The sequence below is a fragment of the Tachyglossus aculeatus genome, chromosome 1 (genome assembly GCF_015852505.1).
Source record: "Tachyglossus aculeatus isolate mTacAcu1 chromosome 1, mTacAcu1.pri, whole genome shotgun sequence".
In the NCBI taxonomy this organism is placed as follows: Eukaryota; Metazoa; Chordata; class Mammalia; order Monotremata; family Tachyglossidae; genus Tachyglossus; species Tachyglossus aculeatus.
The window spans coordinates 30,096,481-30,168,569 of NC_052066.1; the positions used below are offsets into that span (position 1 = coordinate 30,096,481).

The following is a 72,089-nucleotide window of genomic DNA, read 5'->3' on the forward strand; positions in this document are numbered from 1 at the left end:
AGGAAGGGAGGGAGAGGCCCACAAAAGCTCCCGTGGGTTACGGGCTCAAATATATGCCCCCTCGCCCTTCCCTCCGCTCCACGGTGCCCTGGGAAGAGGAACGACAAACTCGGGCTGGTCACTGTCGGACCAGCCGCCGGGGAGGGACACAGAGAAAGAGACGGACGGACGGACGGACAGATCCAGCCCATCCGCTGCAGAGGGAAGGAGGAATCGCCTCACCAATTTGGCTTTCCTCCCCTCTGCTTTCTCTCCATCTCAGGTACGTACCCGGGAAGGGATTGCATGTACCATCGGGAACACTCTGTTTCCCTGGCTAGCTCCCACTACGTATATTCCCAGCCAGAGGGAAAACCCCGGGCCCGGAGTCAGAAGCCTTGGGTTCCTATCCCAGCTCTGCCATTTGTCTTCTGTGTGACCTTGGGCCTGTCACTTTACTTCACCTGTATATATGTATATATGTTTGTACATATTTATTACTCTATTTATTTTACTGGTACATAGCTATTCTATTTATTTTATTTTGTTAGTATGTTTTGGTTTTGTTCTCTGTCTCCCCCTTTTTAGACTGTGAGCCCACTGTTGGGTAGGGACCGTCTCTATATGTTGCCAACTTGTACTTCCCAAGCGCTTAGTACAGTGCTCTGCACACAGTAAGCACTCAATAAATACGATTGATTGATTGATTGATTGATTTACTTCTCGGTGCCTCAGTTACCTGTGTGACCTTGGGCCTGTCACTTTACTTCTCGGTGCCTCAGTTACCTGTGTGACCCTGGGCCTGTCACTTTACCTCTCGGTGCCTCAGTTACCTGTGTGACCCTGGGCCTGTCACTTTACTTCTCGGTGCCTCAGTTACCTGTGTGACCCTGGGCCTGTCACTTTACTTCTCGGTGCCTCAGTTACCTGTGTGACCCTGGGCCTGTCACTTTACTTCTCGGTGCCTCAGTTACCTGTGTGACCTTGGGCCTGTTACTTTACTTCTTGGTGCCTCAGTTACCTCATTTGTAAAACGGGGATTAAATCCTACTCCCTCCTACTTAGGCTGTAAGGCCCCTGTGGGATTGGGACTCTGTCCAACTTGATTAATAATAATAATAATAATAATAATAATAATAATAATAATAATGATAATAATGATAATGGCATGCATTAAGCGCTTACTATGTGCAAAGCACTGTTCATTCATTCATTCATTCATTCATTCATTCAATCGTATTTACTGAGCGCTTACTGTGTGCAGAGCACTGTACTAAGCACTTGGGAAGTACAAGTTAGCAATATATAGAGACGGTCCCTATCCAACAGCGGGCTCACAGTCTAGAAGGGGGAGACAGACAACAAGACAGAACATATTAACAAAATCAAATAAATAGAATAAATACATAAAAATAAAATAAATAAATAGAGTAATAAATACATACAAACATATATAGAGGTGCTGTGGGGAGGGGAAGGAGGTAAGGTGGGAGGGAGAGGAGGGGCACTGGGAAGGTTACAAAGTGATCAGGTTGTCCCCCAAGGGGCTCACAGTCTTAATCCCCATTTTACAGATGAGGTAACTGAGGCACAGAGATGTGAAGTGACTTGCCCGAAGTCACACAGCTGACAATTGGCAGAGCTGGGATTTGAACCCACGACCTCTGACTCCAAAGCCCAGGCTCTTTTCCACTGAGCCACGCTGCTTCTCATCTTGTATATGCTCCAGCCCTTAGCACAGTGCTGGGCACATAATAGCTTCCAACCTGATTATCTTGAATAAACTTCGGGGTTTAGTTCAGGGCTTGGCACATTAGTAAGCGCTTAACAAGCATCATTAAAAAATCAACAACAACAACAAAAACCTCTGCCTGATGCCAACTCGCTTGACTTTTGTCCTTTTCACTTTTCAGAAGGTGGGCGTGAAAAGGGAGAGGAGATCAATATCAAATATTTAACAATAATTGAGGTATTTGTTAAGTACATGTTATGCGTGAAGCATTGGAGTAAATACTGAACAGACACAGTCCCTGACCTAAATAGTCTAAGGGAAAGAGAGAACAGGGACTTAATCCTCATTTTGCAGATGAGGAAACTGAAGCAGTGGCTCTGCTAATTGTCAGCTGTGTGACTTTGGGCAAGTCACTTAACTTCTCTGTGCCTCAGTTACCTCGTCTGTAAAATGGGGATGAAGACTGTGGGCCCCACTTGGGACAACCTGATCATCTTGTATCCTCCCCAGCGCTTAAAACAGTGCTTTCCACATAGTAAGCGCTTAACGAATGCCATGATTATCATTGTTAAACTGAAGCCGGAGAAATGAAGTGACTTGCTTGGAGTCACAAAACGGGCAACTGCTGGAGGCGGGATTAGAACCCAGGTCTTCTGACTTTCAGCCTCGTGCTCTTTCCACTGGGCCACAACTGCTGATGATTTGCAACTCGGACGAAAGGATTTCAGGGAGAGGTGGATAAAACCACGGGGCTTGGGAATCTTTCGGCTGGCTCTTATTTATGTTCTCTTCCTTCCCTTCCTTCCTCTCCACCTCGTCCCCCTCTCCATCCCCCCATCTTACCTCCTTCCCTTCCCCACAGCACCTGTATATATGTATATATGTTTGTACAGATTTATTACTCTATTTATTCATTTATTTTACTTGTACATATCTATTGTATTTATTTTATTTTGTTAGTATGTTTGGTTTTGTTCTCCGTCTCCCCCTTTTAGACTGTGAGCCCACTGTTGGGTAGGGACTGTCTCTATATGTTGCCAATTTGTACTTCCCAAGCGCTTAGTACAGTGCTCTGCACATAGTAAGCGCTCAATAAATACTATTGATGTTGATGATGATGATGTTCTCCCGAGCCGGAAAAGTGCAAAGTGTGGGCATTCTGCTTTGTATGTCCGGCCGATCCGTTGATCAATCGATTGTATTTACTGAGAACTTACTATTTTCAGAGCACTGTACTAAGCACTTAGGAAAGGACAGTAGAACAGAGTTGGTAGGCACGTTCCCTGCCGACGATGAGCTTACAGTCTAGTGGGGGGAGAAAGACATTAAAATCAATTATGGATACGGACGTAAGCGCTGTGGGGTTGAGGTTGGGGTGAAAATCAGGAGCTTAAAGAGCTTAATCAGTTGCTTAGGTGACATAGAAGGGGAGGCCTGGAAGTCAAAAGGACCTGGACTCTGCCACCTGTGTGCTGTGTGACCTTGGGCAAGTCACTTCACTTCTCTGGGCCTCAGTTGCCTCATCTGTAAAATGGGAATTAATACCGTGAGCCCCACGTGGGAAAGGTACAGTGCCCCCACTTGATAAGTTTGTATCTACAGACTGTGAGCCCCTTGTTGGGTAGGGACCGTCTCTATATGTTGCCAGCTTGTACTTCCCAAGCGCTCAGTACGGTGCTCTGCACACAGTAAGCGCTCAATAAATCCGATTGAATGAATGAATCTACCCATCACTTGTACATTGCCTGGCAAATCAATCAATCAACCAATCAATCGCATTTATTGAGCGCTTACTGTGTGCAGAGCACTGTACTAAGCGCTTGGGAAGTACAAGCTGGCAACATATAGAGATGGTCCCAACCCAACAGTGGGCTCACAGTCTTGCTTACCAGAGAATTAATAGAGAAGCAGTGTGGCTCAGTGGAAAGAGCACAGGCTTTTGAGTCAGAGGTCATGGGTTCAAATCCCAGCTCCGCCAACTGTCAGCTGTGTGACTTTGGGCAAGTTACTTCACTTCTCTGGGCCTCAGTTCCCTCATCTGTAAAATGGGGATGAAGACTGTGAACTCCCCGTGGGACAACCTGATCACCCTGTAACCTCCCCAGCGCTTAGAATAGTGCTTTGCACATAGTAAGCACTTAATAAATGCCATCATTATTATTATTAATAATAAATACCATTAAAAAAATGAAAGGGAGTAGGGGAAATCAGAGCTTAGTAGGGGAAGGCCTTTTGGGGAAGCAGAGTGGCTCAGTGGAAAGAACCCGGGCTTTGGAGTCAGAGGTCAGGGGTTCAAATCCTCGCTCTGCCAACTGTCAGTTGTGTGACTTTGAACAAGTCGCTTCACTTCCCTGTGCCTCAGTTCCCTCATCTGTAATATGGGATTTAAGACTGTGAGCCCCCCGGGGGACAACCTGATCACCTTGTAACCTCCCCAGTGCTTAGAACAGTGTGGAAGTCCTTAATAAATGCCATCATTATTATTCTTATTAATGAATACAGTAAAAAAAAGTGAAAGGGAGTAGGGGAAATCAGGGCTTAGTAAGGGAAGGCCTTTTGGAGGTGTAATTTTAATTAAGTTTTGAAAGTGGAGAGAGCGTATGGTATGTTGGATACGGAGGGGGACGGCTTTCCAGGCCAGAGGCAGGACGTGGGCGAGAGGTTGGCGGCAAAATAGAGGAGATGGAGGGACGGTGAGAAGGTTAGGGTTAGAGGAGTGATGTGCGCAGGCTGGGATGGAGTAGGAGAGCAGCGAGGTGAGGTAGGAGGGTCAGGGTGATGGACTGTGAGCCCACTGTTGGGTAGGGACCGTCTCTATATGTTGCCAACTTGTACTTCCCAAGCGCTTAGTACAGTGCTCTGCACACAGTAAGCACTCAATAGATATGATTGAATGAATGAATAAATGCCATTATTATTATTATTATTATTATTATTATTATTATTATTATTATTATTATTATTATTATGTGTCAGGCACTGTGAACACGGACTTGGGAGTCAGTGGCCATGGGTTCTTATCCTGACTCCGCCGCTTGTCAGCTGTGTGACTTTGGGCAAGTCACTTTATAATAATAATGGCATTTACTGAACACTAACTATGTGCAAAGTACTGTTTTAAGCGCTGGGGTGGTTACAAGGTGATCAGGCTGTCCCACAGTGGGGTGGGGGTGGGGGGGGGGCTCACAGTCTTAATCCCTATTTTATAGATGAGGTAACTGAGGCCCAGAGAAGTGAAGCGACTTGCCCAAAGTCACACAGCTGACAAGTGGCAGAGCCGGGATTTGAACCCTTGACCTCTGACTCCAAAGCCCGGGCTCTTTCCATTGAGCCACGCTGCTTCTCACATGGGGCTGTCACATGGGGCTCACGGTCTTAATCCCCATTTTACAGATGAGGTCATTGAGGCCCAGAGAAGTGAAGTGACTCAGCCAAGGTCACACAGCAGACAAGTGGCCGAGGTGGAATCAGAACTCAGGTCCTTCTTACTTCGAGGCCTGAGCTCGATCCCCTCGGCCATGCCGTTCCCCAGTGCTCAGCAAATATTACAGATTTTATTCTTGAACCCCACCCGCCAATCCTCTAAGGGGGAGGGACCACAAGCATCAAATCCTTCTAGACTGTAAACCCGCTGTTGGGCAGGGACCATCTCTATAGGTTGCCAACTTGTACTTCCCAAGCGCCTAGCACAGTGCTCTGCACACAGTAAGCGCTCAATCAATACGATTGAATGAATGAATGAATGAATCCCCATTTTACAGATGAGGAACCTTTGGGCCGGAGAGGCAGAGCAAGCTGCCCGAGGTCACACAGGAGACCGGTGGCGAAGGGATTTGGGCCGAAAAGGAGGTCTGACCTCCCTGCCGCTCCAACCAGGGGGGGCTTTGGGCATCTCCCTCAGTCCTCGGCTCTACGCTGGAAGCGGCTGAGGCCTTGGCGACCCCTTGGCGAGCCTGTCTGTCGTCCCTTCAGGGTCCGGGCCCCCGAGATGACGTGCCCTGCCTCCTGCTCGCGCCTCCTGGGCTTCAGCCTCACCATCCTGGCCCTCCTCGCCGCCGCCGCCAACGTGGCCCTGCTCTTCCCGACTTGGGAAGGGAGCTACCTGACAGACGGCCACATTGGCAAACACGCTCTGCTGGGCCCAGGCCTCTGGGGAGGGGGCCTGTTGGTGAGTGGACACTCGCTTCCTTCTCTCAGCTTCCCCTCCTCCCAGAGTTTTCCCAGTCCCTGGGGATTGAAAAAGATTCCCAAATGGGCTGGTTCTCCACTGGTTGAGTCTCCGGCCTGGTGGGCAAGAGGAGAGCTCGGGGCCTGGACCGTCGTGTGGCCTGAGGAGGAGGGATGTCCCACACCCTACTGTTGGCTTCAAAGCTGTCCATCCCCTCGCCCCCTCCTACCTCACCTCCCTTCTAGACTGTGAGCCCACTGTTGGGTAGGGACCATCTCTACATGTTGCCAACTTGTACTTCCCAAGCGCTTAGTACAGTGCTCTGCACACAGTAAGTGCTCAATAAATACGATTGATTGATTGATTGATTGATTCTGTCCTTCTCCAGCCCAGCCCGCACCCTCCGCTCCTCTGCCGCCGCTCACCTCCTCACCGGGCCTCGTTCTTGCCCATCCCACCGTCGACCCCCGGCCCATGCCCTCCCTCCGCACATCCGCCAAACTAACACTCTTCCCCTCTTCAAAGCCCTACTGAGAGCTCACCTCCTCCAGGAGGCCTTCCCTGACTGAGCCCCCCCTTTTCCTCTGCTCCTCCTCCCCTCCTCAACCCCCCCACTCCCTCCCTCTGCTCTCCCCCCTTCCCCCTCCCGCAGCACTCGTGTCTATTTGTACAGATTTTATTAATGATGTGTCTATATCTGTAATTCTATTTGTCTATTTGGATGGCATTCATCATCATCAATCGTATTTATTGAGCGCTTACTATGTGCGGAGCACTGTACTAAGCGCTTGGGAAGTACAAATTGGCAACATGTAGAGACGGTCCCTACCCAACAGTGGGCTCACAGTCTAAAAGGGGGAGACAGAGAACAAAACCAAACATACTAACAAAATAAAATAAATAGAATAGATATGTACAAGTAAAATAAATAAATACATACAGTAATAAATATGTACAAACATATATACATATATACAGGTGCTGTGGGGAAGGGAAGGAGGTAAGAAGGGGGGGATGGAGAGGGGAGGGTGGTATTGACACCTGTCTACTTGTTTTGTTTTGTTTTTTCATCTGTCTCCCCCTTCTAGACTGTGAGCCCACTATTGGGTAGGGCCTGTCTCTAGATGTTGCCAGCTTGTACATCCCAAGCGCTTAGTACAGTACTCTGCACACAGTAAGCGCTCAATAAATACAATTGATTGATTGATTGATTGAGCCTGTTGTTGGTATTGACACCTGTCTTCTTGTTTCGTTTTGTCGTCTGTCTCCCCCCTTCTAGACTGTGAGCCTGTTGTTGGGCAGGGACCGTCTCTATCTGCTGCCGCATTGTACTGTCTAAGCGCTCAGTCCAGTGCTCCGCACACAGTCAGCGCTCAATAAATCCGATTGAACCAATGAATGAACAATTCTGCCCTTTCCTCCTCTTCCAGGTGCTGTGTGCTGCCGTCCCTATCGCCGCCTCAGGTTGGAGATGTGGCTGCTTCAGAAACTCCGGGCCCTGCCAGAACGTAAGCCCAAACAAAACCGGGCTAAGCTCTTAGTTATAATAATAATAATAATGATGGTATTTCTTAAGCGCTTACTATGTGCCAAGCCCTGTTCTAAGCACTTGGGGGGGATACAAGGTGATCAGGTTGTCCCACGGGAGGCTCACGGTTTTCATCCCCATTTTACAGATGAGAGAACGGAGGCATAGAGAAGCGAAGTGACTTGCCCAAAGTCACACAACTGACAATCGGCAGAGCTGGGATTTAATGATGGCATTTATTAAGCACTTACTATGTGCAAGGCACTGTTCTAAGCGCTGGGGAGGTTACAAGGTGGTCAGGTTGTCCCACGGGGATTCACAGTCAATCCCCATTTTCCAGATGAGGTAACTGAGGCTCAAAGAAGTGAAGTGACTTGCCCAAAGTCACACAACTGACAATCGGCAGAGCTGGGATTTAATGATGGCATTTATTAAGCACTTACTATGTGCAAGGCACTGTTCTAAGCGCTGGGGAGGTTACAAGGTGATCAGGTTGTCCCACGGGGGTTCACAGTCAATCCCCATTTTCCAGATGAGGTAACTGAGGCACGGAGAAGTGAAGTGACTTGCCCAAAGTCACACAGCTGACAACTGGCGGAGCCGGGATTTGAACCCATGACCACTGACTCCAAAGCCCGGGCTCTTTCCACTGAGCCATGCTGCTTCTCTAATCCCGTGCTCTTTTCACTGAGCCACGCGGCTTCTCTAACTACAGTGCCAAGTGCTTAGTAATAAGAATTTAATAATAATGGCATTTATTAAGCCCTTACTATGTGCAGAGCACTGTTCTAAGTTTTGTTTTGTTGTCCATCTCCCCCTTCTAGACTGTGAGCCCATTGTCGGGTAAGGACCGCCTCTCTATGTTGCCAACTTGTACTTCCCAAGCGCTTAGTACAGTGCTCTGCACACAGTAAGTGCTCAATAAATACGATTGAATGAATAATGAACCCCTGCTCGTCTGGCTCGGTAGCCAGAGGACTCCCTGGGATGCGGGGAGCGGGACACACTGCCAACCTTACGACAGTGGAGCGGGAGAGTGGCATGGCCTCGAGAAAAGAGCACGGAGGACCTGAGTTCTAATCCCGGCTCTGCCGGTGGCTGGCTGTGTGACCCTGGGGAAGTCACCTCACTTCCCATTCATTCATTCATTCAATCATATTTATTGAGCACTTACTGTATGCAGAGCCCTGTACTAAGCACTTGGGAAGTCCAAGTCGGCAACATCTAGAGACGGTCCCTACCCAACAGCGGGCTCACAGTCTAGAAGGGGCGGACGGACAACAAAACAAAACATATTAATAAAATAAAATAAATAGAATAGTAAATAGGTACAAGTAAAATAAATAGAGTAATAAATCCGTGCAAACATATATACAGGGGCTGTGGGGAGGGGAAGGAGGTAGGGCGGGAGGGATGGAGAAGGGGAGAGGAAAAAGGGGGCTCAGTGTGGGAAGGCCTCCTGGAGGAGGTGAGCTCTCAGTAGGGCTTTCTCTGCGCTTCTGTTACATCAATTGTTAAATCAATCAATTCATGGTATTTCTTATAATAATAATAGTAGTAGCATTTGTTAAGCACTTACTATGTGCAAAGCACTGTTCTAAACGCTGAGGAGGTTACAAGGTGATCAGGTTGTCCCATGGGGGCTCACAGTCTTTGTCCCCATTTTACAGATGAGGGAGCTGAGGCGCAGAGAAGTGAAGTGATTTGCCCAAAATCACATAGCAGACAGGTGGCGGAGCCGGGATTAGAACCCATGACCTCGGACTCCAAAACCCAGGCTCTTTCCACTGAGCCACGCTTCTTGAGCGCTTACCGTGTGGAGAGCGCTGCACTAAGTGCATGGGAGAGTACAAAATAACCCAATTAGTGAAACAGGGATTAAACAACTGTTGTCCCTCCTACTTTGACTGTGAGCCCCTTGCGGGACAGGGCTTATTCCTGGTTGTACTTGCACCAGTGCTCAGAACTGTATTTGACATATAGTAAGTGCTGGGATTCGAACCCGGCTCTGATGTGCATATAGCTATAAATTCTATTTAGGAGCCCGCTGTTAGACTGTGAGCCCGCTGTTGGGTAGGGACCATCTCGATATGTTGCCAACTTGTACTTCCCAAGCGCTTAGTCCAGTGCTCTGCACACAGTAAGCGCTCAATAAATACAATTGAATGAATGAATTTATTCTGAGGGTTTTGACACCTGTCTACATGTTCTGTTTCGTTGTCTGTCTCCCCCTTCTTGACCGTGAGCCCGCTGTTGGGTAGGGACCGTCTCTATCTGTTGCCGACTTGGACTTCCCAAGCGCTTAATACAGTGCTCTGCACACAGTAAGTGCTCAATAAATATGATTGAATGAATGAATGAGAGAAGCAGGGTGGCCTAGTAGATAGTCAAAAGACCCTGGGTTCTAATCCTGGCTCTGCCTCTTGTCTGCTGTGTGACCTTGGGCAAGCCACTTCACTGTTCTGGGCCTCAGTTCCCTCATCTGTAACTTGGGGATTCATACTGTGAACCCCATGTGGGACGGGGACTGTGTTCAACCTGATTATCTTACAACTTGGGCAGGTCACTTCACTTCTCTGAGCCTCAGTTCCCTCATCTATAAAATGGGGATGAAGACTGTGAGCCCCATGTGGGACAACCTGATCACCTTGTATCCCCCCCAGTGCTTAGAACACTGCTTGGCACATAGTAAGCACTTAACAAATGCCATTATTATTATTATTAATAATAATAATAACTACCTCAGCGTTTACAATAGTGCCTAGAACATAGTAATAATAATAATAAAAATGATGATGGCATTTGTTAAGTGCCTACTATGCGCAAAGCACTGTTCCAAGTGCTGGGGAGATTACAAGGTGAACGGGTTGTCCCACTGGGGGCTCACGGCCTTAATCCCCATTGTACAGATGAGGTAATTGAGGCACAGAGAAGTGAAGTGACTTGCCCAAAGTCACACAGCTGACAGTTGGCAGAGCTGGGATTTGAACCCATGACCTCTTATTCCAAACCTCTTTCCACTGAGCCATGCTGCTTCTCCATCACGCTGCTTCTCAGTCAGCATTTTAGCAGTAATAGTAAGTAATAAGCATTTCATTCATTCATTCATTCAATCGTATTTATTGAGCGCTTCCTGTGTGCAGAGCACTGGACTAAGTGCTGGGGAAGTCCAAGTTGGCAACATCTAGAGGCGGTCCCTACCCAACAGCGGGCTCACAGTCTAGAGGGGGGAGACAGACGACAAAACATATTAACAAAATAAAATAAATAGAATCAATCAATCAATCAATCAATCGTATTTATTGAACGCTTACTGTGTGCAGAGCACTGTACTAAGTGCTTGGGAAGTACAAGTTGGCAACATATAGAGACGGTCCCTACCCAACAGTGGGCTCACAGTCTAAAAAATATTCATTCATTCATAAATATTCATTCAATCGTATTTATTGAGAGCTTACTGTGTGCAGAGCACTGTACTAAGCGCTTGGGAAGTACAAGTTGGCAACATATAGAGACAGTCCCTACCCAACAGTGGGCTCACAGTCTAAAAGGGAGAGACAGAGAACAAAACCAAACATACTAACAAAATAAGATAGGATAGATATGTACAAGTAAAATAAATAGAGTAATAAATATGTACAAAAATGCATACATATATACAGGTGCTGTGGGAAAGGGAAGGAGGTAAGATGGGGGGGATGGAGAGGGGGACGAGGGGGAATATGATTGAATAATAATAATACTAATGGCATTTGTTAAGCACTTACTACGTGCAAAGCACTCTTCTAAGTGCTGAAAATAATGATAATGATGACATTTATTAAGCACTTTCTATGTGCAAAGCACTGTTCTATGCGCTGGGGAGGTTACAAGATGAATGATTGTTGGCCTTGTGAGAGTGTCTCTCTCTCTCTCTCTAGGAGTCTCACTCTTGCTGGGCGCCTTTCCGTCTCCCTACGGGCCTCTGTCTCACCATCATCATCATCATCAATCGTATTTATTGAGCGCTTACTGTGTGCAGAGCACTGTACTAAGCGCTTGGGAAGTCCAAGTTGGCAACGTATAGAGACAGTCCCTACCCAACAGTGGGCTCACAGTCTAAAAGGGGGAGACAGAGAACAAAACCAAACATACTAACAAAATAAAATAAATAGAATAGATATGTACAAGTAAAATAAATAGAGTAATAAATATGTACAAACATATATACATATATACAGGTGCTGTGGGGAAGGGAAGGAGGTAAGATGGGGGGATGGAGAGGGGGACGAGGGGGAGAGGAAGGAAGGGGCTCAGTGTGGGAAGGCCTCCTGGAGGAGGTGAGCTCTCGGTAGGGCCTTGAAGGGAGGAAGAGAGCTAGCTTGGCGGATGGGCGGAGGGAGGGCATTCCAGGTGTATTCACCTCTGGGCAAGGAGCAGGTCTTCCAACTCTATTGGATCGTACTCTCCCAAGCGCTTGGTACAGTACTTTGCCTGCAGAAAGCGCTCAATAAATACCATTGACTGATAAGAGCACCGAGAATACTGCTTGGGCACTACCCATACAGTTTACCCATTTTGTGCTGTGAAATGAAAGCAATAGCCCAAGAAACTAGGAATCCCAGTGGGGAAATTATTCAATCAGTCAGTCAGTCAATCACTTGATCAGTGGCATTTATTGAGCACTTACTATGGGAAGATCACTGTACTGAGTGTGTGGGAGAGCACGATAGAGCAAAATTAGCAGACAAGTTCATTCATTCATTTATTTTGTTAGTATGTTTGGTTTTGTTCTCTGTCTCCCCCTTTTAGACTGTGAGCCCACTGTTGGGTAGGGACTGTCTCTATATGTTGCCAATTTGTACTTCCCAAGCGCTTAGTACAGTGCTCTGCACATAGTAAGCGCTCAATAAATACAATTGATGATGATGATGATTCATTCATTCATTCAGTTGTATTTGTTGAGCGCTTACTGTGTGCAGATCACTGTCCCCCTCCTCCCCCCCATGCCCCCCGCTGTACCGCCTTCCCCTCCCCACAGCACCTGTATATATGTATATATGTTTGTACGGATTTATTACTCTATTTATTTTATTTGTACATATCTATTCTATTTATTTTATTTTGTTAATATGTTTTGTTTTGTTCTCTGTCTCCCCCTTCTAGACTGTGAGCTCACTGTTGGGTAGGGCCCATCTCTATATGTTGCCAACTTGTACTTCCCAAGCGCTTAGTCCAGTGCTCTGCACACAGTAAGCACTCAATAAATACGATTGATTGAATGAATGAATGAATGTACTAAGTGTGTGGGAGAGCACGATAGAGCAAAATTAGCAGACAAGTTCATTCATTCATTCATTCAATCGTATTTGTTGAGCACTTACTGTGTGCAGAGCACTGTACTAAGCGCTTGGGAAGTACAAGATGGCAACATCTAGAGATGGTCCCTACCCAACTACGGGCTCACAGTCTAGAAGGGGGAGACAGACAACAAAACCAAACATGTAGACAGGTGTCAAGTCATCAGAATAAAACCCTACCCATAGCGAGCTATTCACATATATGACATATTTAAAGTCAAAGGATAAGTACACTTATACTTTTCTGAAGCATTCAATTAGATAAAAAAGCGTAAATTTGAGGAACGCAAAACATCAGAATCAATCGATTGATAGTATTTATTGAGCATTTACTGTGTGCTGAGCACTATATCGAGCACTTGGGAAAGTACAAGCTGCGTGGCTTACTGAAAAGAGCCCAGGCTTGGGAGTCAAGAGGTCGTGGGTTTTAATCCCGGCTCCGCCGCTTGTCAGCTGTGTGACCTTAGGCAAGTCACTTCACCTCTCTGGGCCTCAGTTCCCTCATCTGTAAAATGGGGATGAAGACTGTGAGCCCCACGTGGGACAACCTGATTACCTTGTATCTACCCCAGTGCTTAGAACAGTGCTTGGCACATAGTAAGCGCTTAACAAATACCAACATTATTATTATTATTATTATTATTCTCTGGGCCTCAGTTCCCTCATCTGTAAAATGGGGATGAAGACTGTGAGCCCCACGTGGGACAACCTGATTACCTTGTATCTACCCCAGTGCTTAGAACAGTGCTTGGCACATAGTAAGTGCTTAACAAATACCATTATTATTATTATTATTGCAACAGAATTAGTAGACAAGATCACCTTAATCTCCTTGCCCCCTCCTATCTCATTTCACTATATATAATGACACATTCATTCATTCATTCATTCAGTCGTATTTATTGAGCGCTTACTGTGTGCAGAGCACTGTACTAAGCGCTTGGGAAGTACAAGTTGGCAACATATAGACACTTATTAAGCACTTACTATGTGCCAAGCACTGTTCTAAGCGCTGGGGAGGATACAGAATGATCAGGTTTGTATCCTGATCACCTTGTATCCTCCCTAGCGCTTAGAACAGTGCTTGGCACATAGTAAGTGCTTAATAAATGCCGTCATCATTATTATTAGGTTGTCCCACGGGGGGCTCACAGTCTTCACCCCCATTTTCCAGATGAAGGAACTGAGGCTCGGAGAAGTGAAGTGACTTGCCCAGAGTCACCCAGCTGACAAGTGGCGGAGCCGGGATTTGAACCTATGACCTTTGACTCTTTTAGACTGTGAGCCCCCTGTTGGGTAGGGACCGCCTCTATATGTTGCCGACTTGTACTTCCCAAGCGCTTAGTCCAGTGCTCTGCACACAGTAAGCGCTCAATAAATGCGATTGATTGATTGATTGACTCCAAAGCCCGCACTTTTTCCACTGAGCCACGCTGCTTCTCTACTCTCCTTCATCACTCCAGCCCGCACGCTTGTTTCCTCTAATGTACCTAAATCTCATCCATCTCACAGCCGCCCTCTCGCCCACGTCTTGCCTCTGGCCTGGAGGCACCTCCTCCAGGAGGCCTCACCTCCTCCAGGAGGCCTTCCCAGACTGAGCCCCTTCCTTCCTCTCCCCCTCGTCCCCCTCTCCATCCCCCCCATCTTGCCTCCTTCCCTTCCCCACAGCACCTGTATATATGTATATATGTTTGTAATATTTATTACTTTATTTATTTATTTTACTTGTACATATCTATTCTATTTATTTTATTTTGTTAGTATGTTTGGTTTTGTTCTCTGTCTCCCCCTTTTAGACTGTGAGCCCACTGTTGGGTAGGGACTGTCTCTAGATGTTGCCAACTTGTACTTCCCAAGCGCTTAGTACAGTGCTCTGCACATAGTAAGTGCTCAATAAATGCGATTGATGATGATGATGATGATGAATGCCCTCCCTCTTCCCATCAGACAGATAATTCCTCTCCGCCACTTCAAAACCTTCTTAGACGGCCCATCTCCTCCAAGAAGCCTTCCCAGATTAAGCCCTGGTCTCCTCTTCTCCCACTCCCTTCTGCGCCATTATTACTTGCTCCATCCTTCATCCTCCCTCCCACCCCCACAGCACATACGTATTTATCGGGAGGAGAGCGCAGCGTGTCTGTCAGTTGCCAGGGGAGCACAGGACCTGATGCTAATTGTTTTTATTATTTTTAATTTTTTAATTTTTTTTTGAAGGCAATTGTTAAGCGCTTACTATGTGCAAAGCACTGTTCTAAGCGCTGGGGGGGATACAATGTAATCAAGTTGTCCCACAGAAGGCTCACAGTCTTAATCCCCATATTTACAGATGAGGTAACTGAGGCTCAGAGAAGTTAAGTGACTTGCCCAAGGTCACACAGCAGACTTGTGGCAGAGCCGGGATTCGAACCCACGACCTCTGACTCCAAAGCCTGGGCTCTTCCCACTGAGCCACGCTGCTTCTCTATTGTTCTTTAGTAATTTTGTTTTGTCGTGCTCCACTTTCCTTTTGTGTCCATTTCTAGCTCTGTCCCCGTATCATATTCCGACGAGCTTGGGGACCAGCGTCTCAAATGTTTACCTAGTGGATAGAGCCTGGGGCTGGGAGTCGGAGGACCTGGGTTCTAATCCTGCCTTCACCACTCACCTGCTCTGTGACTCTGGGCAAGCCACCGAACTTCTCTGTGCCTCAGTTTCCTCAGCTCTAAAATGAGGACTCAATCCCTTTTCTCCCTCCAACTTAGACTGTGAGCCCCATGTGACCCGATTATATTCATTCAATCGCATTTATTGAGCGCTTACTATGTGCAGAGCACTGTACTAAGCACTTATCTAGTCCAGCACTTAGAACAGTGCTTATCACAAATCAAGCGCTTAGCAAAGCGTGGCTCAGTGGAAAGAGCATGGGCTTTGGAGTCAGAGATCATGGGTTCAAATCCCAGCTCTGCCAAGTGTCAGCTGTGTGGCTTTGGACAAGTCACTTCACTTCTCTGGGCCTCAGTTCCCTCATCTGTAAAATGGGGATTAGGACTGTGAGCCCCCTTGGGACAACCTGATCGCCTTGTAACCTCCCCAGCGCTTACAACAGTGCTTTGCACATAGTAAGCGCTTAATAAATGCCATCATCATCATCATCAAACACCATGTACCCTTCCCTAGCAATTCGTTCAGTACAGTTAGTACTTAGTAGTAATTAGCAGCTCATAATTAGTAGCTAGCAATTAGTACAGTGCCTGAACCTTTCTCCCTCCTACTCTCTGTCTACCCTTCTAGACTGTAAGCTCGTTGAGGGCAGGGAATGTGTCTGTCGATTTTTGAATATTACTCTCCCAAGCTCTTAGTACAGTGCTCTGCACACAGTAAGCACTCAGTATATTCGATTGACTGACTTCCCTGAACAAAGGAAGTGTGTATTAATAGTAATAACAGTAATGATCATGATAATAGTTGTGGCATTTGTTAAGTTTTTACTGGGTGTTAAGCACAGGATAATCCAGTTGGACACAGTCTCTGTCCCACATGGGTCTCACTATTTTAGGTGGAGAGAGAATAGGACTTGAATCACCATTTTACAGATGAGGAAACTGAGGCCCAGAAAATAATAATAATAATAATATTAATATGGCTCAGTGGAAAGAGCCCCGGCTTGGGAATCAGAGGTCATGGGTTCACATCCTGGCTCCACCACTTGTCAGCTGTGTGACTTTGGGCAAGTCACTTAACTTCTCTGTGCCTCAGTTCCCTCATCTGTAAAATGGGGATTAAGACTGTGAGCCCCCCGTGGGACAACCTGATCACCTTATAACCTCCCCAGTGCTTAGAACAGTACTTGGCACATAGTAAGCACCTAATAAATGCCATTATTATTATTATTATTAAGCACTTACTATGTGCCAAGCACTGTTCTAAGCGCTGGGGTAATCCCTGTGGGGCTCACAGTCTTCATCCCCATTTTACAGATGAGGTAACTGAGGCCCAGAGAAGTTAAATGACTTCCCCAAAGTCACCCAGCTGATGAGTGGCGGAGCTGGGATTAGAACCCATGAACTCTGACTCCCAAACCTGGGCTCTTTCCACTAAGCCACGCTGCTTGCGATCTGTCCAAAATCACACTGCAGGATTAGAACCCAGTACTTCTGACTCCCAAGCCCGTGCTCTTTCCACTAGCCCACACTGTTTCCCCAGAGCAGCAACTGAAAAATCAGAACTGGATGAGGAAATAGCTGTGGAAGGGAGAGGGTTCCATGACGATCCCATTATAGAGATGGAAAAACTGTGGCCTCAGGAGATGGTGTGATTTCTCCGGCCAGGTAGCTAGGCAGGGACAGAGTTGGGCCTTGGCTGAATTGGATCAATCAATAATAATAATAATAATAAATTGTGGTATTTGTTAAGCGCTTACTATGTGCCCACTGGGGTAGATACAAGGTAATCAGGTTGTCCCACGTGGGGTTCGCAGTCTTCATCCCCATTTTACAGATGAGGGAACTGAGGCACAGAGAAGTGAAGTGGCTTGCCCAAAGTCACGCAGCAGACAGTGAGCCCACTGTTGGGTAGGGACTGTCTATATATGTTGCCAACTTGGACTTCCCAAGCGCTTAGTACAGTGCTCTGCACACAGTAAGCGCTCAATAAATATGATTGATTGATTGGTAGAGCCGGGATTAGAACCCACGTCCTCTGACTCCCAAACCCGGGCTCTTTCCACTAAGCCACACTGCTTCTCTATCTATCAATCAATCGATCAATCACCGGTATTTACTGAGCATTGTACTAGGCGCTTGGGAGAGTACAATCGAGAAGCAGAAGAGTACGAGAAGCAGCGCGGCTCAGTGGAAAGAGCCCGGGCTTTGGAGTCAGAGGTCATGGGTTCAAATCCCGGCTCCGCCAATTGTCAGCTGGGTGACTTTGGACAAGTCACTTCACTTCTCTGTCTCCCTTTTAGACTGTGAGCCCACTGTTGGGTAGGGACTGTCTCTCTATGTTGCCAACTTGTCCTTCCCAAGCGCTTAGTACAGTGCTCTGCACACAGTAAGCGCTCAATAAATACAATTGATTGATTCTCTGTGCCTCATCTGTAAAATGGGGATGAAGACTGTGAGTCCCCCGTGAGACAAACTGATCACCTTGGAACCTCCCCAGCTTTTAGAACGGTGCTTTGCACATAGTAAGCGCGAAGCAGCGTGGCTCAGTGGAAAGAGCCCGGGCTTTGGAGTCAGAGGTCAGGGGTTCAAATCCCGGCTCCGCCACTTGTCAGCTGGGTGACTTTGGGCAAGTCACTTCACTTCTCTGAGCCTCAGTTCCCTCATCTGTAAAATGGGGATGAAGACTGTGAGCCCCGCATGGGGCCACCTGATCATCATCATCATCATCATCAATCGTATTTATTGAGCGCTTACTATGTGCAGAGCACTGTACTAAGCGCTTGGGAAGTACAAATTGGCAACATATAGAGACAGTCCCTACCCAACAGTGGGCTCACAGTCTAAAAGGGGGAGACAGAGAACAAAACCAAACATACTAACAAAATAAAATAAATAGAATAGATATGTACAAATAAAATAAATAAATAGAGTAATAAATATGTACAAACATATATACATATATACAGGTGCTGTGTGGAAGGGAAGGAGGTAAGATGGGGGGAATGGAGAGGGGGACGAGGGGGAGAGGAAGGAAGGAGCTCAGTCTGGGAAGGCCTCCTGGAGGAGGTGAGCTCTCAGCAGGGCCTTGAAGGGAGGAAGAGAGCGGGCTTGGCGGATGAGCAGAGGGACTGGGGGCATTCCAGGCCCGGGGGATGACGTGGGCCGGGGGTCGATGGCGGGACAGGCGAGAGCGAGGTACGGTGAGGAGATTAGTGGTGGAGGAGCGGAGGGTGCGGGCTGGGCTGTAGAAGGAGAGAAGGGAGGTGAGGTAGGAGGGGGCGAGGGGATGGACGGCCTGGAAGCCCAGGGTGAGGAGTTTCTGCCTGATGCGCAGATTGATTTGTAGCCACTGGAGATTTTTGAGGAGGGGAGTAACATGCCCAGAGCGTTTCTGGACAAAGATAATCCGGGCAGCAGTATGAAGTATGGATTGAAGTGGGGAGAGACACGAGGATGGGAGATCAGAGAGAAGGCTGATGCAGTAGTCCAGACAGGATAGGATGAGAGCTTGAATGAGCAGGGTAGCGGTTGGGATGGAGAGGAAAGTGCAGATCTTGGCAATGTTGCGGAGCTGAGACCGGCTGGTTTTGGTGACGGCTTGGATGTGAGGGGTGAACGAGAGAGCGGAGTCGAGGATGACACCAAGGTTGCGGGCTTGTGAGACGGGAAGGATGGTAGTGCCGTCAACAGAGATGGGAAAGTCAGGGAGAGGACAAGGTTTGGGAGGGAAGACAAGGAGCTCAGTCTTCGACATGTTGAGCTTTAGGTGGTGGGCAGACATCCAGATGGAGATGTCCTGAAGGCAGGAGGAGATGCGAGCCTGGAGAGAGGGGGAGAGAGCAAAGGCAGAGATGTAGATCTGGGTGTCATCAGCGTAGAAATGATAGTTGAAGCCGTGGGAGCGAATGAGGTCACCAGGGGAATGCGTGTAGATCGAGAACAGAAGGGGACCAAGTACTGAACCTTGGGGAACCCCCACAGTAAGGGGGTGGGAGGGGGAGGAGGAGCCTGCATAGGAGATTGAGAAAGAACGACCGGAGAGATAAGAGGAGAACCAGGAGAGGACGGAGTCTGTAAAGCCTAGGTTGGATAGCGTGTTGAGGAGAAGGGGGTGGTCCACAGTGTCAAAGGCAGCTGAGAGGTCGAGGAGGATTAGGACAGAGTAGGAGCCGTTGGATTTGGCAAACAGGAGGTCATTGGTGACCTTTGAGAGGGCAGTTTCCGTGGAATGTAGGGGACGGAAGCCAGACTGGAGGGGGTCGAGGAGAGAGTTGTTATTGAGGAATTCTAGGCAGCGTGTGTAGACAACTCGTTCAAGGAGTTTGGAAAGGAATGGTAGGAGGGAGATAGGGTGACAACTAGAAGGTGAGGTGGGGTCAAGAGAGGGTTTTTTTAGGATGGGAGAGACATGGGCATGTTTGAAGGCAGAGGGGAAGGAACCAGTGGAGAATGAGCGGTTGAAGATGGAAGTTAAGGAGGGGAGAAGGGATGGAGCGAGAGATTTCATGAGATGAGAGGGACCTGATCACCTTTGTATCCCCCCAGCGCTTAGAACAGTGCTTTGCACATAGTAAGCGCTTAACAAATGCCATCCTCATCATCATCACTTGTCAGCCGCGTGACTTTGGGCAAGTCACTTCACTTCCCTGGGCCTCAGTTGCCTCATCTGGAAAATGGGGATGAAGTCTGTGAGCCCCACGTGGGACAACTTGATTACCTTATCTCTACCCCAGCGCTTAGAATAGTGCTTTGCACATAGTAAGTGCTTAATAAATGCCATTATTATTATGATTATTAACAAATACCATTATCATTATTATTATTATTACAATCCAGCAGAATTAACAGTCACGTCCCCTGCCCATAAGGAGCTCCTGTTGCGTCGCAGTTGAACATGAGTGTCTTTCCTTTCCATGGGCAGATGGTCCTGTGTCTGCTGACGGCCGGCCTGGCTTTCTTCGGAGCGGCCGTTTGCTTCGTCGTCTCGGGCGTGGCCCTGAAGACCGGCCCCCTGTGCCTGTTCGATGTCGCCGCTCCTAACCAGACCCTCACCCAGAAATGGGGTTACCCCTTCCTAGACCTGCGGCACAGGTAACTGGCTCCCAACGCTCCCCGACCCCTGGAGCTCGACAGCCGTCGGCATCAGAATTGGGGTGCTTGTTAAGTGTCCAGAAGGTGCCTAGGACGGGGTAATAATAATAATGACAATGGCATTTATTAAGCGCTTATTATGTGCAAAGCACTGTTCTAAGTGCTGACAAGATATCAATCAATCAATCGTATTTATTGAGCGCTTACTGTGTGCAGAGCACTGTACTAAGCACTTGGGAAGTCCAAGCTGGCAACATATAGAGATAGTCCCTGCCCAACAGTGGGCTCACAGTCTAGAAGGGGGAGACAGAGAACAAAACCAAACATACTAACAAAATAAAATAAATAGAATAGATATGTACAAGTAAAATAAATAGATAAATAAATAGAGTAATAAATATGTACAAACATATACACATATATACAGGTGCTGTGGGGAAGGGAAGGAGGTAAGATATATATATATATATATATATAAAATAAGATGATAAGATGATATGGTAAGATATATATATATATATATATATATGTATATATATATATATATATATATATCTTACCATATCATCTTATCATCTTATCATATATATATATATGGAGAACCAGGAGAGGACGGAGTAGGTGAAGCCGAGGTTGGACAACGTCTCCGGGAGAAGGGGGCGGGCCGCGGTGTTGGAGAGGTGGAAGAGGACGAGGATGGAGTAGAGGCCATTGGATTTAGAGAAGCAGCGTGGCTCAGTGGAAAAGAGCCAGGGCTTTGGAGTCAGAGGCCATGGGCCCAAATCCCGGCTCCACCAATTGTCAGCTGTGTGACTTTGGGCAAGTCACCTCACCTCTCTGGGCCTCCGTCACCCCATCTGCAAAATGGGGACTAAGACAAAATGGGGACTAATCAGGTCTCACATGGGGCTCAGTTGTAAGTAGTTTGGAGAACTGTAGTTGGATCCCTATTTTGCAGATGAGGGAATTGAGGCACAGAGCAGTTAGGTGACTTGTCCAAGGTCACCCAGCAGACAAATGATGGAGGTTGGATTAGAACCCAGGTCCTCTGACTCACAGGTCGCAGCTCTTTCCACTAGGCCACATTGCTTCTGTATCAATCAGTTGTATTAATAATAATAATGTTGGTATTTGTTAAGCGCTTACTATGTGCAGAACACTGTTCTAAGCGCTGGGGTAGATACAAGTTGATCAGGTTGTCCCACGTGAGGCTCACAGTCTTAATCCCCATTTTACAGTTGGGGTAACTGAGGCACAGAGCAAGTTAAGTGACTTGCCCAAAGTCACACAGCTGACAATTGGCAGAGCCGGGGTTTGAACCCATGACCTCTGACTCCAAAGCCCGGGCTCTTTCCACTGAGCCACGCTGCTTCTCTTAACCCCGGAAGACCCCAGAAGACCCCAGAAGATCAGACTGGACACGGTCCCTATCCCACATGGGATTCGCAGTCCGAAGCGGGAGGAGAACCAGTCTTTAACCTTCATTTTACATCAATCAATCAATCAATCGTATTTATTGAGCGCTTACTGTGTGCAGAGCACTGTACTAAGCGCTTGGGAAGGACAAGTTGGCAACATATAGAGCCGGTCCCTACCCAACAGCGGGCTCACAGTCTTACGTATGCGGAGACCGAAAACCAAAGATGTGAAGCGACTTGCCCAAGGTGACACAGCGGTGGAGCAGGGATAATTCATTCATTTCATTCATTCAGTTGTATGTATCGAGCGCTTACTGTGTGCAGAGCACTGTACTAAGCGCTTGGGAAGTACCAGTTGGCAACATATAGAGACGGTCCCTACCCAACAGTGGGCTCACAGTCTAGATTAGAACCCAGATCTCCTGCCTCCTACGCGTGGGCTCTTTCCACTAGGCTATGCCTTGTTTTTAAAATGGTATTTGTTAGCTTAGTACAGTGCTCTGCACATAGTAAGCGCTCAATAAATACGATTGATGATGTTAGGAGCTTACTATGTGCCAGGCACAGTTCTGGGGAGATACAAGATAGATACGCAATTACGGGCCCTCTAAGAATAATAGTGATGGTATTTGTTAATCAATCGTATTTATTTAAGCACTTACTATGTGCAAAGCACTGTCCTAAGCGCTGGGGGGATGCAAGGTGATCCCACCGGGGGGCTCACAGTCTTAGTCCCCATTTTACAGTTGAGGTAACTGAGGCACAGAGAAGTGAAGTGGCTTGCCCAAGGTCACACAGCTGACGAGTGCTGGATCCAGGATTCGAACCCAAGACCTGGGACTCCCAAGCCCGGGCTCTGTCCACTGAACCGCACTGCTTCTCTAAGAAGGCCAAGTCCCATCCTCCTGCTTCTAAGCAGGGCCGGGCCCAAGCCTCGACAGCTGAGAGCAGGAATTGATGATGATGATGATGATGATGATGGTGTTTGTTAAGCGCTTACTACGTGCAAAGCACCGTTCTAAGCGCTGGAGAGAAGTAAAGCGACTTGTCCAAAGTCACACAGCTGACAATTGGAGGAGTCGGGATTTGAACCCATGACCTCTGACTCCAAAGCCCAGGCTCTTTCCACTGAGCCACGCTATTCTCCTCCGGCTCCTGAATCTCCTTGGGAAGGAGTTTTTATAGCCGTCCTCGGGACGTCCAGTCTAGTGTCTGCGATCCTGGAAGTCCTTCCAGATTGCTAGACTCTTTCTATGGACAGAGCCCTTTGGCCTCACTCTAAACTCAACGGAGACGTGGGGGTTCGGCCATCTGAGCTGGGGGTTACCTCAGTTCCTAAATTAAGTGCGCCTTTTTTAAAAATGGTATTTCTTTATGGTATTTGTTAAGTGCTTACTATGTGCCAGGCACTGTTCTAAGCACTGGGGTCGATACAAGCTAATCAGTTTGGACACAGTTCCTGTCCCACCTGGGACTCACAGGATTTGTTTAGCATTTAATAACAATAATAATAATAATAAGGATAATAATAATAGCGATGGCATGTGTTAAGCGCTTACTATGTGCCAAATACTGTTCTAAGTGCTGGGATAGATACAAGGTTATCAGGTTGTCCTATTAACAACAACAACAATAATAATAATAATAATAATAATAATAATAATAGTGATGACATGTGTTAAGCGCTTACTATGTGCCAAGTACTGTTCTAAGTGCTGGGATAGATACAAGGTTATCAGGTTGTCCCATTTAGGGCTCACAGTCAGCACCTGTATATATATATACAGGTGTATATATATATATATATATATATATATATATATATATATATATATATAAAACATATATATATGTTTGTACATATACATATATATGTATATATATATGTATATATATATATGTTTGTACATATTTATTACTCTATTTATTTTACTTGTACATATTTATTTATTTTGTACATATTTATTTTACTTGTACATATCTATTCTATTTATTTTCTTTTGTTAGTATGTTTGGTTTTGTTGTCTGTCTCGCCCTTCTAGACTGTGAGCCCACTGTTGGGTAGGGACTGTCTCTAGATGTTGTCAACTTGGACTTCCCAAGCGCTTAGTCCAGTGCTCTGCACACAGTAAGTGCTCAATAAATACGATCGATTGATTGATTGATTCCCATTTTACAGATGAGGGAACTGAGGCACAGAGAATTAAGGGACTTGCCCAAAGTCACACAGCTGACAAGTGGTGGAATCAGGATTAGAACCCATGACCTCTGACTCCCAAGCCCAGGCTCTTTCCACTAAGCCATGCTGCTTCGTGCCAGGCACTGTACTAAGCGCTGGGGTGGATACAAGCTAATCAGGGTGGACACAGTCCCTGTCCCCCATGGGGCTCACAGTCTTAATCCCCATTGTACAGATGAGGGAACTGAGGCACAGAGAAGTGAAGTGACTCGCCCAAGGACACACAGCAGACAAACGCGTGGCTCTAGTGGAAAGAGCACTGGGCTTTGGAGTCAGAGGTCATGGGTTTGAATCCCAACTCCGCCAATTGTCAGCTGTGTGACTTTGGGCAAGTCACTTAACTTCTCTGAGCCTCAGTTACCTCATCTGTATAATGGGGATGAAGACTGTGAGCCCCTTATGGGACAACCTGATTACCCTGTACCCCCCCCCCACAGTGCTTAGAACAGTGCTTTGCACATAGTAAGGACTTAATAAATGCCATCATTATTATTATTATTAAGCGGCCGGGGCGGGATTAGAACCCAGCTCCTCTGAGTCCCAGGCCTGTGCTTTTTTCATTAAACCACGGACCCTCTGGTGTCCCTGTAGTTTGGTTGGGTGAGCGCTTAGTACAGTGCTCTGCACACAGTAAGTGCTCAATAAATACGACTGAATGAATGAATGAATGAGCGGAGTAGGGGTCAGGAAGAATGGGCTGCAGTCATGGCGGAGTGGGCTGGGAGTCAGAAGGTCATGGGTTCTAATCCCGGCTCCACCACTTGTCTGCTGTGTGAGCCGGGGCAAGTCACTTCACCTCTCTGGGCCTCAGTTATCTGATCCTTCCCCTTCTAGACTGTGAGCCCGTTGTGGGATAGGGACCGTCTCTATCTGTTGCTAACTTGTACTTCCCAAGCGCTTAGTACAGTGCTCTACACACACTAAGCGCTCAATAAATACGATTGAATGAATGCATGAATCTGGAAAATGGGGATTTAATGATGGCATTTATTAAGCGCTTGCTATGTGCAAAGCACTGCTCTAAGCGCTGGGGAGGTTCCAAGGTGATGAGGTTGTCCCACGGGGGGCTCACGGTCTTAATTCCCATTTTACAGATGTGGTAACTAAGGCACAGAGAAGGGAAGTGCCTTGCCCAAAGTCACACAGCTGACAGTTGGTGGGGCCGGGATTGCAACCCATGACCTCTGACTCCAAAGCCCGGGCTCTTTCCACCTACTTCCCAGGCACTTAGTACAGTGCTTTGCACACAGTAAGCGCTCAATAAATATGATTGAATGAGCGAATGAATCTGGAAAATGGGGATTGAGACTGTGAGCCATTCACTCATTCATTCAATGGTATTTTATTGAGCGCTTACTGCGTGCAGAGCACTGTACTAAGCGCTTGGGAAGTACAAGCCGGCAACATCTAGAGATGGTCCCTACCCAACAACGGGCTCACAGTCTAGAAGGGGGGACTTTCCACTGAGGCACGCTGCTACTTCCCAAGCACTTAGTACAGTGCTTTGCACACTGTAAGCCCTCAATAAATACGATTGATTGATTGATTGAATCATCATCATCATCATCAATCGTATTTATTGAGCGCTTACTATGTGCAGAGCACTGTACTAAGCGCTTGGGAAGTACAAATTGGCAACATATAGAGACAGTCCCTACCCAACAGTGGGCTCACAGTCTAAAAGGGGGAGACAGAGAACAAAACCAAACATACTAACACAATAAAATTGAATTTTATTGAATTGATTGAATGAGCGAATTAATCTGGAGAATGGGGATTGAGACTGTGAGCCATTCATTCATTCATTCAATCGTATTTATTGAGCGCTTACTGTGTGCAGAGCACCGTACTAAGCTCTTGGGAAGTACAAGTCGGCAACATATAGAGACGGTCCCTACCCAACAGCGGGCTCACAGTCTAGAAGGGGGGAGACAGATAATAGACACACACCTTCATGTAATAATAATGATAATAATGGCATTTATTAAGCGCTTACGATGTGCAGAGCGTGGGGATTGAGACTGTGAGCCCCAGGTGAGACAGGGACTGTGTCCAACCCGATTTGCTCGTCCTCCGTCTCGGGGCCTAGTACGGTGCCTCGCGGGTGGTAAGCGTTTAATAAATACCACGCTTATTATTATTATTCCAGGCTCCTCCTCTCTCAAAGCCTCCTGTCTGGAAGGGAAAGACATTATCTCCACGACCGTTCGCTCTGGGATTCTGTCTGCATCGAGCCCCCGGAAGCCGTGACTTGGCACGTTTCCTTCTTCTCCACTCTCCTGGCCATCAGCCTTCTCCAAGTGCTCCTCGTGGTCACGCATGTGGTCAGCGGCTTCTGTGGCCTCCTCTGTGGATTCTGCGGGAACAGCTAGGTAAATCAATCAATCAATCAATCAATCGTATTTATTGAGCGCTTACTGTGTGCGGGGCACTGGACTAAGCGCTTGGGAAGGACAAGTCAGCAACATCTAGAGACGGTCCCTACCCAACAGTGGGCTCACAGTCTAGAAGGGGGAGACAGATAACAAACCCAAACATACTAACAAAATAAAATAAATAGAATAGATATGTACAAGTAAGATAAATAAATAGAGTAATACGTAGCTAATAAATAGAGTAAATCAGCCCCGACGCGGCTCTATCAATCAATCAATCAATCAATCATATTTATTGAGCGCTTACTGTGTGCGGAGCCCTGGACTAAGCGCTTGGGAAGGACAAGTCGGCAACATATAGAGACAGTCCCTACCCAACTGCGGGCTCACAGTCTAGAAGGGGGAGACAGAGAACAAACCCAAACATACTAAAAAAATAAAATAAATAGAATAGATAGGTACAAGTAAGATAAATAGAGTAATACATAGAGTAATAGAGTAAATCAGCCCCGACGCGGCTCTATCAATCAATCAATCAATCAGTCAATCGTATTTATTGAGCGCTTACTGTGTGCAGGGCACTGGACTAAGCGCTTGGGAAGTCCAAGTCGACAACATATAGAGACAGTCCCTACCCAACAGTGGGCTCACAGTCTAGAAGGGGGAGACAGAGAACAAACCCAAACATACTAACAAAATAAAATAAATAGAATAGATATGTACAAGTAAGATAAATAAATAGAGTAATACATAATAATAATAATAATGGCATTTATTAAGGGCTTACTATGTGCAAAACACTGTTCTAAGCGCTGGGGAGGTTACAAGGTGATCACGTTGTCCCACGGGGGGCTCACAGACTTTACAGATGAGGTAACTGAGGCCCAGAGAAGTTAAGTGACTTGCCCAAGGCCACACAGCTGACAATTGGCGGAGTCGGGAGTGGGCTGGGATTACATAGAGTAATAAATAGAGTAAATCAGCCCCGACGCGGCTCTATCAATCAATCAGTCAATCAATCAATCGTATTTTTTGAGCGCTTACTGTGTGCAGGGCACTGGACTAAGCGCTTGGGAAGAACAAGTCGGCAACATATAGAGACGGTCCCTATCCAACAGCAGGCTCCCAGTCTAGAAGGGGGAGACAGACAACAAAACCAAACATATTACCAAAATAAAATAAATAGAATAGATATGTACAAGTAAAATAAATAAATAGAGTAATAAATATGTACAAACATATATACATATATACAGGTGCTGTGGGGAAGGGAAGGAGGTAAGGCGGGGGGGAGGAGGGGGAGAGGAAGGAAGGGGCTCAGTGTGGGAAGGCTCTAGACTGTAAGCTCATTTTGGGCAAGGGCTGGGTCTGCTTATTGTTATACTGTTCTCTCCCAAGTGCTTGGTACAGCACGCAGTAAGCGCTCACAAATAATAATAATAATAATAATGGCATTTATTAAGTACTTACTTTGTGCAAAGCACTGTTCCAAGCACTGGGGAGGTTACAAGGTGATCAGGTTGTCCCACGGGGGGCTCACAGTCTTAACCCCCATTTTACAGATGTGGGAACTGAGGCACAGAGAAGTGAAGTGACTTGCTCAAAGTCACACAGCCGGTAATTGGCAGAGCTGGTATTTGAACCCATGACCTCTGACTCGAAAGCCCGGGCTCTTTCCACTGAGCCACGCTGCTTCTCTACTACTGACTGACTGACTGTTAATAATAATAATAATGACATTTGTTAAGCACTTACACAGTGCAAAGCACTGTTCTAAGCGCTGGGGGGAATATAAGGTGATCAAGTTGTCCCACGTGGGGCTCACAGTCCTAATCCCCATTTTACAGATGAGGAAACTGAGGCTCAGAGAAGTTAAGTGACTTGCCCAAGGCCACACAGCAGACATGTGGCGGAGCTGGGATACGAACCCATGACCTCTGACTCCAAAGCGCGTGCTGTCCCCTGGCCCGGCAGCAATCGGTCCCTGGACGGTATTTATCGAGCGCTTATTGAGCGCAGAGCACTGTACTAAGCACTTGGGAGAGTTGGTTCACCATCCCCACCCTCAAAGAACTTAGTGTTGAGAATGGGGGGCCCTGAGAGCGTCCAGTGGGTTTGGTTGGGGTCAGAAGGCGGGGTTCTGGGGAGGTGGGGAGCATTTTACTTCTGAGAGGGGAATCAACCAATCAATCAATCGTATTTATTGAGCGCTTACTGTGTGCAGAGCACTGTAGGAGACAGTGGTGGAGAGGAGATGGGGAGAGCAGAGGAAAGGAGAAAATTACAAGCTGAGGGGCAAGGGGGAGGAGATGACACCCATTTCCAAGGATTGGAGGCAGCGTGGCCTACTGGAAAAGCACAGGCTTGGAAATCGGAGGATCTGGGTTCTAATCCCAGCTCCACCAATCAATCAATCAATCAATCAATCAATCGTATTTATCCCCCGGGCCTGGAATGCCCTCCCTCTGCCCATCCGCCAAGCTAGCTCTCTTCCTCCCTTCAAGGCCCTACTGAGAGCTCACCTCCTCCAGGAGGCCTTCCCACACTGAGCCCCTTCCTTCCTCTCCCCCTCGTCCCCCTCTCCATCCCTCAATATTACCTCCTTCCCTTCCCCACAGCACCTGTATATATGTATATATGTTTGTACATATTTATTACTCTATTTATTTATTTTACTTGTACATATCTATTCTATTTATTTTATTTTGTTAGTATGTTTGGTTTTGTTCTCTGTCTCCCCCTTTTAGACTGTGAGCCCACTGTTGGGTAGGGACTGTCTCTATATGTTGCCAATTTGTACTTCCCAAGCGCTTAGTACAGTGCTCTGCACATAGTAAGCGCTCAATAAATACGATTGATGATGATGATGATGATGATGATGATGATTTATGGAGCACTTACTGTGTGCAGAGCACTGTACTAAGCGCTTGGGAAGTACAAGTTGGCAACATATAGAGACGGTCCCTACCCAACAGTGGGCTCTGCTGAATGCCCTACAGCAAGCCACTTCACTTCTCTGGGCCTGTTTCCTCATCTGTGAAGTAGGGATTCAAGACCTGTTCTCCCGCCCATTAATAATGTTAACAATAAAAATGATAACGATGGTATTTGTTAAGCGCGTACTATGTGCCGAGCACCGTTCCAAGCGCTGGGGTAGATACAAGGTCATCAGGTTGTCCCACGTGGGGCTCGCAGTCGTCACCCCCATTTTATAGATGAGGTCCCTGAGGCACAGAGAAGTGAAGTAGCTTGCCCAAGGTCATACAGAAGACTGAGTCCCCTCCTTCTCCCCACCGCCTTACCTCCTTCCCCTCCCCACAGCACCTGTATATATGTATATATGTTTGTACGGATTTATTACTCTATTTATTTATTTTTTTGTACATATTTATTCTATTTATTTGATTTTGTTAATATGTTTGGTTTTGTTGTCTGTCTGCCCCTTCTAGACTGTGAGCCCGCTGTTGGGTAGGGACTGGCTCTAGATGTTGCCAACTTGGACTTCCCAAGCGCTTAGTCCAGTGCTCTGCACACAGTAAGCGCTCAATAAATACGACTGAATGAATGAATGAAAGTGGCAGAGTCAGGATTAGAACCCACGTCCTCTGACACCCAAGCCCGGGCTCTTTCCACTGAGCCACACTGCTTCTGCTCCCATTTAGGGAGCCCCAACGGGGACAGGGACTGCATCCAACCTGACTGTCTCCTCTTCAGCACTTAGTAAAGTGCTTGCCCTGAAATCAACGCTTAATAAATACCATCATAATTATTATCATCATCATCAATCGTATTTATTGAGCGCTTACTATGTGCAGAGCACTGTACTAAGCACTTGGGAAGTATAAATTGGCAACATATAGAGACAGTCCCTACCCAGCAGTAGGCTCACAGTGTAAAAGGGGGAGACAGAGAACAAAACCAAACATACTAACAAAATAAAATAAATAGAATAGATGTGTAGGAGACCTCTGAGGATTTTTCTACTCCTTCAATCAGTGGTATTTACCGAGCTCTTATTGTGGGCAGATCAAGGGGAGTGAATCCCCCTTTTCCTCCTCCTCCTCCCCTCCCCATCGCCCCCCTCCCTCCCTCTGCCCTACCCTCTTCCCCTTCCCACAGCACTTGCGTCTATTTGTACATATTCATCACTCTATTTTATTAATAATGATAATAATAATAATGGCTTTTGTTAAGCGCTTACTATATGCAAAGCACTCTTCTAAGCGCTGGGGAGGTTACAAGGTGATCAGGTTGTCCCACGTGGGGCTCACAGTCTTAATCCTCATTTTCAGATGAGGTAACTGAGGCCCAGAGAAATTAAGTGACTTGCCCAAAGTCACACAGCTGACAGGTGGCAGAGCCGGGATTTGAACCCATGACCTCCGACTCCAAAGCCCGGGCTCTTTCCACTGAGCCACACTGCTTCCCCAGATTAATGATGTGTATTTAGCTATAATTCTATTTATTCTGATGGTATTGACACCTGTCTACTTGTTTTGTTCTGTTGTCTGTCTCCCCCTTCTAGACTGTGAGCCCGTTACTGGGTAGGGACCGTCTCTATATGTTGCTGACTTGGATTTCCCAAGCGCTTCGTCCAGTGCTCTGCACACAGTAAGCGCTCAATAAATCAATCAATCGTATTTATTGAGCGCTTACTGTGTGCAGAGCACTGTACTAAGCGCTATACGATTACGATTAATAAATACAATTAATAAATACGATTGAATGAATGAATATCAAAGGGTTGATAGACACATTCCCTGTTTAAATTGTTTTTCAACAAGCTTACAATCTTCACTCATTTCCTTATTGCTTCGTTGGACTCCGGGTGGCCGACTCTATTTTCTCCATCTGAAAGAGGCACCTTTGGACTGTACACCTGGATTCCCGGTGGCCGACTCTATTCCCTCCATCCGAAAGAGGCACCTTTGTACTGTACATGTGGATTCCCGGTAGCCGACTCTATTCCCTCCATCTGAAAGCGGCACCTTTGGACTGTACATCTGGATTCCCGGTGGGCGACTCCATTCCCTCCGTCCGAAAGAGGCACCTTTGGACCATACATCTGGATTCCAGGTGGGCGACTCTATTCCCTCCGTCCAAAAGAGGCACCTTTGGACTGTACATCTGGATTCCAGGTGGCCGACTCTATTCCCTCTGTCCGAAAGAGGCACCTTTGGAGTGTACATCTGGATTCCAGGTAGCCGACTCTATTCCCTCCATCTGAAAGAGGCACCTTTGGACTGCACATCTGGATTCCAGGTGGCCGACTCTATTCCCTCTGTCCGAAAGAGGCACCTTTGGACTGTACATCTGGATTCCAGGTGGCCGACTCTATTCCCTCCGTCCGAAAGAGGCACCTTTGGACTGTACATCCGGATTCCCGGTGGCCGACTCTATTCCCTCCGTCCGAAAGAGGCACCTTTGGACTGTACATCTGGATTCCCGGTGGCCGACTCTATTTCCCTCCGTCCGAAAGAGGCACCTTTGGACTGTACATCTGAAAACCAACGCGCCGCGTGGACTCTTCTCCCCAGGCTAAAGCCCGGGCCAACTCGCCTTGGGGAAAAGCCTGGATCGTCCAGTCCAGAGTCCAGTGCTTGGCTCCGCTTTCCCCGCAGGTGGTGTTACCTGCCTGGACTGTGAAATGGTTCTGCTTGGAAGGAGAGGAAGAAAAAGCCAGAGCAGGGAGAAAATGGGGATCAGAGGCACCCCTTCCCAGCCCCACTTTCACTTCCCCGTATTTATTTATTTATATTCATGTCTGTCCCCCTTTCTAGACTGTAAGCTCGTTGTGGGTAGGGAATGTGTCTGTTCTATTGTTCTAGTGGACTCTCCTGAGCGCTTAGTACAGAGCTCTGCACACAGTGAGTGCTCAATAAATATGATTGACTGACTGACTTCTCCTCTCAGTTGATGCTTTGAGAAGCAGCGTGACCTAGTGGAAAGAGCTGCAGCCTGGGATTCAGAGGTCCTGGGTTCTAATCCCAGCTCGGCCGCTTGCCTGCTGTGTGACCTTGGGTGAGTCATTTGACTTTCTTGTGCCTTCATTTCAAAATGGGGGTCAATACCCGTTCTCCCTGCTACTTGGACCGTGAACCCCATGTGAGACAGGGATGGTGTCTGACCTGACAGTAATAATAATGATGGTATTTGTTAAGCACTTAGTACAGTGCTCTGCACACAGTAAGTGCTCAATAAATATGATTGATTGATTGATTAAGCACTTACTATGTGCAAAGCACTGTTCTAAGCACTGGAGACTGTTCTAAGCGCTGGGTCTACTCCAGCTTAGTACGGTGCTTAGTACAACAGTAATAATATTAATAATAATAATACTAATAATGATGGTATTTGTTAAGCACTTACTACATGCCAAGCACTGTTCTAAGCACTGGGCACTGTTCTAAGCGCTGGGTCTACTCCAGCTTAGTACGGTGCTTAGCACAACAGTAATAATATTAATAATAATAATAACAATAATACTAATAATTTAGACTGTGAGCCCACTGTTGGGTAGGGACTGTCTCTATATGTTGCCAATTTCCCAAGCTCTTAGTACAGTGCTCTGCACACAGTAAGCGCTCAATAAATACGATTGATGATGATGATAATAATAATAATGGTATTTGTTAAGCACTTACTACATGCCAAGCACTGTTCTAAGCGCTGGGCACTGTTCTAAACTCTGGGTCTACTCCAGCTTAGTACGGTGCTTAGCACAACAGTAATAATATTAATAATAATAATAATGATGGTATTTGTTAAGCACTTACTACATGCCAAGCACTGTTCTAAGCGCTGGGCACTGTTCTAAACGCTGGGTCTACTCCAGCTTAGTACGGTGCTTAGCACAACAGTAATAATATTAATAATAATAATAATAATAATAATTTAGACTGTGAGCCCACTGTTGGGTAGGGACTGTCTCTATATGTTGCCAATTTCCCAAGCGCTTAGTACAGTGCTCTGCACACAGTAAGCGCTCAATAAATACGATTGATGATGATGATAATAATAATAATGGTATTTGTTAAGCACTTACTACATGCCAAGCACTGTTCTAAGCGCTGGACACTGTTCTAAGCGCTGGGTCTACTCCAGCTTAGTACGGTGCTTAGCACAACAGTAATAATATTAATAATAATAATAATGATGGTATTTGTTAAGCACTTACTACATGCCAAGCACTGTTCTAAGCGCTGGGCACTGTTCTAAGCGCTGGGTCTACTCCAGCTTAGTACGGTGCTTAGCACAACAGTAATAATATTAATAATAATAATAATAATGGTATTTGTTAAGCACTTACTACATGCCAAGCACTGTTCTAAGCGCTGGGCACTGTTCTAAGCACTGGGTCTACTCCAGCTTAGTACGGTGCTTAGCACAACAGTAATAATATTAATAATAATAATAATAATAATAATTTAGACTGTGAGCCCACTGTTGGGTAGGGACTGTCTCTATATGTTGCCAATTTCCCAAGCGCTTAGTACAGTGCTCTGCACACAGTAAGTGCTCAATAAATACGATTGATGATGATGATAATAATAATAATGGTATTTGTTAAGCACTTACTACATGCCAAGCACTGTTCTAAGCGCTGGACACTGTTCTAAGCGCTGGGTCTACTCCAGCTTAGTATGGTGCTTAGCACAACAGTAATAATATTAATAATAATAATAATGATGGTATTTGTTAAGCACTTACTACATGCCAAGCACTGTTCTAAGCGCTGGGGGCACTGTTCTAAGCGCTGGGTCTACTCCAGCTTAGTACGGTGCTTAGCACAACAGTAATAATAATAATAATAATGATGGTATTTGTTAAGCGCTTACTATGTGCCAAGCACTGTTCTAAGCACTGGGGGAGATGCAACATAATCATGTTGTCCCACGTGGGGCTCACAGTCTTCGTCCCCAATTTACAGGTGAGGGAACTGAGGCACAGAGAAGTTAAGTGACTTGCCCAAAGTCACACAGCTGACAAGTGGTGGAGCCGGGATTAGAACCCATGATCCCTGGCTCCCAAGCCCGGGCTCTTTCCGTTGAGCCACGCTGCTTCTTTGGTCTTAACAGTAACCACTTAACAAATACCACAGTTATTATTCCTTGTGAAATGGGTCTAGGAAGACCAGTAGATGGATGGTGGAGGTTGGAGGAAACCCAGAGTCCATATTTGCAGATGGAGCCAGGAGTGGGGGAGTGGATTTCAGGGGTCCTGTGGTTAAGTGCTTAGAACAGTGCTCGGCACATAACTTGTACTTCCCAAGCGCTTAGTACAGTGCTCTGCACACAGTAAGCACTCAATAAATATGATTGAATGAATGAATGAATTTATTACTCTATTTGTTTTACTTGTACGTGTTTATTAAGCGCTTAGTACAGTGCTCTGCACATAGTAAGCGCTCAATAAATATGATTGATGATGATTCTATTGATTTTATTTTGTTAATGTGTTTTCTTTTGTTCTCTGTCTCCCCCTTCTAGGCTGTGAGCCCACTGTTGGGTAGGGACTGCCTCTATATGTTGCCAACTTGGACTTCCCAAGCGCTTAGTACAGTGCTCTGCCCACAGTAAGCGCTCAATAAATGCGATTGAAGACTGTGAGCCCACTGTTGGGTAGGGACCGCCTCTAGATGTTGCCAACTTGGACTTCCCAGCTCTGCCACATGTCTGCTGTGTGACCTTGGGCAAGTCACTTAACTTCTCTGAGCCTCAGATCCCTCATCTGTAAAATGGGGATTAAGACTGTGAGCCCCACGTGGCACAACCTGATCACTTTGTATCCCCCCAGCGCTTAGAACAGTGCTTTGCACACAGGAAGCGCTTAACAAATGCCAACATTATTATTATTATTATTATTATTATTATTATTATTATTATTATTCCCAAGCGCATAGTGCAGTGCTCTGCACACAGAAAGCGCTCAATAAATACGATTGAAGACTGTGAGCCCGCTGTTGGGTAGGGACCGCCTCTAGATGTTGCCAACTTGGACTTCCCAAGCACTTAGTACAGTGCTCTGCACACAGTAAGCGCTCAATAAGTGATCAGAAGCAGCGTGGCTCAGTGGAAAGAGCCCGGGCTTTGGAGTCTGAGGTCATGGGTTCATATCCCGTCTCTGCCAACTGTCAGCTGTGTGACTCTGGGCAGGTCACTTAACTTCTCTGTGCCTCAGTTACCTCATCTGTAAAATGGGGATTGACTGTGAGCCCTACATGGGACAACGTGATCACCTTGTATCCTTCCCAGTGCTTAGAAAAGTGCTTCGCACATAGTAAGCGCTTAACAAATACCATCATCATCATCATCATCAATAAATACGATTGAATGAATACTAAGCGCTTAACAAATACCATCGTTATAAGGGGGAGTGGAGGTCCCGCCCTCTTAGATACAACTCAGGATCTTTCCCATCTCTCCGGACCAGGTTGCCTCCCGTGGGGAGTTTTCCAGATTTTGCCCATTTTGGATGGATTTCCTGCCCTTTCCGTGGCTCTCTAACGAGCTTCCAGTTTCGCGCCTAATGATCCGTGACCAATTTGGAGTTCCTTGGGGGAAACTCATCTGGGCAGAACCCGGGAACAATTAGACTGGGAAATGGATTGGGGGAAAGGCTTTTAGACTGTGAGCCCACTCTTTTAGACTGTGAGCCCACTCTTTTAGACTGTGAGCCCACTGTTGGGTAGGGACTGTCTCTATGTGTTGCCGATTTGTACTTCCCAAGCGCTTAGTACAGTGCCCTGCACATAGTAAGCGCTCAATAAATGCGATTGATTGATTGAAAGGCCCAGACTGGCCCAAGCCAATCCGCAGGTGGGCTTCCCCGCCTCAACTGTGAGGGGCCCAAAACTTTAGGGTCGCTGCCTCGGCAACTTCTACCTCCCGACACTTTAGGGCATGGGGCAGAAGGTGAATATCCTGATGGGGCTTAAAATTTTCCCCCATTCATTCATTCATTCATTCATTCATTCATATAATAATAATTATAATGATGGTATTTTTTGAGTGCTTACTATGTGCCAAGCACTGTTCTAAGCGCTGGGGTAAATGCAAGGTCATCAGGTTGTCCCCCGTGGGGCTCACAGTCTTCATTCATTCATTCATTTAATCGTATTTATTGAGCACTTGCTGTGTGCAGAGCACTGTACTAAACGCTTGGGAAGTACAAGTTGGCAACACGTGGAGACGGGCCCCACCCAACTACGGGCTCACAGTCCATTTTGTAGATGAGGTAACTGAGGCGCAGAGAAGTTGAGTGACTTGCCCGGGGTCACACAGCTGATAAGGGGCGGAGCCGGGATTGGAACCCACGACCTCTGACTCCCAGGCTTGGGCTCTTCCCACTGAGCCACGCTGCTTCTCTAGGATACAAGGTTGTCAAGTTGGACACAGTCCCTGTCGTGCTTGGGGGTCGCAGCCTTCATCGGCACTTTCCGGATGAGATGACCGAGGCCCGGGGAAGTGAAGTGACTTTCCAGAGGTCACACGGCGGACAAGTGGAGGAGCCCGGATTAGGAGCCAGGACCTCTGAATCCCAGGCCAGTACACTTTCCACTAGGCTACACAGCTTCTCCTTAACACTTAGATGCACAGCGGGCATCTGACCAGTGCTGGGCCGGGGACGGGAGCGTTGAACAGTGGACTGATGTCCGCGGGGGGATCACAGCCAGAGGTCCGGAGGCCTGTCGGCTGCCCCTGCAGGGCCTCTCCCTTGGGGAAGCGGCAGAGATGCCCAGGGTTGCTCTTATAATATAAATATTTAATATAAAGGAATATAAAGGTGAACAATTTTTGCGGATCAAGCAGCCCCCTTCTTCAAAACGGTCATTTTAGAAAGGCAGAGCAGCAGAATTGCCTTGAGAGTTGCTCTTAAGGACATGAAGATGAGCAGTCTCTGCTAATCGAGCGACCCCGTTCTTCACTTCACTTCCCCTGGCCTCGGTCATCTCATCTGCATATATGTATATATGTTTGTACATATTTATTACTCTATTTCTTTATTTATTTATTTTACTTGTACATATCTATTCTATTTATTTTATTTTGTTAGTGTGTTTGGTTTTGTCTCCCCCTTTTAGACTGTGAGCCCGCTGTTGGGTAGGGACTGTCTTTATATGTTGCCAATTTGTACTTCCCAAGCGCTTAGTACAGTGCTCTGCACACAGTAAGCGCTCAATAAATACGACTGATGATTGATGATGATTCATTCGATCGTATTTATTGAGCGCTTACTGTGTGCAGAGCACTGTACTAAGCGCTTGGGAAGTCCAAGTTGGCAACATCTAGAGACGGTCCCTACCCAACAGTGGGCTCACGGTCTAGGAGGGGGAGACAAACAACAAAACAAAACATATTAACAAAATGAAATGGATAGAATATGTACAAATAAAATAGAGTAATGAATCTGTACAAACATATATACATATATATAGGTGCTGTGGGGAGGGGAAGGAGGTAAGGCGGGGAGGATGGGGAGGGGGAGACTGTACTAAGCGCTTGGAAAGTACAATTTGGCAACAGATAGAGACCACCCCAACCTAACAATGGGCTCAGAGTGTAGAAGGGGGAGACAGACAACAAACCAAGACAAGCCTGGGGCCGACTTTGGCAGGAAGGTGGCCAGTGCCCCTTTTCCCAAGGGCTTGCGGGAGGCTGTGGGCATCGTTCATTCGATTGTATTTATTGAGCGCTGACTGTGTGCAATCAATCAATCAATCGTATATATTGAGCGCTCACTGTGTGCAGAGCACTGTACTAAGCGCTTGGGAAGTACAAGTTGGCAACGTGAGTTGGCATGGTTATCTCCAGTGGCTACCAATCAATCTGCGCATCAGGCAGAAACTCCTCACCCTGGGCTTCAAGGCTGTCCATCCATCCCCTCGCCCCCTTCTACCTCACCTCCCTTCTCTCCTTCTCCAGCCCATCCCGCACCCTCCGCTCCTCTGCCGCTAATCTCCTCACCGTACCTCGTTCTCGCCTGTCCCGCCATCGACCCCCGGCCCACGTCCTCCCCCGAGACTGGAATGCCCTCCCTCTGCCCATCCGCCAAGCTCGCTCTCTTCCTCCCTTCAAGGCCCTACTGAGAGCTCACCTCCTCCAGGAGGCCTTCCCAGACTGAGCCCCTTCCTTCCTCTCCCCCTCGTCCCCCTCTCCATCCCCCCCATCTTACCTCCTTCCCTTCCCCACAGCACCTGTATATATGTATATACGTTTGTACATATTTATTACTCTATTTATTTATTTATTTTACTTGTACATATCTATTCTATTGATTTTATTTTGTTAGTATGTTTGGTTTTGTTCTCTGTCTCCCCCTTTTAGACTGTGAGCCCACTATTGGGTAGGGACTGTCTCTATACGTTGCCAACTTGGACTTCCCAAGCGCTTATTACAGTGCTCTGCATATAATAAGCGCTCAATAAATACGATTGATGATGATGATGATGGTTATGAAAACAAACCCAGGAGGGCTGCTCACCGTTTTATCCCCTTCCACCATCTCCACTTGATTTGCTCCGGCCCTGTCACAAGGGAGCCAGAGCCAAACCAGAAGTGGGTTGAAACTCACTTCCGGAGGGCGATGTCACTTTTTTGTACACTTGCCCCCGTGGATCGCGGGGAGTCGGAGCCTCGGCAGCCCAGGGAAATGGCAAATAAATGCGGCAGTGTCCTCTGGGGAGTGTGACGCCGGACATCTCAGGTTCAGTAGCGCTCCAGTGCTGTGGCATACAGTCTCTCGTTTGAAACCGTGAGCCCACTGTTGGGTAGGGACTGTCTCTATATGTTGCCAATTTGTACTTCCCAAGCGCTTAGTACAGTGCTCTGCACATAGTAAGCGCTCAATAAGTACGATTGATGATGAAACGCATCTAGGCGCTAAGGGGTCGTTGGAAGCCCGACCTGGTCCTGCTCCCCTCCCAGAAGCCCTCAGTCTCAGCCGCTGGTTAGCGTCAGCACATGAAGTCATGGGTTCAAATCCTGGCTCCACCAACTGTCAGCTGTGTGACTTTGGCCAAGTCACTTAACTTCTCTGGGCCTCAGTTCCCTCATCTGGAAAATGGGGATTAAGGCTGTGAGCCCCACGTGGGACAACCTGATCACCTTGAATCCCCCCCAGCGCTTAGAACAGTGCTTTGCACATGCTAAGTGCTTAACAAATACCATCATTATTATTATTATTATTATGAAGGGCTGAAGGTTGTGGTGGGCGCAATGACACTGATGTGTTTCCTCAACCCTGCCAAATCAGTCAATCGGTGGTATTTATTGAGTGCTCACAGCATGCAGAACACTCTGTGATCTGTGATCAGGTTGTCCCACGTGGGGCTCACAGTCAATCCCCATTTTACAGATGAGGGAACTGAGGCACAGAGAAGTTAAATGACTTGGCCAAAGTCACACAGCTGACAGTTGGTGGAGCCGGGATTTGAACCCATGACTTCATGTGCTGACGCTAATGTACTAATCGCAGTGAGCAGAGGGCTTTCTTCTCCTTAATAATAATAACAATGATGGCATTTATTAAGCGCTTACTATGTGTGAAGCACTGTTCTAAGTGCTGGGGAGGTTACAAGGTGATCAGGTTGTCCCACGGGGGGCTCACAGTCTTCATCCCCATTTTACAGATGAGGGAACTGAGGCACTCACCCGACAACTGGCGGAGCCGGGATTAGAACCCATAACCTTTGTCTCCCAAGCCCGGGCTCTTTCCACTGAGCCACACTGCTTCTCAGTGCTGGGGTGGGGAAGATACAAGGTGATCAGGTTGTCCCACATGGGGCTCACAGTCTTAATCCCCATTTTACAGATGAGGTCACTGAGGCAAAGAGAAGTCGAGTGACTTGCACAAAGTCACACAGCTGACAAACTGACAGCTGACAAGCTCCCCCTTCTAGACTGTGAGCCCACTGTTGGGTAGGGACCGTCTCTATATGTTGCCAACTTGGACTTCCCAAGTGCTTAGTACAGTGCTCTGCACACAGTAAGTGCTCAATAAATACGATTGAATGAATGAATGAATGAAAGTGGCAGAACCAGGATTAGAACCCATGACCTCTGACTCCCAAGCCCTTGTTCTTTCCACTGAGCCACTCTGCTTCTCCTCCTTTTCCTCCACTTCCCCCCCAACACCGGTTCCTCTGTCCTCAACTGGGGTGGACCAAGGGACTCCTTCTTTAAGGCTGTAAACTCGTTGTGGGCAGGGAATGTGTCTATCAACATTGTTGCATTGTACTCTGCCAAGCGCTCAGTACAGTGCTCTGCACACAGTAAGCGCTCAATTAATACCACTCATCGCTTGTCCCCTTATTACTTCCTTCCAGTAATTCCCTTTTCCAGAGATGGCAAAGAGATGAGGGGTTCCAAATCCATTCCTGCCTTGGAACCCACAAACTCTAAAGTTTATTCGTTCGGTAGTGTTTGCTCGTCGTGGGCAGGACAGATAATAATAATAATAATAATAATGATAATGGCATTAAGAGCTTACTATGTGCAAAGCACTGTTCTAAGCTCTAGGGGGGATACAATGTGATCAAATTGTCCCACGTGGGGCTCACAGTCTTAATCCCCATTTTTACAGATGAGGTAACTGAGGCTCAGAGAAGTTAAGTGACTTGCCCAAGCAGCAGACTTGTGGTGGAGCCGGAATTCGAACCCATGACCTCTGACTCCAAAGCCCGGGCTCTTTCCACTGAGCCACGCTGCTTCTCTTGTCTACCAACTCTGTTGCATCGTCCTCTCCCAAGCGCTTTGAACGGTGCTCTGCACCCCGTAAGCACTCAGTAAATACCTTTAATGATGATAATTTACTGGGCGCCTACTGTGTGCAGAGTGCTAGATTAATCAATCAATCAATCAATCGTATTTATTGAGCGCTTACTGTGTGCAGAGCACTGTACTAAGCGCTTATTAAATTAAATTAGATTAAATCCTTGGGGAAGAGCTAGACTTTCCCCTTGAAATCAACAGATCAGCTTCAGCCCCTTATCGTTTCCAGTGCCTTTCATGGTGATGATAGAGGCCGAGGAGAGGCCCGTGGCCGGGGCCGGCTACAGAGGTGAATAACGGAGAGCAGTTGCTTCAGGGTGGCACGTGGCAGGCCCGCCTCCTAACCCCAATCAATCAATCAATCAATCAATCGTATTTATTGAGCGCTTACTGTGTGCAGAGCACCGCACTAAGCGCTTGGGAAGTCCAAGTTGGCAACATATAGAGACGGTCCCTACCCAACAGTGGGCTCACAGTCTAAAAGCCCAACAAGTGGGTCCCCGCTTGGCACGTGCAAGATGGCATCCTAAAGCGCTTAGTACAGTGCTCTGCACACAGTAAGCGCTCAGTAAATACGATCGAATGAATCCTAAAGGAGTCCTCACCAAGATGGCCACCACCCAGGGGGTGAAGTCCTCCCTCCTCTCTACATCCCTCGGCTGCAACCGGCAGTCGCCTTTAGTTTTATTTTTCACCTGGCTCCTCTGCTTCTTCACACTCAGGAATAAAGATTTATAAATAAGTTTTACATTTTTTAAAATGTGTCTTTACTGAAGCTCCGGAGAGCGATGATCACCGTTTTTCTTTCCTGAGGGTGGCAGGGAGCCGGGCGACTCCTCCTGGGCCTAGGCCCTTCGGGTGGCTGGGCGGGGGTCCGGTACATGTGGCCTTTAAATTCCCCAATGCTTCTCCCCTCGAGAGTTAGAAGGTGAGGCTTCATCTCTGGATAGATCCCAATTTAGATGGAAAATAATTGAGGAGCCTAAAGAAAGGTGCGGAATTAGGAACTCCATTCAGGATTGATTGATTGACAGATTGATCCATTAGTCTCCCATTAGGTCACGTATGCTATGATAACAATAATAATAATGATGATGATTATTATAATAATAATACTCATTCCCTTGGTGACCTCATTCGCTCCCACAGCTTCAACTATCATCTCTACGCTGATGACATCCAGATCTCCATCTCTGCCCCTGCTCTCTCCCCCTCTCTCCAGGCTCGCATCTCCTCCTGCCTTCAGGACACCTCCATCTGGATGTCTGCCCGCCACCTAAAGCTCAACATGTCGAAGACTGAACTCCTTGTCTTCCCTCCCAAACCTTGCCCTCTCTCTGACTTTCCCATCTCTGTTGACAGCACTACCATCCTTCCCATCTCACAAGCCCGCAACCTTGGTGTCATCCTCGACTCCGCTCTCTCATTGACCCCTCACATCCAAGCCGTCACCAAAACCTGCCGGTCTCAGCTCCGCAACATTGCCAAGATCCGCCCTTTCCTCTCCATCCCAACCACTACCCTGCTCGTTCAAGCTCTCATCCTATCCCGTCTGGACTACTGCATCAGCCTTCTCTCTGATCTCCCATCCTCGTGTCTCTCCCCACTTCAATCCATACTTCATGCTGCTGCCCGGATTATCTTTGTCCAGAAACGCTCTGGGCATGTTACTCCCCTCCTCAAAAATCTCCAGTGGCTACCAATCAATCTGCGCATCAGGCAGAAACTCCTCACCCTGGGCTTCAAGGCTGTCCATCCCCTCGCCCCCTCCTACCTCACCTCCCTTCTCTCCTTCTACAGCCCAGTCCGCACCCTCCGCTCCTCCACCGCTGATCTCCTCCCCGTACCTCGTTCTCGCCTGTCCCGCCATCGACCCCCGGCCCACGTCATCCCCCGGGGCCTGGAATGCCCTCCCTCTGCCCATCCGCTAAGCTAGCTCTCTTCCTCCCTTCAAGGCCCTGCTGAGAGCTCACCTCCTCCAGGAGACCTTCCCAGACTGAGCCCCTTCCTTCCTCTCCCCCTCGTCCCCCTCTCCATCCCCCCATCTTACCTCCTTCCCTTCCCCACAGCACCTGTATAGATGTATATATGTTTGTACATATTTATTACTCTATTTATTTATTTATTTTACTTGTACATATCTATTCTATTTATTTTATTTTGTTAGGATGCTTGGTTTTGTTCTCTGTCTCCCCCTTTTAGACTGTGAGCCCACTGTTGGGTAGGGACTGTCTCTATATGTTGCCAATTTGTACTTCCCAAGTGCTTAGTACAGTGCTCTGCACATAGTAAGCACTCAATAAATACGATTGATGATGATGATGATGATGATGATGATGGTATTTGTTAAGCGCTTACTATGTGCAAAGCACTGTTCTAAGCGCTGGGGAGGTTACAAGGTGATCAGGTTTCCCCACGTGGGGGCTCTCAGTTTTAATCCCCATTTTACAGATGAGGGAGCTGAGCACAGAGAAGTTAAGTGACTTGCCCGAAGTCACACAGCGGACCGTTGGCGGAGCCAGGATTTGAACCCATGACCTCTGACTCCAAAGCCCGGGCTCTTTCCACTGAGCCACGCTGCTTCTGATATAGGTCAAAAGGCATGACGATTTGGGTCTGAGAAATATGCTTGTCCTGAAAAGAATGACTAGCCAAATCTGATGGCAGAACTGATGCCGAGAGGAGAGCAGAATAGAAGCAGCGGGGTCTAATGGAGAGACATGGGCAGAAGGACCTGGGTTCTAGTCCTGCCTCTGTTACATGTCCGCTGTGTGACTTTGGGCAAGTCACTTCGCTTCTTTTTGCCTCATTCCCTCATCTGTAAAATGGGGACGAAGACTGTGAGCCCCCTGTGGGACAGGGACTGTGTCAATCAATCAATCATATTTATTGAGCGCTTACTGTGTGCAGAGCACTGTACTAATCAGGCGTCCAACCTGATTAGCTTGTATCTACCTCAGTACTTGGAACAGTGCCTGGAACATAGTAAGCGCTTAACAAAAACATCACAAAAAAACAAACAACGAAAGATGCAGCACCCTAGGCCAAATCATCCCTTCAGTCGTCATGAACATTTTTGAATTTATAACAACAACTGCGGTATTTCTTGAGTCTGTTCTATGTGCCAAGTACTGTGCTAAGCGCTGGGCTGGATATAAGATAATCAGGTCCCACATGGGGCTCACAATCTAAGTAGAATGGAGAACAGATATTGTTGCCAACTTGTACTTCCCAAGCGCTTAGTACAGTGCTCTGCACACAGTAAGCGCTCAATAAATACGATTGATGATGATGATGATGATGATGATGAATCCCCACTTGGCAGATGAGGGAATTGAGGAACAGAGAAGTCAAGTGACTTGCCCAGGGTCACCCAGACGGCATTTGACAGAGCTGAGATTAGAACCCAGGTCCTCTGACTTCCAAACCCAGGCTCTTTTTACTAGGCCACACTGCTTCTCTACTCATTTACACTCTTCTTAGCACTTATTTAAATAGAGAAGCAGTGTGGCCTAGTGGAAAGAGTGTGTGCTTGGAGTCAGAGGATGTGGGTTCTAATCCTGGCTGTTGTCTGCTTTGTGACCTGGGGCAAGCCACCTAACTTCTCTGTGCCTCAGTTCCCTCACCTGTAAAATGGGGATTAAAAATGTGAGCCCCACGTGGGACAACCTGATTACCTTGTATCTAACCCAGCGCTTAGAACCGTGCTTGGCACATAGTAGACTGTGAGCCCGTTGTTGGGTAGGGACCGTCTCTATATGTTGCCAACTTGTACTTCCCAAGCGCTTAGTACAGTGCTCTGCACACAGTAAGTGCTCAATAAATACGATTGTTTGATTGAATGAACATAGTAAGTGCTTAACAAATGCTTACCATTATTATTATATGTCCTCTCCATGTATTCCTTTTTGACCTCTCTAGCCCTTTTTTTATGTTTCCCCCTTGAGTGTGTAATAATAATAATAATAATAATGTTGGTATTTGTTAAGCACTTACTATGTGCCAAGCACTGTTCTAAGCGCTGGGGTAGATACAAGGTAATCAGGTTGTCCCACGTGGGGCTCAGAGTCTTCATCCCCATTTTACAGATGGGGGAACTGAGGCACAGAGAAGTGAAGTGACTTGCCCAAAGTCACACAGCTGACAAGTGTGGCGGAGCCGGGATTTGAACCCACGACCTCTGACTCCAGAGCCCGTGCTCTTTTCCACTGAGCCACACTGCTTCTCTGGAGTGTAAGCTCCCTGTGGGCAGGTATTGGTTCACTTTGTTATTTGGAATAATGATAATTGTGGAATTTGTTAAGCACTTCCCATGTGCCAAGCACTGTGGTGAATGAAGCTTAATCAGATCAAAGAAAATGCCTGTCCCCACATGGGGCTCACCGTCTAAATAAGAGGAATCCTCATTTTAGTAGTAGTAGTAGCGTTTACCTAGTGCGCAGCGCTTTATTAAGCACTGGGCAAGAATATAGAGAAGGGAATTGGTTCCCATCACTCAGGGGGCTCACAGTCTAAAATCAAAAAGGGGAAGAAGGAACTGGCAACTGACAAATAATGAATATTGAAACAATCAATTGCATTTATTAATAATGATAGTTGTGGTATTTATTAAGGACTTATTGTGTGTCAGACACCGTACCAAACGCTGGGGTGGATACAAACAAATTGGGTTGGACACAGTCCCTGTCCCACAGGGGGCTCACGGTCTTAATCCCCATTTTACAGATGAGGCAACTGAAGCCCAGAGAAGTGAAGTGACTTGCTCAAGGTCACCCAGCAGACAAGCGGCAGAGCTGGGGTTAGAAACAGCATGGCCTAGTGGATAAAACCTAGTCACGGGTTCTAATCCCCGTTCCACCACTTGTCTGCTCTGTGGAATGGGCCTGGAATGCCCTCCCTGTGCCCATCCACCGAGCTCGCTCTCTTCCTCCCTTCAAGGCCCTGCTGAGAGCTCACCTCCTCCAGGAGGCCTTCCCAGACTGAGCCCCTTCCTTCCTCTCCCCCTCGTCCCCCTCTCCATCCCCCCCATCTTACCTCCTTCCCTTCCCCACAGCACCTGTATATATGTATATATGCTTGTACATATTTATTACTCTATTTATTTATTTATTTTACTTGTACATATCTATTCTATTTATTTTATTTTGTTAGTATGTTTGGTTTTGTTCTCTGTCTCCCCCTTTTAGACTGTGAGCCCACTGTCCCCCTTTTAGACTGTGAGCCCATTGGGTAGGGACTGTCTCTATATGTTGCCAATTTGTACTTCCCAAGCACTTAGTACAGTGCTCTGTACATAGTAAGCGCTCAATAAATATGATTGATGATCACTTGACTTCTCTGGACCTCTGGATCTGTAAAATGGGGATTGAGACTGTGAGCCCCACGTGGGACAGGGAATGGCTCCCACCCGATTTACCTATATCCACCCCGGCACTTAGTACAGCGCCTGGCACATAGTAAGTGCTTAAGAAATGCCACAATTATGGCTATTATTCTCCTCTCTGGCCCTCCACCCGCGGGCCTCAGTACTCCCAGACCTGGGCTCTAGCCACTAGGCCATGCTGCTTCTTAACTCTCGCTGGCGAGCGTTGACTCTATATGTTGCCAACTTGCACTTCCCAAGCACTTAGTACAGTGCTGTGCACACAGTAAGTGCTCAATAAATATGACTGATTGATTGATTGATTGATTGACTAGAGTTAGACTTCAAGGCCTTCCTGTATATATGTATATATGTTTGCATATATTTATTACTCTATTTATTTATTTTGCTTGTACATATCTATTCTGTTTATTTTATTGTGTTAATATGTTTGGTTTTGTTCTCTGTCTCCCCCTTTTAGACTGTGAGCCCACTGTTGGGTAGGCACTGTCTCTATGTGTTGCCAACTTGTACTTCCCAAGCGCTTAGTACAGTGCTCTGCACACAGTAAGCGCTCAATAAATACGATTGATGATGATGATGATGGCTGGTTGGCTCAAACCTGGTGCCATCTGGAAGAGCTTTTAAATCCCATTTCAGATACAAACGGGGCATCCTAAATCCCCCCATCCTGTCCGCTTCAGCTTCTCGTGAAACCCCCTCTCATGAGCATCAGAGAAAGGGCTTCCATCAGGGCCCTTCTAGACTGTGAGCCCGTTGTTGGGTAATAAAAATAATAATAATGGCAGTTGTTAAGCCCTTACTATGTGCCAAACACGGTTCTAAGCACTGGGGAAGATACAAGGTAATCAGGGTGTCCCAGGTGGGGCTCACAGTATTAATCCCCATTTTACGGATGAGGGAACTGAGGCACAGAGAAGTCAAGTGACTTGCCCAAAGTCACACAGCTGGTCAGTGGCGGAACTGGGATTAGAACTCACGACCTCTGACTCCCAAGTCCGGGCTCTTTCCACTATTCATTCAATCATATTTATTGAGCGCTTACTGTGTGCAGGGCACTGTACTAAGCGCTTGGGAAGTGTTGTCCACTAGCGGACTTGACATGACTGACTCCATTTTGTGTATGCTGACAGGAACCCTCCATTTTGCACAGGCCGAGAGAACAACTCCATTTTGTATTTTATGCAAGGCTCAGCAACAGATGTCTTCAAGGCCAGTAACAAGTAACAAGTATCTATGCAAGGCCATAGGGCAGATAACAACCTGCACAAGGCAGTGAGAACAGAGAATAAGGAGAATTTATAGCATCCTGTTGGTCCTAATTGGATTCCTGAAATTCCTAAATGCTCCGCTCCCATGTTGCTGTAACTCAATAAAAGACACAGTGAGAATGGGATCAGGGCTGCTTGTCACTCGTCCCTCTCCCGGGAGGTGAACGGGCAGGTAGCCACTTTCCTTCTTTACTGCTCTATGTGAACTCATGTCTCCGAGTCATTTTTCCTATCCGCGTCACCACCCTGGGTACAAGAACCCTGCGGCCGATTTACACCGATTAACCTATTTTGCACCCTACTTGTCGATAACAGTAACTTCTTCGGCGACCACGAAGGGACCCTCGTGCCGTGATCTGGATAGGAACAATCTCCGGGGGTGAGAACGGTCGACTCTCGTGATGCATCAGACTTTGTAAGTAAGGATCCGCTTTTAGGGTCTGAGTCTCCCCTTCTCTCCTTCTGGGTTGTTAATCTGCAGCGCCCGGTGGTGTTCCGGGTTAGCGGTTTCTCCCCCCTTCGGTTAGAAGGGGCGGGGGGTTTGTCCTCCTGGGTTAGGAGGTGGTTTGTTTACCTCAGAAGATGTTCTGAGGGGGCCTAGGAGACGTCCTAGGTGTTCTCTCCGGATTGAGCGGAAAGGGGGTCCCGGTTGTTGGAACCATGGGCACGAGTCTCTCTAAGACTAGTTGGTGCCTGGCTAAAGTTCTCCAATCATGGGATGAGGGTCACTTGCCTGTAACTAAAGGAATGTCAAAAAAACAACTTGTAGGGTGTCACAAGGCCTGGACTAAGTTCCGGGACCAACAGGGTTATTCTTTCTGGCCCGAGGGAGGGTCTTTTGATCCTCAAACTCTCTGCAAACTCCGGGAGGTTTTATCTTGTTCCCACTCTGATGAAATGTGCTATTGGTATTGTTGGGCTGAAGTTAGCAAGAATCAGTCCTCTCGGACTGAAGTAGCAACACGGTCACCTGTGGCAGAAAAGGCTGCGTTGCCTTCAGTCCCGAGTCCGCAGTCCCACTCAGCGGACCGATAGGTACCCCAGTTCCTATCCCCCCTGCTTATTCACCTCCGGTACCACTTCTAGCCCCTGATCGTGAGAACTACCAGCAGATCCCAGGGGCAGGCGGGAATGTCGTAATAGCCGGAGTAAAGGCTCATGTTCCTTTCAAGCCCCAAACCCTTATAACCTGGCAGCAGAATACTCCACCCTTTCAAAAAAATCCTCAGGAAGTGTATCGAAGGGTCCTGGGAATTTTTAGAACCCATCTTCCTACTTGGGCAGATGTAGAGGTGCTGCTCGAATTGTTTTTCACTTCTGATGAGCGCTCCTGCCTCAGAGCCTTGACTGTAAAGTTAGAGAACAAAGGTCAGCCTCATGTGGTATGGCCAACAATTGAGCCTAATTGGAATTTAAACGTGGAAGCGGATTGGAATCGCCTTAATCAGGCGCGGCAGACTCTCCTGGCAGCCATCCAAGAATTGGGCCGTAAACCCCCTAATTGGGACTCCTTCCATGGGATGATTCAGAGGGAATGGGAAACCTCCAATGACTTTTTCACTCGACTTAGCGAGGGAGCAGAGACGCTTGTACAGTTGAACCTGAATGATGAAAGAGATGCTAGAGCCCTAGCTACTGCCTTTGTGAAACAGGGGAGGTTCGCCAATTATTTTGATAAGTATATTCCCGGGTGGGCAACAAAACCTCTGTCAGAGCTGCGAGAGATTGCGCGTCATGTACAAAATATGAAACCCACTAATGCTGCAAAGGTCCTGCTTATGGGCAACTCCTACTCCCTGGGGCGTTGCTTTCATTGTCAACAGGAGGGTCATTTTAAGAGAGATTGTCCTAAATTGCGGCGAAATAAGCGGGGAAGATACCCACGGGTTTTTCCCCCAGGTTGTCCGAACAATACTAGACCCAATCAGGGTCCAGCCCCAAGGAATGGACCTCGTATGCCCCCAACCCAAAATACAGGTCCCAACTTTGGCACCTTTGGACCTTGGGACCCAGAGGGACCCCAATGGCTCTCATTTCCCCCAAATATGCGATCCCCTGGGCATGAGTATCCCAATGTGCATTCCCTACTGGCCGGATGCTCCCTGGGGATTGATTTCCCTGATCTGAGCCTCTATGATGAAGCGCGGGTAAAGCCATATGGCATGGCTCCCGTGGTGACTGATGACCGGCTCGTCACCCGTGCCCCTGAGTCGATCCGTGAATTGACCATTAATACGAAGTCCTACAAATTGCTAGTTGATACAGGTGCAACCTATTCAGCGCTCCCTTCCTTTCCTCCTGGAGCCCGAGGAAAGGAAAGGATATGTATAGTAGGGATAGGTGGGAAAGTTCAAACTGTTTCTAGAATGCAGCCCCTACAGTGCTGGTTACAGGGGATTTACATTCACCACCTGTTCCTAATCATTCCTTCCACTCCATCTCCTTTAATGGGACGAGATCTATTATGCCGTTTGAATGTGACTTTGGTTTGTGATCAGGAAGGAATTGTCTTGACTCTAGGAAGCCTCCTGGGTAAACCTGATCCAGTGCACACTCCACCTGAACAGCCGAGTTCCCTCATGGGACTCCTGGATGCATCTCCCTGCACAGATGATCCCACTCTAAGGACATTGCCCTGACACTGCGGAGTCGTGGTCCGTCTGATGTAGGTTTTCTTCATGGGTAAGAGCCAGTTACAATTGCAGTCCGAGAGGACCGGGCACCTCCCCAAGTCAGACAGTATCCAATGTCTGCAGAAGGTAAAGCGGGTTTAGAGCCCTTGATATCTGCCTTTTTGCGCGAGGGAATTTTAGTCGAATGTCGGTCTCCTTGTAATACTCCTGTGTTGCCTGTGCGAAAACCAGGCTCCCCTCTGTCCTATCCGTTAGTCCAGGACTTGCGTGCAATTAAGTCTTACGTTTTGCCTATGCATGCTGTGATTCCTAGTCCCACGGCAGTAGTTAGCTCCATGAGCCCCAAAGCAACCTGTTTTACTTGTATTGATTTAACTGGCACTTTCTTTACCATCTCAGTGTCCTGTGAGAGCCAGTACCGTTTTTGCCTCTACCCGGGAAGGTCATCAACTAACCTGGACGAGGCTTCCCCAGGGTTTTGTTCGCTCCCCAACTATCTTTTCGAGAGAATTGTGCAGAGCCTTATCTCCCCTCATATTACCCGAAGGGATCAGTATGTCCCTGTTGTGATCGGGTTTGTCTGATCTCCATTTTGTTTTCCCATCCCTTCTTCCCATCCCTCTGTACACCCTTCCTCATGGAAGAAGAATGCCCGCCAAAACTTCCCGCCACAAAACCTGCCTAACAAAGGCCTCCCCCACCCTGACCTGCCTGACAAAAGCCATCCCTGTTGTCCATTAGCGGACTTGACATGACTGACTCCATTTTGCGTATGCTGACAGGAACCCTCCATTTTGTGCAGGCTGAGAGACCAACTCCTTTTTGTATTGTCTGCAACAGATGCCTTCAAGGCCATTAACAAGTAACACTTATCTATGTAAGGTCGTAGGTCAGATGACATCCTGACAAGACGGTGACAACAGAAGATAACAGAATTTACACACCTATTTATACAAGGCCATAGGGCAGATAACAACAACCTTTACAAGGCAGTAAAAACAGAGAATTTAGGCATCCTGTCGGTCCTAATTGGATTCCTGAAATTCCTAAATGCTCCCTCCCATGTTGCTGTAACTCAATAAAAGACACAGTGAGAATGGGATCGGGGCTGCTTGATCTGGGTTTCCGGCCCCTTGCAGCCGCACGCTAATAAAATCCACTTCTGAATTACTACCTGGGTCTCACTCGCTGATTCTCGGCACAACAGTTCCAGTATGTGGATGATATCCTTATCGCTGGGGACACGAAGGATCTGTGTCGGTCAGGTTCCCTCCAGGTCCTAGCATGTTTGCATCAGCTTGGTCTTAAAGTTAGTCGAGAAACTGCAGTGGTGTCAGCCCCAGGTAAAATATCTTGGGTTCATGTTGCGGGAGGGAGAAAGAGCAATCGCCCCCAAGCAAGCAAGCCTTATTCAATGCATGCCCCACTACTAAGCGGGCCCTGAGAGGTTTTCTAGGTGCGGCTGGGTTTTGTCGAGCTTGGATTCCAGAATTTGGGTTGTTAACCAGACCCCTTTTTGAGCTCCTAAAAATGACCTCCCCAGAACCCCTGGACTGGACTTCCGAGGCTGTAGAAGCCTTTCAGACCCTAAAATCATGCCTGAGTTCAGCCCCTGCCCTGGGACTCCGTGACTACAGTAAGCCGTTCTATTTGTACATTCATGAACGCCGCGGAGTGGCCTCAGGTGTTTTGTGCCAAACTCTCGGTCCTCACTATCGACCAGTAGCCTATTATTCAGGTGTCCTTGATCCTGTCATTCTAGGTCAGATACCCTGTATCCGCTGCATACATCCCTTTGTTGTTCGGACTCTGCATGAAGTTGTGCGCCTCCTTCGTGGAGCAGCCACCCAAGCCTTATCCGTGGCACGCCTGACTAAATATGAGGTGGCTTTATTGGAAAATCCGCAGGTACCTGTGGAGCTCTGTGGCTCCTTGAATCCAGCTACCCTGCTTGAGTCCTCTCCCATGACTGACCAGATTCATAATTGTGATGAAGTAGTTCGAGAAACTGTCGCTCCTCGATCTGACCTTCGCGATGAGCCTTTGTCCTCTTCTGATCTAACTTTGTTTACAGATGGCTCCTCCTTTATGGACCGAGGGGTGCGCCTCACCGGCGCTGCTGTTGTTACCATAACCTCTGTGCTGTGGACCGGCTCACTCCCAGCTTCTTGCAGTGCGCAGGCAGCTGAGCTTGAAGCCCTTACACAGGCATTGTTACTCGGTAAAGGGAAGCGTGTGACCATCTATAGAGACTCTAAGTATGCCTTTGGGGTCTGTCATGCTACAGGTGCCCTGTGGCAAAGTCAGGGGTTCCTCACTTCAGCGGGTCGTCAGGTTGCTAATGGGGATCGTATAGAACGCCTATTACAGGCCCTCTTGCTCCCAGCCGAGGTGGCCGTCGTGCATGTGCATGCCCACACCCGAGGAAGTGATTCCCCGAGTTTGGGCAATCGCCGAGCCGACGAGGCCTCTCGTTGGGCAGCTTGGCATGCCCCCCTTGTATGTGTAGCTCCTGTTATGACCCTGGCCCCCACGTCTATGCCTGGCACTCTGTTGCCCTCCCTGATTACGGGTAAGGAAGAGCTGAGTGGCCTCGGCAATATGAGGCACTGGAACGGGATGGACTCTTTTGGGTCCCCGATGGACGCCCTATTTTGCCCGCTGCTGCACTGCGACCAGTTTGTCTGCGTCTTCACCAGGAGACTCACTTTGGTGCAGATGCCCTGGCAGCCACAGTTCTCCGAGTTTGGTTTGCCCCAGGTATCCATCCTGTTGCCAAACGTGTTACAGCCAGTTGTGCTACTTGCCAGAGCTTCAGTGCTCACCCTGATCGCCGGGTTCCCTTGAGAGGACGCCCTTGGGTCTGTTCCCCTTTTGAAGGTTTGCAGGTTGATTTTGTGACACTTCCAAGGGCTGGTCGTTTCCGATATTTACTGGTCATTGTTGATCACCCGACTGGGTGGATTGAGGCTTTCCCTTCCTCCCGAGCAACCGCTCTTACGGTGGTGAAATGTCTCTTGCGGGAAATCATTCCCAGGTTTGGACCACCTGCTGTTATTGATTCTGATCAGGGATCGCATTTCACTGAGTCTGTTCTATCTGAAATCCATCGATCACTTGGAATCGAACGTTCTTTCCATGCACCCTACCATCCCCAGAGTTCAGGGAAAGTGGAACGTGCTAATCGTGAGTTGCTTTGTATGGAAACTCATCTCAAATGGCCCGAGGTTCTACCTCTAGCCCTTTATCGTCTACGATGTCGCCCCCGGACTCCTTTGAATATATCTCCTTATGAGATGCTATTTGGTCATTCCCCATATTGGGGAAGCCTTTCAGATCCCCGACCTCCTCCGACCCTACAGGTGGGCGATGATGCCCTGCGAGCCCATGTTTTGTCTCTCCAGGCAATTCTAGCCGAGCTGCAGGCTGCTGGAATCCTTCATCAGCGCATCCCTCTCACGGATCATCTGCATCCATTCATCGCTGGAGATTGGGTTTGGGTTAAGCGCATGGTTGGCAACGCTTCACTTAAGCCATCCTGGGAAGGACCCTACCAGGTTCTCTTGTCTTCCTTTTCTGCAGTTCGTGTTGCTGAGCACCCCTCATGGATCCACCACTCCCAGGTGAAGCCAGCCGTTTTTGATGCTTCGCCTCCTGATTGTACTCCCCCATCGGTTTCTGCTGACTCTCGGGATTCTGAGCCACTTGCTGTCCCAGCTTTACGGCTGCGTCGAACTTCTACCGGATGGGCCTCGGTCCCGTGAGATTTGTCTGGTTTGCTTATTTGTGTGTGTTGCTGCTGGCTTGTTTTTGGTGTGCTGTGTTTTTCAGCTCCTGAAGGCCTGCCTCTGATGTGCTTCATCTACCCTGATGCTTCTGCAACCCCCGACTGTACCCCTGTCCAAGGCTGAGATCATGGACATGCAGCACGGTCTGGATGCTGTGTTTCGCTGAGGAGGGGGATTGTTGTGTGTGCTCAGTTGTGCCTGAATTTTTCTGTTGGATTTTTCTGTCTTTTCTTTTTGCCTGGATTTTTGTCTTTTCCTGGTCCTATGCTTTAGGCGCCGGCTTTGCGGAAGACCTTTGTTATCCCGAGGAGGGTCGTATGTGATCCTCCCGGAGGCCATGGGCCTCGGAAGGATCAAAGGGGGGATTGTTGTCCACTAGCGGACTTGACATGACTGACTCCATTTTGTGTATGCTGACAGTAACCCTCCATTTTGCGCAGGCCGTGAGAACAACTCCTTTTTTTGTATTTTATGCAAGGCTCAGCAACAGATGTCTTCAAGGCCAGTAACACCTATCTATGCAAGGCCGTGGGGCAGATAACAACAACCTGCACAAGGCAGTGAGAACAGAGAATAATGAGAATTTATAGCATCCCGTCAGTCCTAATTGGATTCCTGAAATTCCTAAATGCTCTGCTCCCATGTTGCTGTAACTCAATAAAAGACAGTGAGAATGGGATCGGGGCTGCTTGTCACTCGTCCCTCTCCCAGGAGGTGAACGGGCAGGTAGCCACTTTCCTTCTTTACTGCTCTATCTGAACTCATGTCTCCGAGTCATTTTTCCTATCTGCGTCACCACCCTGGGTACAAGAACCCTGCGGCCGATTTACACCGATTAACCTATTTTGTACCCTACTTGTCGATAACAGGAAGCACAAGTTCCACTATGCCCCACTGCTTCTCTGCTGTCTCTATCTGCTGCCGAATTGTATTTTCCAAGCGCTTAGTCAGTGCTCTGCACATAGTAAGCGCTCAATAAATACGATTGATGATGATGATGATGATGATGCTCTGCACACAGTAAGCGCTCAATACGATATCACCTGTATATATGTTTGTACATATTTATTACTCTATTTATTTATTCATTTAACTTGTACATATCTATTCTATTTACTTTATTTTGTTAGTATGTTTGGTTCTGTTCTCTGTCTCCCCCTTTTAGACTGTGAGCCCACTGTTGGGTAGGGACCGTCTCTATATTTTGCCAACTTGTACTTTCCAAGCGCTCAGTACAGTGCTCTGCACACAGTAAGCGCTCAATAAATACGATTGAATGAATGAATGAATGAATGAATGAAAATACGATTGAATGAATCCCCCCCTTACCTCCTTCCCCTCCCCACAGCACCTGTATATATGTATATATATTTGTACGTATTTATTACTCTATTTTATTTGTACATATTTACTGTATTTATTTTACTTTGTTGATATGTTTTGTTTTTGTTGTCTGTCTCCCCCTTCTAGACTGTGAGCCCACTGTTTGGGTAGGGACCGTCTCTAGATGTTGCCAACTTGTACTTTCCAAGCACTTAGTACAGTGCTCTGCACACAGTAAGCGCTCAATAAATACGATTGAATGAATGAATGAATGAATGAAAATACGATTGAATGAATCCCCCCCTTACCTCCTTCCCCTCCCCACAGCACCTGTATACATGTATATATATATATATATATTTGTACGTATTTATTACTCTATTTTATTTGTACATATTTACTGTATTTATTTTACTTTGTTAATATGTTTTGTTTTGTTGTCTGTCTCCCCCTTCTAGACTGCGAGCCCACTGTTGGGTAGGGACCGTCTCTAAATGTTGCCAACTTGGACTTCCCAAGCGCTTAGTACAGTGCTCTGCACACGGTAAGCGCTCAATAAATATGATTGAATGAATGAATGAATGAGTGAATGAGTGAGTGAGTGAATGAATGAATGAATGAATGAATGAATGAATGAATGACCAGGAGAAAGGCCCGCTCCCAACCTTCACACTGCGCACGCGCGCATCCGGCACCGCCCCCCTCCGCCGGGCCTGGCCACGCCTCCTCCCCCACCCAGACCACGCCCCGAACGTGTTACGTCACGACGTAGCTGCGCCCCACCCCTTCTGCGCATGCGCGCTTCCTGGACGACCGTGGCGGTGGCTCGTGCGTCGTTGGGGAGCCGGAAGCGGCTTGGTTGCCTTGGAGACGGTTTCCAGGAGACGCGGAGGCGGAGTGATGCTCATGGCGCCCACGAAGGACCCCGCGGGGCCGTCGTCGTCGCCCCAAAAGGATAAAAGCGTGGATGGGGATGACCCTTCCCCAAACACTTACATCCTCCGGCCTTTCTTCCAGCACAGGCGGGTATCGGGACACCGCGGGGGGAGGGCCAGAGAGGAGAATAATAATAATAATAATAATAATTATGATGGCATTTGTTAAGCGCTTACTATGTGCAAAGCACTGTTCTAAGCGCTGGGGAGGTTACAAGGTGATCGGGTTGTCCCACGGGGGGCTCACAGTCTTCATCCCCATTTTTACAGATGAGGGAACTGAGGCTCAGAGAAGTTAAGTGACTTGCCCAGAGTCACACAGCAGACGTGTGGTGGAGCCGGGATTCGAACCCATGACCTCTGACTCCAAAGCCCGGGCTCTTTCCACTGAGCCACGCTGCTTCTCTAAAGTCATAATCTTACCTCCTTCCCTTCCCCACAGCACCTGTATATAGGTTTGTACATATTTATTACTCTATTTATTTATTTTACCTGTATATATCTATTCTATTTATTTTATTTTGTTAATATGTTTGGTTTTGTTCTCTGTCTCCCCCTTCTAGACCGTGAGCCCACTGTTGGGTAGGGACTGTCTCTATACGTTGCCAACTTGGACTTCCCAAGCGCTTAGTACAGTGCTCTGCACACAGTAAGCGCTCAATAAATACGATTGATGATGATTGATGATGTAGATATATGTTTGTACATATTTATTACTCTATTTATTTACTTATTTTTCTTGTACATATCTATTCTATTTATTTTATTTTGTTAGTATGTTTGGTTTTGTTCTCCGTCTCCCCCTTCTAGACTGTGAGGCCACTGTTGGGTAGGGACCATCTCTATATGTTGCCAACTTGTACTTCCCAAGCGCTTAGTACAGTGCTCTGCACACAGTAAGCGCTCAATAAATACGATTGATCGATTGATAATGATCATAATAGCAATAATAATAACAGTACTATTTGTTAAGTGCTTACAATTTGCAAAGCACTGTTCCAAGCGCTGGGTGTTCAGGTGGTCCCACATGGGGCTCACAGTCTTCATCCCCATTTTCCAGATGAGGTCACGAGGCACAGAGAAGTGAAGTGGCTTGCCCAAGGTCATGCAGCAGACAAGCGGCGGAGTGGGGATTAGAATCCACGTCCTCTGACTCCCGAGCCCGGGCTCTTTCCACTGAGCCACGCTGCTTCCCTGATGGTCATAGTGGTGGTATTTCTTAAGCGCTTACTGTGTGCCAGGCTCCGTACTAAGCGCTGGGGTGGGTACAGGCAAATCGGGTTGGACACAGTCATTCATTCAATCGTATTTATTGAGTGCTTACTGTGTGCAGAGCACTCTACTAAGCGCTTGGGAAGTACAAGTTGGCAACATATAGAGAAGGTCCCTACCCAACAACGGGCTCACAGTCTAGAGGGGGGAGACAGACAACAATACAAAACAAGTAGACGCGTGTCAGTACCATCAAAATAGTCCCTGCCCCACGTGGGGCTCACAGCCTCAATCCCCATTTTACAGCACATAGTAAGTGCTCAATAAATACGATTGATGATTTTACAGACCCAGAGGCCCAGAGAAGTCAAGTGATTTGCCCAAGGTCACACAGCAGACAAGTGGCAGAGTGGGGATTAGAACCCATGACCTCCTACCCCAGGCCCGTGCTCTGTCCACTAGGCCATGCTTTTTCTGTTCCCGGCTCCGTCGCTTGTCTGCTCTGTGACCTTGGGCAAATCGCTTCATTTCTCTGTGCCTCAGTACCCTCATCTGTAAAATAGGGATGAAGACTTTGTGTCCTATGTGGGCGAGGGACTGTCTTGTATAATAATAATAATAATAACAATAACAATTGTATCTGTTAAGCACTTACTAAGTGCTGGGGGGAATGCAAGCAAATCAGGCTAGATACAGTCCCATGTACAGCTCACAGTCTTAACCCCCATTTTACAGATGAGGCAACTGAGGCCCAGAGAAGTGAAGTGACTTGCCCAGGGTCACACAGCAGACAAATGGCAGTCAGGATTAGAACCCAGGGCGCTCTGAATCCTAGGCCCATGGTCTATCCACTAGGCCATGCTGCTGTTCTGTGCTAGTGCTTAGAACAATGCATGGTACAGAGTAAGCACTTAACAAATACTGCAATTATTATTATTATTATTATTATTATTATTATTATCATTGCTGAGGCCTGGAGAGGAACCAAGACCTGGAGGGGAAGAGGTTAGATGTACAGGCAAAGGAAAGGCTAGGCTGTGTGGCTACAAAGTTTGTGAACCAATAATAATAATAATACTAATAATAATTATCATACTTGTTAAGCACTTACTATGTGCAAAGCACTGTTCTAAGCGCTGGGGAGGATACAAAGTGATCAGGTCGTCCCACCTGGGACTCACAGTCTTAATCCCCCTTTTACAGATGAGGTTACTGAGGCGCAGAGAAGTGAAGGGATTTGCCCAAAGTCACACAGCTGACACGCGGCGGAGCCGGGATTAGAACCCATGGCCTCTGACTCCCAAGCTCGGGCTCTTTCCACTGAGCCAAGCTGCTTCCTCTCAGCATTAGGATCAGTAGAAGTCCTGAGTCCTGGAAAGGGATCGAGGCAGCGAATGCAGGGAACTTGGTTGTGATGTTCGTGGAGTGAAGCGCTTAGTACAGTGCTCAAGCACTTAGTACAGTGCTCTGCACACAGTAAGCGCTCAATAAATACGATTGATTGATTGATTGATTGAAACCTGGCTTGAGGGAACATCAGCTAAGAACAGTTAGGTCAGTGCTTTGCCCAGAGTAAGTCCTCAATGAGTACCACTGATCGTTCGATGGATTGAGACAGTATTTTTATAACGATATTTATTTAATAAGTACCACTGATAGCTCGATGGATTGAGGTAGTATTTGTATAACGATATTTATTTAATAAGTACCACTGATCGCTCGATGGATTGAGATAGTATTTTTATAACGGCATTTATTTAATAAGTACCACTGATCGCTTGATGGATTGAGATAGTATTTTTATAATGATATTTATTTAATAAGTGCCACTGATCGCTCGATGGATTGAGATAGTATTTTTATAACGATATTTATTTAATAAGTACCACTGATCGCTCGATGGATTGAGATAGTATTTTTATAACGATATTTATTTAATAAGTACCACTGATCGCTCGATGGATTGAGATAGTATTTTTATAACGATATTTATTTAATAAGTACCACTGATCGCTCGATGGATTGAGGTAGTATTTTTATAACGGTATTTATTTAATAAGTACCACTGATGGCTCGATGGATTGAGGTAGTATTTTTATAACGATATTTATTTAATAAGTACCACTCATGGCTCGATGGATTGAGGTAGTATTTTTATAACGATATTTATTTAATAAGAACCACTGATCGCTCGATGGATTGAGATGGTATTTTTATAACGATATTTATTTAATAAGTACCACTGATCGCTCGATGGATTGAGGTAGTATTTTTATAATGATATTTATTTAATAAGTACCACTGATCGCTCGATCGATTGAGATAGTATTTTTATAATGATATTTATTTAGCGCTTAGTATGTGTCAAACACCGTCTCTAGCGCTGGGGTAGATACAAGTTAGTCAGGTCAGACACAGTCCCTATCCCGTATGGGACTCGGTCCGACTATTTTTTTCCATTATTGATGAGAGTTTTGGGGCTAGGCAGTCAGTCAATCATATTTACTGTGTGCTCACTGTGTATTAAGCATCTGGGAGAGTACGATAAAACAGACACGTTCCCTGCCCACAACAGGCTTACAGTCTAGAGGGGGAGACCGATGTAAATAAATGAAATTACAAATATTTACGTAAGTGCTGTGGGGCTGGGGGGGAGGATGAATAAAGGGAGCAAGTCAGGGCGATGCAGAAGGGAGTGGGAGAAGGGAAAATTGTTAGTATGTTTGGTTTTGTTCTCTGTCTCCCCCTTTTAGAGTGTGAGCCCACTGTTGGGTAGGGACTGTCTCTATATGTTGCCAACTTGTACTTCCCAAGCGCTTAGTACAGTGCTCTGCACACAGTAAGCGCTCAATAAATACGATTGATTGATTGATTGAAAAAGAGGGCTTAGTCAGGGAAGACCTCTTGGAGGAATTGTGGCTTCCTTAAGGCTTTGAAGTCGGGGGAGAGTAATTGTTGAATTGGAAGGGGGGAGCGTGATAGGCCATTCATTCAGTCGTATTTATTGAGCGCTTACTGTGTGCAGAGCACTGTACTGAGCTCTTGGGCCAGCGCTTAGAACCGTGCTTGGCACATAGTGTGCGCTTAACACATACCATCATTATTATTATTATAGGCCAGAGGAACGATGAGGTCGATGGAGAGGTAGGGCTAAGGAGAGAATGATTCTCCCTGGTGTTTGACAGGACAAATTTGGCAGGAAACAAGTCTTTGCAGAGTTAAGAGGAAGGAGATGAGCTAAGCCACTAAGAAGAAACTGCCAACTCACATTGTGGAGGCTCAGTACAGCAAAGAAACAGGCGACAGAATGAAGCAACATCTGGTGGCCTCTTTTCTCTTTTTAATAATAATGATGGTACTTGTTAAACGCTTACTATGTGCAAAACACTGTTCTAAGCGCTGAGGGGGTACAAGGTGATCAGGTTGTCCCACGTGAGGCTCACAGTCCTAATTATCATTTGACAGATGAGGTCACTGAGGCACAGAGAAGTTAAGTGACTTGCCCAAAGTCACACAGCTGCTAAGTGGTAGAGCCGGGATTAGAACCCATGACCTCCGACTCCCAAGCCCGGGCTCTTTCCTCTGAGCCACGCTGCTTCTCTTTTAATGGTATTGGTTAAGTTCCTACTATTTGGCGAACACTGCTCCAAGCTCTGGGATCCATACAAGCTCATTTATTCATTCAGTCATATTTATTGAGCACTTACTAAGAACTGTACTAAGCGTTTGGGGAAGTACAGCAATAAACAGTGACATTCCCTGCCCACAATGAGCTCCCAGTCTAGAGGGGAGGAGATAGACATCATTACAAATAAATCAAATTACAGATGTGTAAATAAGTGCCGTGGGGCTGGGAGGGGGGAAGAGCAAAGAGAGCAAGTCAGGGGGACGTAGAAGGGAGTGGGAGATGAAGGAAAGCGGGGCTTAGGAGGAGATGTGCCTTCAATAAGACTTGGAAGGTGGGGAGAGTAATTGTCTGTCAGATTTGAGGAGGGAGGGGGTTCCAATCAATCAATCAATCAGTCGTATTTATTGAGCAGGCCCGCAGCGGGATGTGGGCGAGGGGTCGGTGGCGAGACAGGCGAGATGGAGGCCCAGTGAGAAGGTTAGCACTAGAGGAGTGAGGTATGCGGTCTGGGCTGCAGAAAGAGAGAAGTGAGGTGAGGTAGGCGGGGGCGAAGTGATGGAGAGCTTTAAAACCAACGGAGAGGAGTTTTTCTTTGGTATGGAGGTGGATGGGAGTTTTTTGAGGAGAGAGGAGACGTGTCCAGAAGGTTTTTGTAGAAGAATGATCCTGGCAGCAGAGTGAAGTATGGACTGGAGTGGGGAGAGACAAGAGGCTGGGAGGGCAGCAAGGAGGCTGATGCAGTCATCCAGGTGGGATAGGATGAGTGATTGTATTCAAGTGGGAAAAGTCTGGATGGAGAGGAAAGGGCAGATTTTAGCCATGTTGTGAAGGTGGGACCGACGGGATTTGGTGACGGATCGAATATGTGGGTCGAATCGGAGAGAGGAATCAAGAATAACGTCATGGTTTCGGGCTTGTGAGACGGGAAGGATGGTGGTGCCGTCTACAGTGACGGGAAAGTCAGGGGGAGGACAGGGTTTGGGTGGGATGATATGCAGCTCAGTCTTAGACATGTTAAGTTTAAGGTTATGGGAGGACATCCATCCAACTAGAGATGACTTGAAGAGACTGGAGAGAGGGAGAGAGATCAGGGCTGAAGATACAGATTTGGGGCTCCTCTGGGATCTTCCCATCCCCTTACTGTAGGGGTTCCTCAAGGGTCAGTTCTTGGTCCCCTTCTGTTCTCTATCTACACTCACTCCCTTGGTGAACTCATTTGCTCCCACGGCTTCAACTATCATCTCTCCGCTGATGACACCCAAATCTACATCGCTGCCCCTGCTCTCTCTCCTTCCCTTCAGGCTTGGGTCTCCTCCTGCCTTCAGGACATCTCCATCTGGGTGTCTGCCCGCCATCTAAAACTCAGTATGTCCAAGACTGAACTCCTTATCTTCCGTTCCAAACCCTGCTTTCTCCCTGACTTTCCCATCACTGTAGACGGCACTACCATCCTTCCCGTCTCACAAGCCCTCAACCTCAGTGTCATCCTCGACTCTGCTCTCTCGTTCACCCCGCACATCCAATCCGTCACCAAAACCTGCCGGTCTCAGCTCCGCAACATTGCCAAGATCCGCCCTTTCCTCTCCATCCAAACCGCTACCTTGCTGGTTCAGTCTCTCATCCTGTCCCAACTGGATTACTGCATCGGCCTCCTCTCTGATCTCCCATCCTCCTGTCTCTTCCCACTTCAGTCCATACTTCACTCTGCTGCCCAGATCACCTTTGTGCAGAAATGCTCTGGGCATGTTACTCCCCTCCTCAAAAACCTCCAGTGGCTGCCTGTCAACCTACGCATCAAGCAGAAACTCCTCCCCCTGGGCTTCCAGGCTGTCCATCCCCTGGCCCCCTCCTACCTCACCTCCCTTCTCTCCTTCTCCAGCCCAGCCCTCACCCTCCACTCCTCTGCCGCTAATCTCCTCACCGTTAGGCCTCGTTCTCGCCCATCCCGCCGTCAACCCCCGGCCCACGTCATCCCCCTGGCCCGGAATGCCCTCCCTCCGCACATCCGCCAAGCTGGCTCTCTTCCTCCCTTCAAAGCCCTACCGAGAGCTCACCTCCTCCAGGAGGCCTTCCCACACTGAGCCCCCCTTTTTCTCTCCTCTTCCCCATCCCCCCGCCCTACCTCCTTCCCCTCCCCACAGCACCTGTATATATGTCTGTACAGGTTTATTACTCGATTTATTTTGATTGTACATATTTACTATTCTATTTATTTTGTTAAGGACATGCATCTAGCTTTATTTCTATTTATTCTGATGACTTGACACCTGTCCACATGTTTTGTTTTGTTGACTGTCTCCCCCTTCTAGACTGTGAGCCCGTTGTTGGGTAGGGACCATCTCTAGATGTTGCTGACTTATACTTCCCAAGCGCTTAGTACAGTGCTTTCCACTCAATAAATACGATTGAATGAATGAATTTGGGTATCATCTGCATAGACGTGGTAGTTGAAGCCATGGGAGTGAATGAGTTCTCCAAGAGAGTGGGTGTAGATGGAGAATAGAGGGGGACCCAGAACTGAACCTTGAGGGACCCCCACAGTTAGGTGGTGGGAGGCAGAGGAGGAGCCCGCGAAGGAGACTGTGATTGAACGACCAGAGAGATGTGGAAACCAGGAGAGGACAGAGTCCGCGAAGCCAAGGTTGGATAATGTTTCCAGGAGAAGGGAGTGGTCCACAGTGTCGAAGGCAGCTGAGAGGTCGAGGAGGATTAGGATGGAGTAGAGGCCGTTGGATTTGGCAAGAAGGAGGTCATCGGTGACCTCTGAGAGGTCGGTTTCTGTGGAGTGAATTGGGAGTGAGTTAGGTTGGCATAATCCCTGGGCCGCATGGGGCTCACAGTCTAAGTAGGAGGGAGGACAGGAGAACTGTTTACTTGATTACTGTATCAGCCTCCTTGCTGACCTCCCTGCCTCCTGTCTCTCATTCATTCATTCAATCGTACTTATTGAGCGCTTACTGTGTGCAGAGCACTGTACTAAGGGCTTGGGAAGTACAAGTTGGCGACATATAGAGACTGGCCCTACCCAACAATGTGCTCACAGTCTAGAAGGGGGAGACCACAAAACGTGGACAGGTGTCAAGTCGTCAGAACAAATAGAATTAAAGCTAGATGCACATCATTAACAAAATAAATAGAATAGTAAGTATGTACAAGTAAAATAAATAGAGTAATAAATCTGTATTCATTCATTCATTCAATCGTATTTATCGAGCACTTACTATGTGCAGAGCACTATATTAAGCGCTTGGGAAGTACAAATTGGCAACATATAGAGACGGTCCCTACCCAACAGCGGGCTCACAGTCTAGAAGGGGGAGACGGATAACAAAACAAAACATGTGGACAGGTGTCAAGTCATCAGAACAAATAGAATTAAAGCTAGATGCATATCATTAACAAAATAAATAGAATAGTAAATATGTACAAGTAAAATAGAGTAATAAATCTGTATTCATTCATTCAATCGTATTTATTGAGCGCTTACTATGTGCAGAGCACTGTATTAAGCGCTTGGGAAGTACAAATTGGCAACATATAGAGACGGTCCCTACCCAACAACGGGCTCACAGTCTAGAAGGGGGAGACAGACAACAAAACAAAACATGTGGACAGGTGTCAAGTCGTCAGAACAAATAGAATTAAAGCTAGATGCACATCATTAACAAAATAAATAGAATAGTAAGCATGTACAAGTAAAATAAATACAGTAATAAATCTGTATTCATTCATTCATTCAATCATATTTATTGAACGCTTACTATGTGCAGAGCACTGTATTAAGCCCTTGGGAAGTACAATGGCAACATATAGAGAACGCTCCCGACCCAGCAACGGGCTCACAGTCTTGAAGGGGGAGACAGACAACAAAACAAAACATGTGGACGGGTGTCAAGTCGTCAGAACAAATAGAATTAAAGCAAGATGCACATCATTAACAAAATAAATAGAATAGTAAGTATGTACAAGTAAAATAAATAGAGTAATTAATCTGTACAGACACATATACAGGTGCTGTGGGGAGGGGAAGGAGGTAGGGTGGGGGGGATGAGGAGGAGGAGAGGAAAAAGGGGCTTTGTCTGGGGAAGGCCTCTCCCCACCCCGATCTGTACATCACTCCGCTGTCCGGATCGTTTCTCTACAGATGTCCAGTCCATGTTTCGCCGCTCCTCAAGACCTCCAGTTGTTGCCCATCCACCTCCACATCAAACAGAAACATCTCACCATTGATTTTAAAGCGGTCAATCCCCTTGCCCCCTCCTACCTCACCTCGCTTGTCTCCTATTCCAACCCAGCTCACACACTTTACTTCTCTAATCAATCAATCAATCATTTATTGAGCGCTTACTGTGTGCAGAGCACTGTACTAAGCGCTTGGGAAGTACAAGCTGGCAACATATAGAGACAGTCCCTACCCAACAGTGGGCTCACAGTCTGGAAGGGGGAGACAGAGAACAAAACCAAACATACTAACAAAATAAAATAAATAGAATAGGTGGGTACATGTAAAATAAATAAGTAAATAGAGTAATGAATATGTACAAACATATATACATATATACAGGTGCTGTGGGGAAGGGAAGGAGGTAAGATGCGGGGGATGGAGAGGGGCACGAGGGGGAGAGGAAGGAAGGGGCTCAGTCTGGGAAGGCATCCTGGAGGAGGTGAGCTCTCAGTAGGGCCTTGAAGGGACTGTACCTCAGTCCCATCCATCTCGCCGCCAACCTCTCGCCCACGTCCTGCCTCTGGTCTGAAACATCGTCCTTTTCCATATGCAACGGACGATTACTCTCCCCCTTTTAGAGCCTTACTTAAGGCCCGACTCTTCCAAGAGGCCTTCCCTGACTAAGCCCTCACTTCCTCTTTTCCCACTCCCTTCTGCGTCGTCCCGACCTGACCAAACTCCCCACAACGAGCCCAGCTCCACAGCACTTTTCATTCGTTCATTCAGTCGTATTTATTGAGCGCTTACTGTGTGCAGAGCACTGGACTATTTCAGTTGCAGGTAATCCATCATCTAAATGGCCATTCCCACAGATATTCTGCTGATATAATCTCCTGATTCAGATTCAGGACACAGGAGCCTGGCCTTGATTAATGATGTGTATATAATTATAATTCTGTTTATTCTGATGGTATTGACACCGCCTCTATATGTTGCCAACCTGTACTTCCCAAGCGCTTAGTACAGTGCTCTGCACACAGTAAGCGCTCAATAAATACGATTGAATGAATGAATGAATGTTTACTTGTTACCCAGCACTTAGAACAGTGCTTTGCACATAGTAAGCGCTTAACAAATGCCATCATTATTATTATTACTTGTATTGCTTTGTTGTGTGTCTCCCCCTTCTAGACTGTGAGCCCGTTGTTGGGTAGGGACCGTCTCTATATGTTGCCGATTGGTACTTCCCGAGCGCTTAGTACAGTGCTCTGCACACAGTAAGCGCTCAATAAATACGATTGAATGAATGACTATGCGCTTGGGAAGTCCAAGTTGGCAACATATAGAGATGGTCCCTACCCAACGGCGGGCTCACAGTGTAGAAGGGGGAGACGGACAACAAAACACAGCATATTAACAAAATAAAATAAATAGAATATGTAAATATGTACAAGTAAAATAAATCGAGTAATAAATCTGTACAAACAGATATACAGGTGCTGTGGGGAGGGGAAGGAGGTGGGGGGGGGATGGGGAGGGGGAGAGGAAGAAGGGGGCTTTATGTCCATATCCGTAATTTATTTCTATTAATATTTGTCTCCCCCTCTAAACTGTAAGCTCCTTGTGGGCAGGGAATGTGTCTGTGGTATGGTTGTGTTTTAGTCTCCCAAGCGCTTAGTACAGTGCCCTGCACTCAGTAAGCGCTCAATAAACCTATCTACATGTTTTGTTGTCTGTCTCCCCCTTCTAGACCGTGAGCCCGTTGTTGGGTAGGGACCCTCTCTATATGTTGCCGACTTGTACTTCCCAAGCACTTAGTACAGTGCTCTGCACACAGTAAGTGATCAATAAATACGATTGAATGAATGAATGAATATGATTGGTTGACCAGTGTGGGTGAAGTTCACCTGTAAATAACGAATATTATTTCATAGCATGCGAAGAAGACACCAATCCATCGACCAGTCGTATTTATTGAGAGCTTACTATGTGCAGAACGTCGATGGTGAAGGTCACCTCTGAGTGCATGTGTGGATGAAAATACCACTGCGAGACCCCCAAGGGGGTCCCTTGTTGTGTTTGCTTAGGGTTTGCGGCGCCTGGCCCCGTTTTCTCTTTTTTTCCTCTCTCTTCTTTTAATGGTGTTTGTTAAGCATTTACTTTGTGCCAGGCACTATTCTAAGCGCTGGGGTAGATACAAGCTAATTCAATCATTCATTCAGTCGTATTTATTGAGCACTTACTGTGTGCACAGCACTGTACTAAGTGCTTGGAAAGTACAATTCAGCAACAGATAGAGACGATCTGTACCCAACAATGGGCTCGCAGTCTTGAAGGGGGAGAAAGACAGCAAAACAAAACAAGTAGACAGACATCAATAGCATCAAAATAGATAAATAGAATGATGGGTTTATACACATCATTACTAAAATCAATAGAATAATAAATATGTACAAATATGCACAAGTGCTGTGGGGCGGGGAAGGGGGTAGAGCAGAGGGAGGGAGTCAGGGTGATGGGGAGGGGAGGAGGAGCATAGGAAAAGGGGGGCTCAGTCTGGGAAGGCAGCTTGGAGGTGGGGGGTCTCAGGAGGGTTTTGAAGGGGGGAAGTGTGTTAGTTTGGGAGATGTGTGGAGGGAGGGCATTCCAGGCCAGGGGGAGGACGTGGGCCGGGGGTCGATGGCGGGACGGGTGAGAACGAGGCCTAACGGTGGGGAGGTTAGCGGCGGCAGAGGAGCGGAGGGTGCGGGCTGGGCTGGAGAAGGACAGAAGGGAGGTGAGGTAGGAGGGGGCGAGGGGACGGACAGCCCTGAAGCCGAGAGTGAGGAGTTTTTGCTTGATGCGTAGGTTGACTGGCAGCCACTGGAGATTTTTGAGGAGGGGAATGACATGCCCAGAGCGTTCCTGTCAAAAAAATAATCCAGGCAGCAGAGTGAAATATGGACTAAAGTGGGGAAAGACAGGAGGTTGGGAGATCAGAAAGGAGGCTGATGCAGTAATCCAGGCGGGATAGGATGAGTGATTGTTCCAACAAGGTAGCGGTTTGGATGGAGAGGAAAGGGCGGATCTCGGCGATGTTGTGGAGGTGAGACCGGCAGCTTTGGGTGACGGATTGGATGTGGGGGGTAAATGAGAGAGCGGAGTCGAGGATGACACCAAGGTTGCGGGCTTGTGAGATGGGAAGGATGGTAGTGCCGTCTACAGTGACGGGAAAGTCAGGGAGAGGGCAGGGTTTGGGAGGGAAGATAAGGAGCTCAGTCTTGGACATGTTGAGTTTTAGATGGCGGGCAGACATCCAGGTGGAGATGTCCTGAAGGCAGGAGGAGACACGAGCCTGGAGGGAGGGAGAGAGAGCAGGGGCAGAGATGGAGATGTGGGTGCCGTCTGCGTAGAGCTGATAGTTGAAGCCCTGGGAGCGAAGGAGGTCACCAAGGGAGTGAGTATAGATGGAGAAGTCCCTGCCCAACATGGGTCTCAGTCTTCACCCCCATTTTACAGATGAGGGATCTTGAGGTCCAGAGAAGTGAAATGATTTGCTCAAGGTCACACAGCCAGACAAGTAGTGGAGCCGGGTTTGGAACCCAGGTTTTTCAGACTTCCAGCCCTGTACTCTAGCAACTCGGCAACACTGCTTCTATTTATTTTATTTTGTTAATATGTTTGGTTTTGTTCTCTGTCTCCCCCTTCTAGACTGTGAGCCCACTGATGGGTAGGGACTGTTTCTATATGTTGCCAACTTTTACTTCCCAAGCGCTTAGTACAGTGCTCTACACACAGTAAATGCTCAATAAATACGATTGATTGATTGATTCTTTTGTTCCCTGTCTCTCGTTCCTTATGAAGCTTTTGCTCAAGGAGAGTCATTCATTCATTCAGTTGTATTTATTGAGTGCTTACTGTGTGCAGAGCACTGGACTAAGTGCTTGGGAAGTACAAGTCAGCAACATATAAAGATGGTCCCTACCTAACAGCGGGCTCACAGTCTAGAAGGGGGAGACAGACAACAAAACAAAACACTTAGGTGTCAAAATCATCAGGATAAATGGAATTATAGCTGTATGCACATCATTAACAAAATGAATAGGAAATATGTACAAGTAAAATAGAGTAATAAATCTGTACATATATATAAGTGCTGTGGGGAGGGGAAGGAGGTAGGGTGGGGGGGTGATGGGGAGGAGGAGAGGAAAAAGGGGCTTAGTGTGGGAAGGCCTCCTGGAGGAGGTGAGCTCTCAGTAGGGCTTTGAAGGGAGGATGAGAGCTAGCTTGGCAGATTCAGTCATTCATTTATTCAATCATATTTATTGAGTGCTTACTGTGTGCAGAGCATTGTATTAAGTGCTTGGGAAGTACAGTTTCCAAACAGCGGGCTCACAGTCTAGAAGGGGGAGACAGACAACAAAACAAAACATATAAACCAAATAAAATGAATAGAATAAATATGTACAAGTAAAATAAATAGAGTAATAAATATGTACAAACACACATACATATATACAGGTGCTGTGGGGAGGGGAAGGAGGTAAGGCAGGGGGATGGGGAGGGGGAGTAGGGGGAGAGGAAGGAGGGGGCTGAGTGTGGGAAGGCCTCCTGGAGGAGGTGAGCTCTCAATAGGGCCTTGAAGGGAGGAAGAGAGCGAGCTTGGCGGATGGGCAGAAGGAGGGCATTCCGGGCCAGGGGGAGGACGTGGGTCGGGGGTCGATGGTGGGACGGGCGAGAACGAGATACGGTGAGGAGATTAGCGGCGGAGGAGCGGAGGGTGCGGGCTGGGCTGGAGAAGCACAGAAGGGAGGTGAGGTATGAGGGGGCGAGGGGATGGACAGCCTTGAAGCCCAGGGTGAGGAGTTTCTGCCTGATGCGCAGATTGATTGGTAGTCACTGGAGATTTTTGAGGAGGGGAGTAATATGCCCAGAGCGTTTCTGGACAAAGATAATCCGGGCAGCAGCATGAAGTATGGATTGAAGTGGAGAGAGACACGACGATGCGAGATCAGAGAGAAGGCTGATGCAGTAGTCCAGACGGGATAGGATGAGAGCTTGAATGAGCAGGGTAGCGGTATGGATGGAGAGGAAAGGGCGGATCTTGGCAATGTTGCGGAGCTGAGACTGGCAGGTTTTGGTGACGGCTTGGTTGTGAGGGGTGAATGAGAGAGCGGAGTCGAGGATGACACCAAGGTTGCGGGCTAGTGAGACGGGAAGGATGGTAGTGCCGTCAACAGAGATGGGAAAGTCAGGGAGAGGGCAAGGTTTGGGAGGGAAGACAAGGAGTTCAGTCTTGGACATGTTGAGCTTTAGGTGGCGGGCGGACATCCAGATGGAGATGTCCTGAAGGCAGGAGGAAATGCGAGCCTGGAGAGATGGGGAGAGAGCGGGGCAGAGATGGAGATCTGGGTGTCATCAGCGTAGAGATGATAGTTGAAGCCGTGGGAGCGAATGAGGTCACCAAGGGAGTGCGTGTAGATCGAGAACAGGAGGGGACCAAGCACTGAACCTTGGGGAACCCCCACAGTAAGGGGGTGGGAGGGGGAGGAGGAGCCTGCAAAAGAGACTGAGAAAGAACGACCGGAGAGGTAAGAGGAGAACCAGGAGAGGACGGAGTCTGTGAAGCCAAGGTCAGATAGCGTGTTGAGAAGAAGGGGGTGGTCCACAGTGTCAAAGGCAGCTGAGAGGTCGAGGAGGATTAGGACAGAGTAGGAGCCGCTGGATTTGGCAAGCAGGAGGTCATCGGTGACCTTTGAGAGGGCAGTTTCCGTGGAATGAAGGGGACGGAAGCCAGACTGGAGGGGGTCGAGGAGAGAGTTGTCGTTGAGGAATTCTAGGCAGCGCGTGTAGACAACTCGTTCAAGGAGTTTGGAAAGGAATGGTAGGAGGGATATGGGACGATAACTAGAAGGTGAGGTGGGGTCAAGAGAGGGTTTTTTTAGGATGGGAGAGACATGGGCATGTTTGAAGGCAGAGGGGAAGGAACCAGTGGCGAGTGAGTGGTTGAAGATGGAAGTTAAGGAGGGGAGAAGGGATGGAGCAAGAGATTTCATGAGATGAGAGGGAATGGGGTCAGAAGCACAGGTGGCCCGAGTAGCACTTGAGAGGAGGGAGAAAGATCCCAGGCCTGATTCTAATCCCGGGTTCTAATCCTGGGTCTAATCTAAACCTGGGTTCTAATCCCGGCTCCACCACTTGTCTGCTGGGTGACCTTGGACAAGTCACTTCACTTCTCTCTGCCTCAGTTCCCTCATCTGCAAAATGGGGATTAAGACTGTGAGGGCTTTGTGAGACAGGAACTGTTTCCAACCCGATTATCTTTTATATGTACTCCAGTGCTTAGAACAGGGCCTGGCACATAGTAAGCACCTAGCAAATACCAAAAAAAGCCCCCAGATGGACTCCCAGCTAAGATCTGCTATATAGTATGGTCTGAAGCTTTGCTTTACTGTGTCTTTAATAATAATAATAATGATGATGGCATTTA

At 47.4% G+C, this 72,089-nt stretch overlaps 2 protein-coding genes across 2 annotated transcripts in view; both read left to right on the top strand.

Moving 5' to 3' along the window:
• The first annotated feature begins 2,393 nt into the window (after positions 1-2,393).
• Positions 2,394-26,508, top strand: TM4SF19 (transmembrane 4 L six family member 19). The gene is made up of 5 exons (XM_038751571.1): positions 2,394-2,445; positions 5,684-5,879; positions 7,310-7,387; positions 20,310-20,479; positions 26,286-26,508. Exons 2-5 carry the CDS (start codon positions 5,700-5,702, stop codon positions 26,506-26,508), a joined length of 651 nt encoding a protein of 216 aa, XP_038607499.1. The 5' UTR covers positions 2,394-2,445; positions 5,684-5,699.
• Positions 26,509-56,509: 30,001 nt separating this feature from the next.
• DYNLT2B (dynein light chain Tctex-type 2B) overlaps positions 56,510-72,089 on the top strand; it is a 59,916-nt gene continuing 44,336 nt past the window's right edge. The window contains exon 1 of the mRNA XM_038748983.1: positions 56,510-56,702. Within this exon, the coding sequence (XP_038604911.1) occupies positions 56,581-56,702 (122 nt within the window). The 5' untranslated portion in view covers positions 56,510-56,580. The remainder of the gene's footprint in view (positions 56,703-72,089) is intronic.

Excerpts from the sequence above, each read along its gene's own strand:
- TM4SF19 (XM_038751571.1), top strand. The coding sequence starts at position 5,700 with ATGACGTGCCCTGCCTCCTGCTCGCGCCTCCTGGGCTTCAGCCTCACC. Across the intron at positions 7,388-20,309 it reads ACTCCGGGCCCTGCCAGAAC|ATGGTCCTGTGTCTGCTGAC; the intron begins GTAAGCCCAAAC and ends TTCCATGGGCAG. Across the intron at positions 20,480-26,285 it reads TTCCTAGACCTGCGGCACAG|GCTCCTCCTCTCTCAAAGCC; the intron begins GTAACTGGCTCC and ends TTATTATTCCAG.